At 41.6% G+C, this 72,089-nt stretch overlaps 1 protein-coding gene and 1 long non-coding RNA gene across 4 annotated transcripts; both read right to left on the bottom strand.

Moving 5' to 3' along the window:
* Positions 1-7,871: 7,871 nt before the first annotated feature.
* Positions 7,872-9,449, bottom strand: LOC139433083 (uncharacterized). Of its 3 annotated transcripts, none has more exons than XR_011642643.1 (4): positions 9,321-9,449; positions 8,698-8,801; positions 8,420-8,536; positions 7,872-8,256 (listed from the first exon to the last, which is right to left on the bottom strand). It is a non-coding gene; the product is annotated as an uncharacterized lncRNA (long non-coding RNA). The 3 variants fall into 3 exon arrangements; XR_011642644.1 differs by having other exon boundaries at positions 8,702-8,801; XR_011642642.1 differs by having other exon boundaries at positions 8,420-8,801.
* Positions 9,450-26,996: 17,547 nt separating this feature from the next.
* opn5 (opsin 5) lies at positions 26,997-70,955 on the bottom strand. Its single transcript, XM_034075341.1, has 6 exons — positions 70,817-70,955; positions 53,581-53,700; positions 29,631-29,801; positions 28,705-29,039; positions 28,384-28,628; positions 26,997-27,063 (listed from the first exon to the last, which is right to left on the bottom strand). Exons 1-6 carry the CDS (start codon positions 70,947-70,949, stop codon positions 26,997-26,999), a joined length of 1,071 nt encoding a protein of 356 aa, XP_033931232.1. The 5' UTR covers positions 70,950-70,955.
* Positions 70,956-72,089: the final 1,134 nt, after the last annotated feature.

The following is a 72,089-nucleotide window of genomic DNA, read 5'->3' as shown; positions in this document are numbered from 1 at the left end:
ATTTTATGGCACGCTATGCATGGGGCCGCCTTGAGGGGGTTTCCCGACATGTTGTTTCAGTAAATTAAAGGGTGTTTCATGTTGTCGTTGCTGTGGACCTTCATAATACCTTGGAAAATGCCGTTTAATACTTTTTAATAGCCTTAATTTTCGCTAAATTGATTTATCAACTTTTGGGGGCAGAGCAGAAACCTTGAAAATGAATGTTCTCCCAAGGCTTTCTCATATTATCTCCTCTATCCCTCTTGAATTCCCACTAAAATGGTTTAAAGATATCAAATCCCTATTCACTCAGTTCCTTTGGAATAATAAAAAACCCAGAATCGCACATAATAAGTTGATCATTCCAAGATCAATGGGAGGTTTGGGAGTCCCGGATGTATTCCAGTATTATCTGTCCTTCAACGCAAAGTATCCGTTATCGTGGGCATACAAAGGTGCCTCTCCGGTAGGCAGTTGGCAATGGCTGGAGCAATCCATCATGTCTGTAAATCAAAACATATCTCTGGCCTCAATGTGGTACTGCCCAAAACCACCACCCTCAATGGATAATATCATCATCCGCTTTTCATGCTCTATTGTAAAGCAACTGCACAGGAGACTCAACATAGAGGGGCTCTCTTTACCATCTTGCCCCATTTGGAGTAACCCTTGTCTTTCTGCAGGAGGAGGCACCTTAAGTAATAATATCTGGCAGAGGGCTGGTATTACTACAATTGGACAGATATATAGAGACCAAACCCTTCCATTTCAACAACTCAAAAATCAGTATGGTCTCTCAGACTCATCTTTTCTATCATATGCACAACTAGCATCTATTATTAGTACAAAATGTAAGGAGGGAGCCATGCCTGCTTCATGCATGGAAGAGGACCAGCGCCTCAAGAAAGTAATCATATCATCCGGTGTGGTCTCTAACATTTATAAATTATTATCTAGGGCTGCCCCGAATACCTATTCTCCTGTCCAACTGTCCTGGGAGCATGCCCTGAATATCTCTCTGTCTGCTTTGCAATGGAACTCCATTTGGAGGTCAGCTATGTTCTCTTCTAAATGTGTAAGATTCAGGATCATACAGTTCAAAATTCTCAATAGAGCTTACATCACCCCTGTTACAAAATCCAAGATGGATAATAAACACAGAGACTTATGCTGGCATGAATGTGGTAAGCGAGGTACACTGTTGCACCTAATTTGGGAATGCCCAGCGGTAAAAAAACTTTGGTCAGAAGTAATATCCTTAATGTCTGAATCTTTAAAAATTAATTTCCCTACATGTCCCATTGCATGTCTACTGCGTCTCAAGCCAGATGGCAATGTTGCAAGGACTGCCGATCGGCTCTGGAAAAAGACTCATCCTACTAAATTGGAAGGAACGCAAACCAGCCTGCTTTACTAGGGACTCATGGCTGAGGGAGTATCTGGACCTACTGAACATGGAACGTGCAGCTTCTCTGCTGGGGGACTTTGAGGGGAGACAGGAGGATTGCGGTTCACTGTCCGCAGCCCTCCTATCTGACCCTGTCAATATGGCATCTCCTGTGTAATGTATAATGTATTGTGTATGAAATATCCTATGTATGTCACAATCAGCTGTCTTAGGAAGTCATCCTTGCATCCCTCCCCCCCGTTACGTTTTGTTTAGTTGTTTGTTGTTACATGTGTTGTATGTTCTGTAAAAAAAAAAGAGGCAAACAAAGGTAAAGTTAAACATTTTCATACCATTAAATGGACCTTTTGGTAAAAAAAAAAAAAAATGATTTATCAACTTTTAATACTTTTTAAGACCCCGCGGACACCCTGAGATCCTGCTCAACAGGGTGTATATGTGTATTTCTGTCGAAAGTACTGGCTTGAAACTATATGCCAGTCTTTGTTTAAAATACCTAATAAACACGGACATACGATGATATAAAGTTAATACAGATATATGTCAGAAGTATGAATAATGGAAGCACATATTTTAATATCTTCGCTGTATTTTATCATTTTACGAAACGGAAAATACTGGAAACTGTAGATTCTGCTCAACAGGATGTATTTACCAGGGAGGGGGTGTGGTAATCAGGTAAACGGAGTGATACGAAACGAGACGAAAAGAGACGAAGAGGGACGAAGAGGGACGGCGGGAACCGAAGAGAGACGGCGGGAAATGGAGAGAGACGAAGATATACAAAGACAGGCGGTGGGAGACGAAGAGAGGCGGCGGGAGACTGCGATTGAAGTAAAGTGACAGACAAACATTGAGAATTTAGATATAGTTAGATAGATTTAGAGTTTTGAAGATTCAACTATGATGAAGAGAACTCTGAACGTGAGTCAAGCTTTAAGCTTGTTTTTTGACCTGGAGGAGGAAGAATCTGTGATGTTGCCCTCTGTGTCGTAGTTGACAGAAACCGCTTTGAAGCGTGGCACAGATAAAGACAGAAAAAACTGATATGTGTATATATATATATTTGTATTATATTTATAATAACATTTTTGCCTTATCAGAATGAAATCCCATGCTACCTCAATCAAACGTTCACATTATCATAGTGACATCCCATGTATATATTTCCAGCTTTTAAATGGTTTCGTTGTGTATGTTTGTGTTACCTATATGAAAAATAATATCATTTTCAAAATCTGTTTTTACGTTTTTTTGGTGATTTTGGGTCCAAAATGTTCATATAGTAGAAGATCACTGCTCTAAACAAAGTCAAAAATGATGATGAATACGTTAAGTCTTGTTGTTCTCATTGTTTTTCACTTTTATTAAATGTTTGATATTTCCGGTGGAAATGGTGGACTATCGGACATTCAAAATGAAGCATATTTTCACTCTTACACACATATATTCTCCTTTTACATACATATTCACTCTTACACACATATATTCTCCTTTTACATACATACATTTTCACTCTTACACACATATATTCTCCTTTTACATAAATACATTTTCACTCTCACACACGTATATATTTACACTCACACATTCATACATTTTGCTCTCATATTATCATATTTCAATGCACACATTCATATATTGTCACTCACACATTCATGCATTTTGTTCTCATATTCATATAATTTAATGCTCATATTTATACATTTTGCTCTCATGCGAAATCTACTAAAACAAAGTATGTCATGGTGGTCAGCTGTTAAACACATGAATGTTATTAAGGGCTGTAAATATAATAAGCCTGTTGTCAATTTTAGACACAGGCTTATTATATTTACAGCCCTTAATAACATTCATTTTCTGGACTCAATGTGTGTCTTGGCCGTTTTCTTTGTTCCGCAAACGAGTGCTTTTTGTTTTGAAATCACTTCCGCGAGTTTCGCGGGCCTCCCCCCTCGCTCCACTGACCATTAGACCATTTAGTAAGGTAAAAAGCAAAAGGGCAAAAACGCCTCAGACGCTCTTCCGTTTACTTTTTTAATAAAGAAAAACAAATGGTCCGTAGATACACGGACTCATATAGCCTATGTATGTATACTGTAAGGAGAATATATGTGCGTGAGAGGACCAGTATGAATTATGGCATAGAAATATGCAAACACAAACCTACAGACTGGGGGATGGGAGATCACAGGAGTTGGGGGGGGGAAGCTGTGGAATGTGACCCTTGGGAGAATTCCTCCACACATTCCGATGGCCAATTCGTTTTAAACAAAGAGTTTTCAACACAGGACAGCATAGGCAACATGGGGGGTGGGGGCTGGTGAACGGTCTGGTCAATGTTTGTAAACACAATCCCCAGGATGTGTCCTAATTAAACCAAAAGAGAAAATGCAGATATCATTCTCTCTCTCGACTCGCTGGTATCTCAAGCTGAGCGCTCATTGGTGTTCATACTGCTTATAGGCTGGGCTGATGTGTATATCTTAGACCAGGGGTGCCCACACTTTGCCCACAAATCCCAAATTGCAAGGAGCTGAATAACACGTGTTATGTATACATGGGATAACTACAACAACTCTATTTGGGTTCTTGAACAGAAACAAATACATGAATACATAAAACTAAAATGGCACATAACAAGCAGGCTAAGAAACCACTCTCCATGTCCTGAAATCTTAAACATAAAACACAAATATAAGTACAAGGAATACAATAAACGAGTAGAACAGTCAACTTAGACACCAGACTCAAATGGGTCCTATGAACAGTCTCTCAAAGTTATAATGAAATATACATAGGTCCAATATAGGCATGTTATTCTCTCTCTCTCTCTCTCTCTCTCTCTCTCTCTCTCTCTCTCTCTCTCTCTCTCTCTCTCTCTCTCTCTCTCTCTCTCTCTCTCTCTCTCTCTCTCTCAAAGAGCCGGCTCTTTTAAGTGAACGACGGGAGCCGGCTCTCGCCCGCGAACGAGCCGTTTTTTTTGCGGAGGGATCTAGATCGGCATGGAGGCACATTATGCAATCTGCAATGTGCACATTATCCCGCTTATTACACATGGCCACATTCTCAACAAAGTAACGACATGACTCCCAATATTAATTGAAATGCTTTTATGGATTTAGAAAATGATTTTATTGATTTAAAAAATAGTTTTATGTATTGATTTAAATTGACATGCATCCGCTAAGAAAAGTAGTCCGTTGTTACTGTTTGAACTAACGTAACAAAGGCAGGAACTGCTTCGATAGTGTTTTTGAGGAGCTTTTTGATTACAGATTTGAAAACATCGTTGCTTGCACAATGTGCACAAAGTAGCACGATTGCTGCAGCCTAGCAGCTGATCTCAGAGCACGCTCCCCTCTCCTGCAGGGGGGCGTGGTCAGCTGCAGCTCACAGAATCAGCCCCCTGCAAAAACAGCGCTGGAAAGAGCAAATGGAGCGAAATGAACGACGCTGAAGTTGGCTTCCGATTCAGAGCATCCGATTCGGCAGTTAAGGGGAAAGTTAAGGGACATTTAATTTACAGCGCTGAGCGAACAATCCTCCGTGTTTGAACGTCTTAAATCGCTGCATAGCCGATTTATTTGGACTGGATTATCCCAGAGGGTCTAAAGATTCTTTATAACACAGTTTCAGATTTGTGAAACCTTAATTCTATTTGTGAAAATACAAACAAGGGAGATTTCAGTGCTTTTTTAAAATCTAGACCACATTAGACCAGGTCCTGATCTGAAACCACTAGACCTAGACTCATCAAATCTGGACTGGATTATCCCACGGAGGCTAAAGATTCTTTATAACACAGTTTGAGATTGTGAAACCTAAATTCTATTTGTGAAAATACAAACAAGGGAGATTTCAGTGCTTTTTCACATGTAGACCACATTAGACCAGGTCCTGATCTAAAACCACTAGACCTACACTCATCAAATCTGGACTGGATTATCGCAGAGGATCTAAAGATTCTTTATAACATAGTTTCAAATTTGTGAAACCTTAATTCTATTTTTGAAAATACAAACAAGGGAGATTTTGCTGCTTTTTTTAATCTAGACCACATTAGACCAGGTCCTGATCTGAAACCACTAGACCTACACTCATCAAATCTGGACTGGATTATCCCATGGAGGCTAAAGATTCTTTATAACATAGTTTGAGATTTGTGAAACCTTTATTCTATTTGTGAAAATACAAACAAGGGAGATTTCAGTGCTTTTTTACATGTAGACCACATTAGACCAGGTCCTGATCTGAAACCACTAGACCTACACTCATCAAATCTGGACTGGATTATCCCAGAGGGTCTAAAGATTCTTTATAACACAGTTTGTGATTTGTGAAATCTTTATTTTATTTGTGAAAATAGAAACACAGGTGGAAGGCTGAGGTTGCTGCAGCAGGCCAGGATCAGGATCAGAAAGTGAACCTCCCAGCTGGGCAAGCAGGGCACAAACAGGACAACACTCCCAGTACCTGCCAGAGGACAGCAAGGCAGGGAGCACAGACAGGCAGAAGGGGTCGTCACAACATGTTCTTTTGTTTTGTTTTATTGTTCTGTCTTTGTATTTAAGTATTCCAGTAATGTATGTTGCATGTTTTAATTTGATTGTATTTACTTGTTTAAATGAAATTTGTTTTAGGTTCACTTATAAAATCTGTCCCGGGACAACAGATGATAGCCTCTTGGCTAACTCTGGCACATACAGGAATGTTAATTAATGTGCACTGTCCCTGTTAAACAAATGAATACATAAATAAAAATAAGTGTATGCTCCTCATTTAGGTGATAATTCTTTATCTACAAAGTTTTCGTATCTTAAATACTGTTTCATAGCAAACAAAAAAATGAAAGAGATGTTAAAGGAATTCAGGTTCATGAGATAAAATAGAATAAAGGTTTCACAAATCTGAAACTGTGTTATAAAGAATCTTTAGACCCTCTGGGATAATCCAGTCCAGATTTGATGAGTCTAGGTCTAGTGGTTTCAGATCAGGACCTGGTCTAATGTGGTCTACATGTGAAAAAAGCAATGAAATCTCACTTTTTGTATTTTCACAAATAGAATAAAGGTTTCACAAATCTCAAACTGTGTTATAAAGAATATTTAGCCTCCGTGGGATAATCCAGTCCAGATTTGATGAGTCTAGGTCTAGTGGTTTTAGATCAGGACCTGGTCTAATCTGGTCTACATGTGAAAAAAGCACTGAAATCTCACTTTTTGTATTTTCACAAATATATTAAAGGTTTCACAAATCTCAAACTGTGTTATAAAGAATCTTTAAACTCTCTGGGATAATCCAGTCCAAATAAATCGGCTATGCAGCGATTTAAGAGGTTAAAACACAGAGGATTGTTCGCTCAGCGCTGTAAATTAAATGTCCCTTAACTTTCCCCTTAACTGCCGAATCGGATGCTCTGAATCGGAAGCCAACTTCAGCGTCGTGCGAAATGAGGCATGGCATTTGATTTAATTATAAAAGGTATAATATGTGGTAAACTGAAGAGCCGAAAGAGCCGGCTCTGGTGAGCCGAGCCAAATGATCCGGCTCACCAAGAAGAGCCGGAATTCCCATCACTACCCGGCACCAGAGCCATAGAGAGATAAGAGTTACGACACTCTTTGATGTCGCCGCCAGCCGGTCACGTGGTTTATGTATGCCGGGATAGTTCAAAACGCACTTCCGTGGCAATGCTTCTCTATGGCAAAAACAGCACAAACATGGTCAAAATAGTCATGGATTAAACCAACGCTGTTATTTTTTAAAGATTGCTTTCATATTTACATGATGTGGTTACACATTGTATGGATTGGCAATATTTACAAGTTTCGTTATTTAACGATATTTTGAGGGGAAAGTGTGGTAGCACAAGCAGGCTATGTTGCTGTCACTGTCAGGGCAGTCACGTCCGTAGTATAGTTGCGCTGCGCTGTCATGTTCTTATATAGGACAGACAGACAGCAGCGATTGCGTTATTGAATGGTAAATATATATAAAAAAAACACACACCCAAGTACTTTTTCAGCTGTAATTGCATTATTGCATACTTTTTATTGACAGTTTTGCATTTGGAGAGGCAGGGTGACAACGGAAAGCTTGGTAGCCTATTACTTATTAAGAACAGTGTATGGAAAAAGTGATGTGTGTTAGAACAAAACAAAGTCAAATGAATGAGAAGGAGAACAAAGAGGGTTAGGGTTCAACAGAAAAAGATTAATTCAGCCAAAAAACACAATTTTGATTAATCTAAAGTGTAAAACAATCTTCAACACAGACCCAATTAGTGCCCTTGGACAACAAAATATATGGTGGGGCAAAGAAACGATAAATTAAATTGAGAGAGTGGGAGACTGAAAATGATTACTATGATAAATATTCAAACTATTTACAAAACTATTTACAGAAGCTCCTGTTGAACCATGGTTCAGCAGAGCAACAAAAACAGGTTTGTCAACAATACAAATTAAAATGACGAGGCCACTTTGCCAGGGGGAGGCGATCCAGCGACGAGACAATAAAGCAATTCATATTAAGTTCTGTTGAGACACCACAGGATATAAAACCTTCCAAGCGATGACCTCTCCTCACCTTTCACCTGTCTTTCCTCAGGAGACTCAGGTCCTTCAACGTCTGCAGCACAATAAGCACCCACCCACAATTGTTGTTCGCACAAGCATAATTGTGCGAACAACAATTGTGGGTGGGGGCATTTTATAAATACAAACAACTATTTACAAAAAAGCAACTATTTACAAAAAAGCAATACAGAACTCTAGTCTAGGGCATCCAGGGGCCTAACCATTTTGAAAAAAACAAGAAGGTTCTTTGTGAAAGGGACATCCTCTTCATCTGTTTCCTGGGCCCTAAAAGGCAGAGCAAGAATAGGAACAGTGGTGAATAATGGGAGAGAATACAGTTGGGAGCAGACTGAACAGAGGACATAGCAATATTCATGTTAAAATGTTTGCACAATAAATATTATGGCACTTTCGTTTATATTGCATTTTAATAGATCAGTTGTCATACATAGCATTTGGGTGCTCTAATCGATCCGAGAAGGGGTTCTGGATGTAGTATGGCTTCCCTAAGGACGTAGAGCGAAGGAAGAGATGGATGGCAATGGTCAACAGACAAAACCTGTGTCTGAAAGAGGACAACAACAGCAGAAAACTCTGTCATGTAAGTAATGTTCACAGAGGTGACATGACTTGTTAACATTTTAAAGGGCATCATATTTCCAAGTGTAGAGAATTATGACTCTTCAATGACATTTGAAGTGTGCAGGGGAAACTGATCAAACCTACCTACCCACAGGTACACTTTGAAGACGACCAATATATTGGCAACAAATCAGGAGGAAATTTGAGGTTGAGGCCAGATGCTGTTCCAACAGTATTTATACATCGGCCTAAACCGAAAAGGAGAAAATTCACGTCAAGGAGTATGCCTCCAGCTGTCAGGAATAATGACCACACCTATTACTGCACATCAAACATTGGTATGATATATGAAGCTAACAATGTTTCCCATGTTATATAATTCAAGGATAGACTATACTCCTAATGCAACTTTCAGATTATACAGCTTCAAAGCTACCAGGGTTCAGGGACTCTCTGAACACTCATATACCACATGTACATAATACAGATTTCTTCATACTTTAACATTGCCAATAGACGAACTTAGATGAATGTCACTATAGGAGTGTACAGTAGTGTATCCTTAAATGACAATAGGTGCACATGTAAAGGCAGCATACACATATAACAGCAAGATTGCCTTGTTATTGTTACAGAGATTCAGGGAGATATTGAGGTGGAGTTCCAAGGGAATGAAAGGGACATCACAGACAGAGAGAGTGAGACAGGTGTCAGCAGACTGCCAGGGGCCAGTATGTCAGGGGCCGACAATCAAGAGGCCACCTTACCAGAGATCAGTGTGCCAGGAGCCAGTCAGTCAGGGGTCAGCTATGAAGAGGCCAGTTTGCCAGGGTCAGGTGCTCCAGGGACCAGACTGCCAAGGGCCAGTTGTGACCGGGCTCACGTGGAGGATCTAATGAGGCACCTGAGAAGGGAGAGATTACTAAGAAAGAGAGCCGAGAGGGCTCTGGGAAACCAGAAGAGGATTCATTCGGCATTAAAAAAAAACACACAATTTGATTATTCTAAAGTTTCAAAAAATCTTCAACACAGACCAAATTAGAGCACTTGGGCAATCAAAAAAAGGTGGGATACGGTGGGGGAAAGACACCGTGAAAAAAGCAATACAACTAAGGTTCTGTTGTGGCACTACAGGATATAAATAAGAGAGCTGGTCTGCTGGTATTAAAATAATTTAAAAGGGGTGCACTTTACCGTCCATCAGATGAGGTTTTCACCCTTGTTCAGAACGTGGAGCAGCTGTTCCGTGTGAGGATGAGCGATTCCCTCATGGAGTCCTCAAACGCAGTGTCACAGCTGGAACAAGAAGCCATGTTGCTGGACAGCAACCTGCCCTCATGCCATGACCTGAAGAAAAAAAATCCTCTCAACATACATCAGGCTGAGGTTAAGGATTGCATCAAAGTGCATCAGGGCTGAGAGGAAGGATAAACATAAAGGGTATCTTGGCAGCAAGAGTCAGAGTAAGAAGGCAAAGAAGACCCAACAGACCTCTGCACCGAAGGTCATAACATCTAAGCCACTGCCAAACACCTTACTCTGCCACACACCTATTCCCGGTCCTCCGTCAGCAGCCTCCAGCCTCCTCTCCCTTCAGCAGCAGCACCCTAGCAGTACCCTCCTCCAGCAGCAGCCCCCTCCTTCAGCAGCAGCAGCCTCCGCCAGCAGCAGCAGCAGCAGCAGCAACAGCCATATGAGGCTGACATATGAGGCTGAATAAAAAAAAGTGGTAATTATTTTTTTTAAAGTGTTTCTTTTGTTAAAAATAAACATTTTGGATGCATGACCATGTTTTAGGCTCATCCTTCATTCACTGCTGTAGAGTAGCCTATTCAGTAGGCTATTATATTTTTAAGACTGAATAATACCTTTGAAGAACAATCATTAAACTAGTGTGTATATTACAATACAAAGGAATCTATCCTAGCATGCCATCAAGCATTAAACAGTAGCGCTAGGCTAGTTGTACAGTACAGATAAGTTAACACGGAACAGTACAAAAAAAAACTAAGTACAGTCAACATGTCACATAATGAAATGTTAGTATATCCCAAAATGCAATGAAATATTTATCACAAACGCCACCTCATTTCTACTAGTGCTAGCAGTTAAGTCATATCATACAGAAAAAGCCGACTAAGGATGGCTGACACGGTCAGGTTCAGCAGATAAAAACCAAAATAACAATAAAAACACATAATCAATCTACATCCTGCTTGTTAGTTACCCAGCATCATTGATATATAAGCTGCTAGCGATTCATTACTGAAATCTTACCTTCAAATCAAAGCTGACGAAGTCGCGCTAGCTAACTAGCAGGCAATGCTAGCAAAATTGGTTGTAACAACCAAGATAAAATATGGATAATTACGCTGTGCATATACAAATGAAGACCAGTATAAGCATCATAAAGGGCCTCTGATACAATATAGACAGTTGACAATTCAAAAGAGTTCGATATTTCAGCAACTTACCTCTGGAACTAATCGACGCGCCGTAATGTAAGTGAATGAGGTCCAACGCCCAAATGACAATATGTTGAACTATTTCGATGTCCATACCCCAGAAGTAGGCGCCGCCATTTTTTACAACGGAGGTCTATGGGAGTGTCGTAACTCTTAGTATCTCTAGGGCTCTGCCCGGCACTTGACTGATGTTATATCGCTTTGCATTCTGGGTTAACAGACTGGAAAGCGATAGGTCGCTTTTTCTGTCAATCAAGTAAACTCCTGAATTAAGTGGCAGGGAGGACAAGGGAGGAGGGATCAAAACCTGTTTTGTCTATTTTAACGGAGCTTGATTTTTTTTTTTTAATGAATGACTCGCGGGCTACCAGCATTGCCCGGTCGCCCGCGGTCGACGTACTGGGCACCTCTGTCTTAGACCCTCCAGAAAAACGTGATTCTGCGATCGCAGAATCTCCCGCATAATCCAACACACTCTCACTCCCTAAGCGTCCAATAGCGACGTTTGGTCAGTGTCCGTGGCGTCCAATTGTGACGCTCCTAGGCTCCTTCAGCGTCATAAAGAGACGCAAATAGCTTTCAACTGATTGCAATGTATTCCCATCTGCGTCGGGATTTGACGCTCATGGAAGCACGGCATTCGTTTATGTCGGCTGCCCTTAAAGGTAATGTGAGCGTCCATTCCCAGGAGTAAAGGATGGCAGAAGACACTACACTACCCATAATCCCCAGCTATCGTTTGGACTACACCATGTGCTCTTGACAAACCCCGTGATAGTCCTCAAGCTCTGTGATTGGAGAGTGTGCTCCGAGGGTTAAGCCGATTCTCGAACAGCACTTGAAATGGGATGGAACCACGGCAGACTGTCCAAAACTGGATTTGAACGGGTCCACCGCGTCCCCCCTCCCCCACCACGTCCCCAGAACTACACATGCTGGCTATTCTGTTTCGCAACATGTTCTCTATGGCACGTCTCTACTGGGAGTTGTAGTTTTAAAAGACGTTTTCGTATTTCCCATAATAAGAAGTTGCCAGTATTAAACTGTGTACATCCCTGGAGGTTTAGGGGAAAGGAAACACTCACATTTAAAACATATAATTAATAAATGGGTGAAAATGGCTTGGGCAGTATTAATATATATACCCACATGCCAGCTAAGGTCAGAAGAGCTTTATTTAACAGCTGGTCTTATGTGTGTGACCCCTGTGATAACATTACATTACATTAATTGATAAGCCTGAAACATGCACTTGTCAAGGTTCAGAGGCACATTGTGCAAATATGGCAGTAGCCATCGATCAGCTTAAGATAAGATATACTTTATTGATCCCAAGTTGGAACATTTGCGTTACATCAGCATGTGTAACAGTTAAATATGCAGTTGTGTTTATTTGAAAATCATTTAGTATAATCACATAAATTCTGTGTTTTATATTCAACAATTCTGTGTTCTTTATTTATTGATTGTTCAATACCTGACAAGGCCGGAGATGAAATATCTACATACATCTATAAGAGTATAATACATTATGTATAATATCAGTTAAAATAAGTGCTTCAACATAGTTAACATTGCTGGAGGTATGCACAAATATTGATAGATGTCTTGTAATGCACTATTGAGGAACCTGCAACACAAGTTTTTCATTCAGTGCAGAACGACACCACAGTTGTGTAGGCCTATATGATATGTCAATAAACCTTAGAAAATCTTGAAATCTTGAAAGGGATGTGCAAAATAGTCATTACATACAGTCTTTAATTAACAATTAGTAGAGAATAACGAGTAATGAATATACTTTATAGGGATCGTATTAATATCTAATAATAAAAATATTGAAATTCAATAACATGCTTTAACCACCAGGTGTCCCTTTATATCAACTGTGCACCTTTATGGTGTAAATACAGCCTATCTACCAATTGGATCAAATATAAAAGTGAGCCGAATTAGTGTTGATACTGCAAGGAGACGCATTGTGTGAAAAGAAATGTAAGATGTTGTTTAATGGCTGATATATTTATGATCCACGTCACGTTTTCAGTTCCTCATGTTTGTCTTCTCATCAGGGCTCTATAAACACAGAACTACGGCAGATATGTAATATGTAATGCAGCCGAACCGTGTATTACAATGCCGTTATGTGATGACTTTCAAAGAGAAATGCAAGCACACTCGGAATAAGGTATTATTATTATTTCGGTCTGTTTCCGGTATTTGTTAATGACGGTGTGCTGTGAGATTTGAGACTGGAATTGCACAGGGGGGAAATAACGTAGGCTATCTTTAGATGCGGATTTTGTTAAACTAATATGTTTAGGCTGTGGACCAACACCAGAGGCGGCGCTAGGGGGTGGCTACTTGGGCTCAAGCCCCGGATGTTTTCTGAAAAGCCCCGGATGTTTCACTTAAAAAATTAGATTTTTTTTTTTTTTTTAATGTCTCGGGAGTAATGTGCAGTACCGGAGTCCACCAGAGAGGCAGCCGCTACGGGACATTAGCCTGCGTACTGCGTAGCCTTCCCTGCCCTGAAGAAGAAGTGATCCTTCCTAGTGCCTGACGAGTTTTAAGCTAATAGCCTAAGTTATGGATATTAGAAAGTTATTTTCATCGAAGCAGGCGCCACAAGCTGCAGCAGCAGCAGCAGCAGCAGTATCAGCAACTGACAACAATGTCATCACCAGCAGTGAAGAAATGGATGATGTTTCAGGTGTGTGAATCTAATGGTGATATCTGCACTCTGGCTGACTGAGTAAGAAGTGAAAAAGAGTGATGTACTGTAACGTTAATCTTATAGCTAGTAAACATGGAGTAACCAAGGCAAGACAAGTTTATTTATATAGCACCTTTCAACACAAGGCAATTCAAGGTGCTTTACAAAAATGAAAGACATTCAGACAAAGGCATTTAAAAACAGTAAAAGATAATAAAAGAAACATTAAAAGAAAAAATACATGAATACAAAGTTACAGTGCAGTTTAAGATATGAATAGTTCACACAGAAGTTCGACTTTACTGATGAACACAACAGCTCAGTTTAAATTAAAAGCAGCGACAAAAAGATAAACCACACTAAGTCAATACCCTTATATGTTAGTATGTATACAGAACATGACTACAAATTATTCTAAGATGTAACGTTAACCCTTCATACCTCAGTCTACTTTTAAGACACTAAAATAACGTATTCCAATTTTTATTTTGTTTTCCCGTGTGGAATTATACCGGCTCTCGTTTCAGTACACATAACAACGGAACCATAGCAACGGAACTGACAGGCAACGGAACTGACAGGCAACACTCTGAATCCGATTGGCTGTGACTGCATCCACTCAGAGTGCCCGATTCAGAAACGTGACTCTTACACTCTTTACGTCACAAACAAAGATGGTGGATGAGAATAGATCTATAAAACGATAAGCAATGCGCAGTGGATCGGAAGAGGACGGTGTGTCGGCTTTGTTCGATAGCGGTGCGGTATGCTAATGGGAACACACGCCAAACATGCTAAATCACATCAGAAGGCAAAATGCAGGATCTGTTTGGTATTTTGAAAGAAAAACTATTTATATACTTTATATAGGTATGGCCCTACAATATATTGTTCAAATATAGCATGATATGTCCCCTTTAAGGTATTATTAAGGTAGGGTTAATGTTGCTCTCAAAGTGCACCAGATTGATGCTTTTAACTTTAACATTTAAAAAAAAATCCCCCCCCCCAACAACTCCTGGGCTAAGCCCCGGATCTCCTACAATCCTAAATCCGCCTCTGACCAACACTATACATTGACGGGGAAGGGGGTAGCAATAAAGATAACACCATTAAAGGGGAAAGGAAACACCAATTACAGTTATAATATTCCGGTAGTTTATTCATTTTACAATGGATATTGATCGTAATATTTATTGTATATGATATTACTTGCCAAAAGAAATTAATTATCCGCCGGCCGGGTGGGGAATTCCAGGACCAGGCCGCCGCCATTAGGGGAGTCCCAAATGGTGACGTCACTGGCTGTGTTTTCGCTCCACCAAAAGTCAACACAACGTAGCAGATATGGCAGCGATGGAGGAATTTTGCAATGAGATCGACGTTTTGAACGATGAATTTGACTATTCGTCGGGAGATGACATTGATGTGGAAGCATCTACAGTTACCAGGCATCCCATGGCCTATGCTTATGAACCGATTCGGTCGAATAGAGTGGCATACGATCCGGAAATAAAAAAATTAAAAAAACACAATGCTAACAGTGAGCCTCTGAATTAGCCCCGAGCGAAAATGCTAACCTATTACTGCACCGATAGCTCCCTTATTACTTATCCTAGCCGCACATCCAACACATCGTTTATGATCGCAAGGAGACACAGAATCTAACGGTGCCCACCTCAACACTGAAAGATACAAACTCGCGAGGTTATCCACAAAAACGTACATCAAAACAAGTGGCGCTAGGTACTAACATACGCCAGGCTAACGGCTTACCTTCCTCATTGTCTGGTCTAAACTGGTCTTCAATGGCATTACAACGATAACAACGATGATGTAGTTAATCCATAGGTTAATATCCAATGGGGCTGTGTCCCCTTTGAAATGTTCTGATAATCTATAAGCAATACAACTGCAATTCCGTTATCTGCTGTCCGCTCTGTGCGCTCTGGGTCCTGCAATACCATCCATCAATAGCAATACTAGCCTTTTTAGGGCTGTTTTCGACAGATGAGCGTGTGTATGCCAGTTTAATTAGTTGAGCTCTAGAACACCCCCAATTCTCTATTGTGCGTCATAATAATAGCTACCATTTAGTTTGGACGCGATTGCGTTAATTAATAAGGTCACACTGTGTCAGTAAATACATGTGTGAGCTAGTAATCTGGTAGTGCTGCAATATTTACCTCTCTCTCGGCAGCTGAAGCAACTCGTTTGGTGGCTCGAACTTCACGTTTGTTGACACTGTCATTGTCTTGCGCGGCCGACGTGCTGGGACGGTCGGTGTTCCCGACTGCATACGTTGAGAAATCGAATATTGTGGGAACAGATCCTGGCTTCAAATCCAATGTTTTGTATTGAACCAGGCATCCAGACTGGACTTTGAGCAGCTTCTCATCCTTTAGTGGCAGCCTATAGAAATGTACTTCTTCCTTCTTTGTATAAAATCCATTTGTGCAGCCTGGGGCAATACAATAAACTCCTGACGACGACCGTTTTCTTGTAATGTAAACTACTGGTGCATTGCACGCCATGTTGTTTGTTATTGAGCTTTGGCCCAGGAAGCCGCACCCAATCAGTGACGTCACTGGAAAAGTCCCGGAGCAATGGAAGCGCCCATGGTCATTAGGCACGTATTTCAAAAAGTAAATTCGCGTATCTCGATCGTTTACATTGGAAATAGACTAGATAAATACATTTCCTAATGGTAATATTGTCGCATGGAAAGCAGTTTGAAAAGTGTTTCCATTTCCCTTTAAACAGCATAACAACAACAGAAATAATATCGATAGCAGCGTCCCTAGCAACCACCTTGGTAACAATGAAAACGTCGCGATTTCCTGTAATCAAAGAAGTAATCTTCGTAATAACTAGCAAACTAAAGATCATGTACATCCACTGCACACATAATCTGAAATAACAACTCATATTTCTCGCATCAAATGACATCAAAACGCATTTTAATGGCCAAGCTAACTTTAAAATAGGCATTTTACAACTAGAATAAAACGAAGTTCGGCCATGTTTTCTTTTTCTGCAGGGAGACATTTGAAGATCACGTGACATAGACGCCAGCCATCGGAATGAATGGTGAAAAAAACGGGGTTTTTCAAACAGAGCACATGGTGTAGGCCAAACGATAGCTGGGGATTCTGGGTAGTGTAGTGTCTTCTGCCATCCTTTACTCAGAAAACATATTTGTTTCTCCGAATCGAAGGGGAAAAATACAAAAGCATTGTACACAATTTAAACCAATCAATGTTGTGTAATTAACAAGGATAATCTGGTGTTTTTTAGTCGATGAGTAGTGCAGATATCACTGTAAAATCAATCGACAGTAAGAGGAGTACTTACTTCCGGTGTAAAATTCTCCGTTATCCAATGGGAATGGATGCTCACATTGCCTTTAAGGGCAGCTGGCATAAACGAATGCCGTGCTTCCATGAGCATCAAATCCCGACGCAGATGGGAATACATTGCAATCAGTTGAAAGCTATTTGCGTCCCTTTATGACGCTGAAGGAGCCTAGGAGCGTCACAATTGGACGCCACGGACACTGACCAAACGTCGCTATTGGACGCTTAGGGAGTGAGAGTGTGTTGCATAATCAGCAAAATGGCGCAGATTTTTAAAAAGCCGCATATTTATCAAAAGGCCGCATAATCCCCGCATTTTTCCACACAAAGTTGAAAAAAAAAGTTAACTCATCTTGACGTGAAGTGATGATGATGCGCGACGTCATCAGCTCGCGCATCACAGAAGGTAAACAACACCGTAGAGTGAACGTGTGGAGCTCACACGATGAAAAATCGAATCCATCTCATTTACCGACAAACATTTCGGCGAAAGACCGGGCAAAGCAGTACCCCGATGTCTTGCATGAAAGTGGGGGGAAACTATTCTGCACCCCGTGCAACTGTGTTGGAGCATAAGAGAACATCGACGGTGACGACCCACTTTGATTCATTCAAAGATTCGAAAATGCTTTCTGCTGCTGCGGACAAGAAAGCCAAACAACTCACGTTCACCGAGGCATCAACCTCCAAAACCCTTTTGAGGGCTACAAGAAACGAAGTGAGTAGCCTACAAGATTGACGCTGGTCAGATAACGAACGAGTAAATGAAAACAGAATGAGGCGGAGAAGTGTGTGTGTGTGTGTGTGTGTGTGTGTGTGTGTGTGTGTGTGTGTGAGTGTGATTAAAATAGCCCAATTGCTTTTATAATTTAAACATTGAATGTGTTTAATTGAATAGTAAAGGAGTTTAACGTTAGTGGCAGGTTGTGTGTGAGAGAGAATAAATAAATAAGAGACAGCCCAATATTTATTTTTTCCGCATATTTCGCAACTTTCCGCATATTTTGCAACTTCCCGCAATTTCACCGCATAAAATCACATAAAACCCTGCATGTTTGATCGCATAATCAAGGATTTTTGCCCGCGTGTTTCTGGAGGGTCTAATATCTAGTGTATTCATACTGTACCCCTCCTCACTGTTTATTCATCATTCATCAATCTGAACATTGACCAGTGGCATAAGATCAGGAGCCGGGTAAATGAGAGACTGAGGAGCCCCCGAAAAACAGATCCCGAAATAGCTCGTCCTGGTTTCCGCAGCAGTTAGGCCTACAGTATGGTGTCTGTTATGTCAGTTATTTTAAATAAAACGTTGAAAACTGAACTTGAAAATTGTTTCCTATTTTTATTTTATTTATCATTTTCGGGACGGGGAGACGTGGGGAGACGTGTGTGATTAAAAATTAATTTGCAGAAATGTAAAGTGATCTACCTAAGTTCTATTCATATTCTTGACGGGAAGAGCCGTGTAAATGGGTGGCCATATATGCATTTGAAAAGCAATATAAATCACACAGTTATTATACAATAGGCTATAAAAGCACCATCGATAACCATTACCTTTATCCAATTCAAACTTTGGACGGGAAAAAAGGAAGGTGTACATGGTTGGGCTATACTGTAGGCCTACTGTATTATACATAGAAAGGCCATTCAAGCTAGAGTTCTTCTGGAAATGTTCACATCCGGCCAGAGTCCGGCATCGGGTGACCCGCAAAAAAGGTGATTCGCGGGTGGTATTTTTTCAAACCCTTTTTTCCGGGTTCGGTTCTGGGTAAAACAAAGATGATGCGGGTCGGGTCGCGGGTATTGCATAATAAATATATTAAAATAATAATAATTTAGTTTAATGTTTAAATCCTCAGAATTCTCCCCCGCGGGACCGCGCATAATCATAACCTCTGCAGCGCATCAATCTGCTGCTGTGCGCGCCACATTCGAAATGGCTGAGGTGAAGCTCTCTAGTGGAGAATATACAGCATTTTCAATAACAATTCCTCAAGAGCGAAATCCAACATCTGGGAGGCTTTTGATGTCATCCTAGATGGAGAAAATAACCAACATCCCACGCTTTTTGAGACAAATATGCAACTGCATGTGTTAATAATTGCACGTTTTCACTACTCATATATAGGCTAGGCTATGCGGGTTCGGGTCGGGTTGCGGATCTTGTGCCGACGGGTCGGGTCGGGTTGCGGAACTAATTGGCAATATGTGCGGGTAGCAGGGCGGGTTCGGTATTGCACGTCGCGGGGCGGGAGCGGGTCTTGAAAATCAGACCCATGCAGGACTCTGCATCAGGCACCTTCAAGTTAAACAATACTACAGTAAACAATTAACACAGTAGGCCTAGATTATGTGGATTAAACCACATTTATTTCGTTAAAAATAAACGAAATATGATTTTGTTTGAATGATTAAATGTAGGGTGAATTGCCCTAATGTGGGACATTTTTGCATTTCAGACTTCGGGAATATATTGCGATATGAAGCCGATACAATACATCTAAATCCAGTACCATTCCGAAATCCCCAGTAATATTAGACACTAATAATACAGTAAACTATTAACACTGTACATATTATTCTTTGCCCGTGAGATTAGGATGATCGGTAGTGAGAGCCGCTGCATTTTCCTCCGGTCGGATGTGATATAAAAACAAAGCGATTATTTTTGTTGTTGTAAACTCACGTGGATTAAATGTAGTGCATTCATTTCAACTCGCGAACATATGATACATTAAATGATCGTGAGGATGATGATTGAAAATCGTTTGTTTGAGCCTGGATGCATTTCCTGATCTAAAAACATAGCGATGGTTTTGTACTTACGCCAACGTGAATTAAACATTATTTTGTTAAATAAAAACATGGTGATGTTTAGTAAATTATTACATGTCTCTTATTTAGCACAGAATATGATCCTATCCGTGACATATGGATCTTAACAAATATCCGCTATATCAGATACCTGTAGATCAGCTGTTTATTTCACATGAGTTCCAGTGTGGCAGCTTTTCACGGCTCCCCCTGGTGGATCCATGACCCATTGCAGCTGGTTTCATTATAATTAAATGTATTTATCAAGGGGGCGTTTCAAGTCCTGTGGGGGGGTTTTCCTTTTCAGCAGGGGCCCACCCGTGCCGATCACGGACCCGCACGGGTAGGCGTCTGAAATGAAGCGCTACATCTGTAATTTATCTCAGGAAGGGACAATGATTCCTTGTGTTCTTTGTATGAATAACTAGCTTTTTAGAATTCTCAGGTTATTCACATTATGAAACAGCTCTTGTTGCATTCAGGAGATGACTCTGAAATGCTAATTATTAGCTATTTCAAATCACTTCCAGAGATATTTACATCAGCAACCCATGTGACTGATGAATACAATTTGAGTTCCAGGTAAAACTTCAGGAGACATTAATGCATCTTCAAAAATGTTACATTTTGTACATTTTAAATAAAGCACACACATTAGAGCTGTAAATTCAGATAAAGTGTAACAGTTTATTACTATGCCAGCGTGTACAAAGTACTACATATTTAAATGTGTAAATACAACAACCAACATGTACATGATGACATCTCAAAACAGTCTTCTTTTGCACAAACATGACTCCATACTTCCTCATCGACCATCAGACTGAAAACAGCAAAACATCCAATACCTGAGATTCAGTTTAGTTCGATCTACTCTATCGTCTAACAGCAGGCCAGGATCAGTTCGACCATGTCATCTGTAAAAGCTTATGGCTTGAATTTATGATTATCCATGGGACTTTTAGCTTTTTGTAGATCTGGCAAATGAACCAAGAGCACACCCACCCCAGCCTGTGTTAAAACGTACCCCATTTGCATAAACATTAGTTGTATCAGTCCTGATCAAGCCAACCAGTATGTGTGCTTATTGGACAATTAAAAGTCACTTTACCTTTTAAAGTAAAAAACTCGTACAGACAAAACACATGACCCACAAAAATAGGAAACAAAAAACAAACTAGTCTGAAAATATATACTATCAATTAAAACATTGGTCATCATTGATAAAGCATTTAAATCCAAGCAGCAAGTCATGGGGTCAAACTAGACTAGAAATATTGGAACAATGCAGAAAGTGCAGACATGATCGAAGAAACGCCAGGTGGGTGTAAAAGGTTTTGTTTTACATGAAGTGGATTTTATACAAAGAACATGTGGATGGAGGTCTAGATCTACAAGGAAACATGCTAATTAGCTTTATTTAGCAGACAATTTCAGTGGCCAAAACAATGACATTTAGAAAGGAATGTAGTGGTATCCAATACAGCAGCACACCATAATACTTTATGAATACTTTTGTGAAGATTATTTTGAACATTTATAGAAATGCAAAAGGGTAAAATGCAACCTAAATCTGCAGTGGTCCAAGCAGAGGTGTATTATTTCACGCACCCACATCTTGAGAATATATCGTGATATAATTAGCACAATTTAATTTGCAAATCAGACCTTAATACGTGGCAGATAGTGATAATACGCAATATAGAATGGTTCTATAGAATGGCACAGGATTCCTAAAACCTGGATATGTACCCTTGTCTCAGCTGTTTTTTACATTTTTTGTTAGACGCCTGAAATAAGATCTGTGGTTAAAAGCAAGCTGAAGAGATTCTCGTGATTTGTTCTACTTCATAAAATACATCAGTAAATACCCTGCTGGTGAATGTCTAAAGCTTTAATGTGTCAGAGCAACTTCATCCTGAGAGGAAAAAGAGGTTCTGCACCACTATATATATTAAAAAAACTAATCCTACCCATAAAACCCCTCTGTCCTTAACCCTTTGCAAATCCACCTTTTACTCCACCATTTGCCCTCCTGGAATGTCACACCTAAACATATGTCTCTGTTAAACACAGTTTTAAGACTTTAAAATACAATATAACAGAGTAAAAGCCAATTTGAGTATAATACATTATATACTCTCCCTCTCTCTCTTCTGACAATATGTGTAAGTTTCATAAACATGTGTTTGCTATGGTGCTTATTTTCAGAAATATTCTGAAATCCATTGGAAAAATCCCACTGCCTTTTGTCGAGGGAGCTCTTACGATGCTAACTTCTGCGCCACTCTATTAGCAGCCACATGCTTACGGAATTCACCCATCAATGTACAAACTGTGGCCAAATCAACAATCATGTATTTTTGATTGGATTATATCCGATTGTACAAATGTTCTTTTGTGTCTTGAATATTCAATAAATATGGCTTTGTGTAAGTATAACACCCTTATTGCCCGTCCCTTAGCTCTGTATAGAGTCACATCTGTGCCAAATGAAAATATGGATTGACAGTTTATCGTACGGTACACAAAGACAGTACAAGGTTAAGCCATGATTAGACAACGTATGTTTTGGGATTCTTTAAATAAAAAACACAGACTGAAGCACACATAACTTATGATGACAACAACACTACTTTTAAATAATTATTGATGCTGAAAACGTATACATGCGCCTCTGAGCCATTTCTCTCCTGCTTAGGCACAAATCATAACTAGCTTATTTTAGTAACATTGCGGTACCACTTTACAATAAGACTACCCTTACAAAGCATTCATAAAGGGGTTTATAATTAGGTTATTAATTAGGTTGTAAACACTTTATTAATCATTAAGAACCATTTATAAACCAGTTATAACATAGTTTTCATACATCAACACAGGCTCACTATTTGGCAAGATGACTAAGCCTTATATTGGCTACTTAGCGAGAATCAACTCAGTGAACAACAGATACCAAGGATGCTGGCTGATGAAGAAGACGAAGTAAGCTAAGTAGCCAATATAAGGCTTAGCAGTACAGATAAATGTGGGCTCACTATTTGGCAAGCAACCGGTCACAGTTGCCCTATTTATCTCATGTCTTATCAAAGCGTATTAATGATTTATAAAGTGTTCACAACATAATTGATAAATGAATTACAAACTATTCGTAAACCCTTTATAAGGGTAGTCTTAATGTAAAGTGGTACCAAGTATTTGACAGAGGCCAGTCAGGTGTTTCAGACAGTAGGACATGTCCAAACACTTAAGACTCAAGCCCCTTCACAGCGGTGAGTGCTGGAGGAAAACAAGAGGCTAAATGTGTTAGCTGCAAGGGCTCAGCAGGTTCCAAATAAGTTTCACCAGCAAACGGAATACTACAGAAAGTGTAACATTACAAGACAATGCAACACATTGTGTGGATATGTTTTTGAATGATGTTGGTTGACATGCCTGTTGCTTTTAATCACAACTTGGAGGGATATGATATAAAGACGGGTTCATTGGGAAATTAAAGTATCTTTGATTGATCTGTAAGCTAACTTGGGAATAGAATCGCTGAAATCTCTATCTAAATTCCAATCAGACGTCATTTGGATCTGGACTGGACTACGAGTAGCGGAGCTTGCTTTTTGCTACAATGTATTGCTGTAACAATGACGGATTCTTTCGACATTGCCTTAACAAGTATTTGAGGTCGTTTTTAAATCTCTTAATGGCAATAGTTATTCTTTGTCGTCTTGTAATTAATTTCACTGCAACAACCATGCTGTCCTTTACACTTTCACTTCATACTGCACATAATATAAGTTAAAAACTCACATCTTGAAGTCAATATTGCGGTTTCTCCTGGAGGATAGTGTCAAAATCTATTCTCCATTTCCGACATGTGAGCAGAGACCTTTGATTTACCCTCTAGCAGACAGGAATCTTGGTATACAACTTCATTCGACTGACCCTGCTGTTGAACTCTCCCAGCTCTCTGGAGCATGCCTCTGTCGAAGAACAATCAATCCACTAATCAACAGCCTCCATTCTACCCACCACATTTAGAAAAGCTTGATTGAAAATCTTGAAATGTCAAGAGACAGTTCACATGCGCCGTGTTATGCATGCTGCACCTCGCGGGAGCGTGCACAGCGTAAAGCCAAAACTCACAGACATTTCAATGATCTGTACGGCACAGTTGGGTTTGGAAACGGTATAATTTCCTTATTGGAGGGCATGCATAACACGGCATAACACCGGAGCCTCGCTGCGGGGAAACTTTGGCGGTGTTCCAAGTTTGTTCTAATCTGTCAAAATGACGGACTGCTTTCAGATTTGTCCGTCATTGTTAAAAAAAATCCGTCATAGACGGAAAATATTCGGTTAACGCGACCTCTGGCCGGGAGACACTCTTCTTTTGATTATCTCTCTGCTACTTTTGAGCGGTAGACCGTGTATCTTCTGACATTTTTATGTTTAGCCTGAAGGACCTGGTCGTCCAGTTTTCGCGGTTTTATTTTGTTTCCCATAGGGTATTTATTTGATTTCTGATTAGGGGAGGGAAGCTCTGGGTCCTACGGCCCGTGGTGTGGCTGGCTCGGGTTCCGTCCGTCTTTTTGTTTCTTTTGGCCAATCCTCCAGACCTCTTTTACGTTTGCTTGTGTGAGTAAACAGCTGTACTTCAAATAAATGATCGTTATCAAGTACTGGTTTTTGCGTGTTTTCTTTTATGTTGCGGGTCTCCCCACGAGCCACTACCACGGAGTAGAGGGCAGGTCGTAACATTGGTTCATGGAACGAAGGTGTGCAAGACCGAAGTGCAAAAACAAATCCATATATTTTTTGTATTGCTTATCTTCAATCCACGGATGTGTATACTTTAACATTAAACATGCATTTATAGAACATTTTTGAGAATGAGACATCAGACGTGTGCAAAAAGCACAACGTTCAACCAAGTAGATGTTCATTTTAAGGGAACACTTAACCACTTTCTTGTCGAGGGTAAGGGCGACTTCTATATGATTACTACGACCTTCAAAGCATTCGTCTTTTATTAGACTTTTATGGCTAAAGGCATCAGTAGGCTATGTTTTTGTTTACTTCTGCTCAAACTCATTTTGAAAACCACGTTTAAGCATCCGTACAATTTAAAGCTACTTTCTTCAAATGCAAGTGGCGAGTAAAGGGGACAACAACTAAAGGTAGGTAGTATTGTAAAAGCTTGCACGGTAACTGGTTGAAGTAGACATTCTAGCTATGCCTATTTAACTAACAATGTAGCATTTGAAGGTCGTAGTTGTTCCAGAGTCCTTTACTGTATCTCCATTAAGTATGACGTTGGAGGGAGAAGTGGGTTAGCATAAACTGGTAGCAGGGAAATGGTAACTAATAAACATGTTATATCCTTTGTTTGTTTGAATGCATTCACAAACAGGAAGACACAGCGCTTTGCCACCTGTTACCACTTCCTCATTTCCATTGCATGGTTCAAATCCTACTCTTTGGTACCATGTATTTTTTCTATTTAGTTTTCCACGGCGGAGAGTAGGGGCAATTCTAAGATGATCGTCCTACTCTGTGAAACTGCCATGACTTCATGGTCAATGTGAAACCCACTCACAACTTTCAAAGACAGTCAAACAAAGGAATGTCTTCACCGAAGACTTCACTGTCTTTCTCTGAAAAGAGCTATGCAGTGTTTTATCTGGTTACCTTCTAGTGTCTGCGTAGCATGCTTGCAACCATGCAATGACAATAAGGCCTAATGGTTACATATTGTCACAGCTAATAACCCTCGGAAACAAATGTTGTCTTTCTGTGCTTGTTTCCTTTTCTAGGTATATAAAAAGCAAAAATGTTATTTGTTACGAAACATTTTTTATATTATTTCTTTATAATATGTTACTTTGTAACTCGGCTAGGCGAGCTGCCCCCTGTCTTTAACTTCATACTCAACAAAGACTGTCATCAATCTTCTCGTCTTACTCTCGACAAGAAGGTTTATAAGCATATTAACCAAAAAATAAACAATGATTTGTATTTATCATTTAAAATGATAGTTATTTTGGCGTATAGCAAAAACAGACATCAAACCAACAATTACACTTTTTAAAAATGGTCCCTGAATCAACCACAATTGCTTCTGTACCCATTGCCCCAACTGTAGGTTTGGTGGTTAAGGATTGCCATTCCTTTTATGCAAACCAAAACAACTTCTGGAGTTGATTCTTTGACTGAATATTGTGTTTCCATAAACGTTTGTGCAGCAATCCATTACCTACCCACACCATAAACGGTTTTAAATGCAAACTGAATGGTTTTGCAATAAAATGTAACTGTCCTTGTCTTGTCTCATTGTTTGAGACACATAACTCAAATCTCGTTGTGTGTAACACCTGGTGAAAGTAAAGCATGGTGTATTTCAGTCCTTTTTTTAGACATATTTAGGGTATACAAGCAACAGGTGTAAGAGTACAAAAAACACAACAGCCAGTACAAACAGTAGAAACACGACTTAGAGCTTGACGGTCACACCCAAAACCTGTTTAGAAATGGCTCACGTCAGGTTTTTTTTTCTTCTTTATTTGCAGGTTTGGAACTAATATATATATATATATATATATATTTAAATCTTTAAAGCAATTTCACACTTTTGTAAGATTTGTGTTCAGAAAAAGTTATAGCTTTGGATGTGACTCGACTTTGATCAGAAACGTCAGTCAAGCCGAGTTGTGAGAACAACACTTGAGTCAGTCAGTCAGTAACATCTGTGATGTCTTTTTCTTCATGGCAATAGAAGACAGTATGTCTACGGAAACACGTCAAGAAGCTCACACAACACATCACTTGTATGACAACGCAACACCACAGAATAATCAAAACCTTGCCAGAAAGATGTGTGCGGGACAGTGAGGTGCTGTGGTAGGAATACGGAGATACGTGGGTGAAACACAAGAAGTGACACTTAGGACAGTGAGCTGTTGATGAGGTCATAGCAGGATACAGGCAGCGTGTGATTGGGTAAGTGTAGGGCACAGAGGGCAGGGAACAAGGCAAACTGTCCGAAGTAGAATAGGTAAAAGGGTTACACAGTGTAACCCTTGTAAGTGTCTCTCACATCTCCATTTGAGATTCTTTGGGTGGTGATCTGTCCTTTATCGAGCCAGAGATGGTGTAAAACCTGCAGGGACATAAAAACATTTTTTTGACTTCAATTAATAATTTGTTTTCAATATGTTTTTTCTTTGCAACTGTGCCTTTATTAAAAGGCACCATATTAAGCCCATTTTCCATATTGTATTTTTGTTTCCATGCTTTAATGTTCCAAAAGGTCTTTATTGTCTCATACTGCCTGTGCTCTGATTGGTTAGGTAGCCGGCTTTGTTGTGATTGGCCAAGCGCAATGTTCTGACCCTTAGCCACAACCCTCACATACAATGTGTTGGAGTGCTAGCCAATTGAAGCACGAGTGTTACAAAGTGTTGTCACTATGTTACAGAAGTAAACAAAGGGGTCCAATGGAGGTGTTTCAGGCAGTCGGAGGGAGTGTGTGGAAGAGACACTCCCTCTGGAGAGAACTTTTGGACTTTAGCCTTTGCAGACCATCTACATGCACAACAACTGGAAAGAAACCCACAAATAGAAAACACCTAACAGCACAATAGAGATCCTTAAACAAAATTAGAGACAGAAGGGAAGACCCATGTAAATAGCAATAAATTAATCCCAAAATAAAGTTCTTCAAACTAATGCTTTATATCTGATCTGGGGCTCGGGGGGTATTGCTCTGATCTGCAAATCAGGGGGTCACGTTCAATCCCATCACTTGCACAAACATGTCAAGGTGTCATTGGGCAAGATACTACATTTCTGGTATGTCTACGGTCGCTTTGGATAAAAGCCAAACACCATGTAATGTAATGTAAAGTGATGCAATGATTGGTTTAATATACCCTGGAAATTCTCAATGACACATTAAAACCAACGTTCCAGTGAATATGAAGCGTGAATTAAATAACTAAAGCGAGCTAATGCATTGTGCCACGCATGAACGGCATGCTTCATTAATCACAGAAATAAAGGCTAGATAGATACACATTGTACGTGAATTTACAACAGAGCCGGCCAGCTAACCAATCAGAGCAGACTGGGCTAGTACATTAATGTGTAAAGTCCAACCTGTGATGTGATATATATATATATATATATATATGACTGCAGATGGAAATGAGCTATTATCTCAAATCTGGCATAATTAATCTCTTCTCTTTTCTGAGATGAATGTATTTGTATGCATGGTCCTTGTTGAAATAAATACATAATATCCTCCAACCTTTCTTTTTTTAAATATAATACAAACAAAATAGTAACTCTTCTTTCAGTTTTTCTTTTTGTTTGTCAGTTTAGAGTTCATGCATATGAAAACGGTATTGAAATAAAAATCCAACCGTAACCCAATTTAAAAAAAGGAAAAAACAAATAAAGATACCAAATGTTTTACCTTGGCTTTCTGAAATGCCTGCGTTTTCTTATAGCCTGTAAACAGGAGGATTTGACGCAGGAGTTTTTCAGGTCCACCACCTGGTAGATGATGGGGTTGTACATGGCGGAGGACTTGGCCAGCAGCGTGGGAATGACGGACACAGAGATGGGCACAGAGTCCGGCTCACCAAACGCTGACACCACTGACACCACTGCATAAGGAATCCAGGCAATTAAGAAACCTGTACAGATCAGCATTGCCACCTGGAATACAAAGAAGATTCAAACAATAGCTCAAAGGTTATACTGAATTCCCTTATGTCTATTTTTAGTCACCCACCTTTGTGAGTTTCATCTCAAGGTTGTGGCTGTTGGTGATGCGAGCATCAAGCTGTGACATCTCCTTTGCGGATGACTTGACCTTGAAGATAATCATGACGTAGGAGAAAACCATGAGGACTGTTGGTAAGATGAGACAGAAAAACAGGATGGCCACGACAAAGGTCTGTCCGGAGACGGAGGCCTGGGCCAGCCACCAGTCCAGTGTGCAGGAGGTCCCGAAGGGCTCCGGGGCGTAGTTCCCCCAGCCCACCAGGGGCATCGTGGCCCAGAAGGCCGCGTACGCCCACACGAAGGCCAGGCACAGGAAGGCGTGGCTGCGCTTTAGCCATGTGCCTAAAAGTGACGAAATACACAAGAATGATGGTGGACTAGTGGTCAGAGAGATCATGTGTGAACTGAAATGACATCATTTCAATATAACCATGCAATTATTAGTTTCAGTTGATAATGTGCAACCCATTTTAAGACAATTCAAATCCGACAGAATGTAGAAAACAAGAATAATCTAAATTGCTGTTTTCTGAGTGCAGTTGCATCAGCATGTCAGGTCTCAGATGTAGACAAAGCGGGAAACTAAGTTGAGGATAACTCAAATTTGTGAGATTTACATGAACAAATTATAGTAATTAATGTCCAGGGCCATTAATACTTAAGTCAGAAGCACCCCAATGTGCCTTGAAGGAGTTCTATGATACATTTCAGTCTACTTTTGTAATTGCATTAGATGTAACAAGGGAGTATTAGAATTACCAGAAAGATGTATATTCCAGTCATAGGTTTGGGTCCAGGTTGTTTACAGTTACTTCATTGTTTTTGCCCTAACTCTCTTAAATCAAAGCTCACCCAAACACATTGCCATTCATTTCTGTAATTCACTCTACATGATATTTAGGAGAACAACGTCAAAGGAGATCCAAGACATACCATATCTGAGATGACAGATTTTGAAGTACCGGTCCAGACTGACCACAGTCATTGTTATGAGGCTCCCACAGCCGAAGAAGAAGCCCGCCCAGCCATAGAAACGACAACCCTCCCAGCCGAACAACCAGCGGTGGGAGAAACTAGATACAATGAAAAAGGGCTTTCCCGTCACTGCAAGGACAAAGAAGGGGAAGGACAGAGATGAGGGAGAGGAAGATAGAAGGATAAGATGCATGAAACGTGAAATGGAAGGAAAAACAGGATGGGAACGAGTGGAAATGGGGTTGAAGAAAGAGAGGAGGGGGTTGACAGAGAAAGGATCAATTACAGAGTAAAAGGAACATGACTATAAGATTAAATGCGTATTCTCTTCATCCAACCATCTTCATTACAGATCACATGCAGAATCTAAGGAAGATACTTAAGATACTAAGTTACTTAAGAATGAATAAATACAATTGTGATTATATCTTACGCCTAGCACTTACGATACAATGGAAATCCATTAAGGTTAGGTTAGGGCGGTATGCAAAACTGTGTGTATACTACTTCAGAACTCCAAGTTATCCACACAAGACATGTAATGTATAATGCTTGAGAATTTATAATGAACACAAACAAAACCGTCCTTTTCCCGCCAGTCTATGAAGACAAAGATAGCAAACATAATTTCATCATAATTGAACAACCATTACAGTTTTTTTTATCATCTGTACACCGGATGATTAAGCCATTTCATAATTTGTATTAACTAAAACATTATCAATTGGGTCTCTACCCTGCTCTGGTTGGGGTTGCAGAAGATCAGTCAGTCTGGAATTGGTAAGGTCTCTGTCTTGGTATTGGAAATGTCTTTCAGGCCTTGGAAACCGGATGACTACATACGGAATGTGGACTGGTGAAGAGGCAGTTCGGCTTCAGGGACGCTATATAGTTGATAGGTTGGTTGCAAAGTCTAAACTTCACTGTGTGTGTTCTTTTTATATATTCCAGCCCACACCCACATTACAATTACAGTTACATCTGGTGCCTTGACACAAAATAGCAGGCAGAAAAACCTGACTGAGTTCCGTGTATTTTAGTTGTGAAAGTAATAACCCCTTTCCCATTTCCACACTATATTCAAAGGATGAAAAGCATGAATTAATGTGACAGCTCTTGCAACAAGTGTCATACTTAACATCATAAAAGGAAATTGACAAAGAAGAGGAAAAGGACTGCTTGGTAAAAAAATCAGCAGTTTAAGAATTCCAGTCCTGTCTTACGTATGAATGCTATGATATCTTCAGGGGGATTTGTAATAGCATTTTCCTTGAAATAGGCAATAACTTTCACACACACACCAGGGTTAATGATTAAGCATTAAGCACAAGGCTCAAGTGTACTTATTTTTGCAGCAAATCGCAGCTGCTCACAATTTCTTGTTATGTGTCAGATGTGACCCTCTCCCTAGAGACCTGGGGCCTGATTTATAAACGTGGCGTGCGCTCAAAAGATGGCGTACGCCAGTTTCTAAGCAATCTTTGTGATTTATAAAAAACAAACGTGTGCGGTCCTCCACGGACACTCTGACCGATGCGTACGCAAAAAAACGGGAGAGATGAGAAACTGCGACACCGTTGGCAGAAGGAAGAATGGAGAGAAACATGTAAAAACTAGAGAATGCATATTCCTGAAAAAATTGCTAGTGGGAATGCTGAAAAGCTGACGCTAAACTGCTATGCTGAAATGTAATGTGTAAGAAGAAAGTGAAGAATTTAGATTGAAATGATACATGAACACTGGGGGCTTGAATGTGTGATGAGAGAAGAAAAGAAAGTAAAAAGGCTTGGAAAAGCAGCAGAATATTTGAACTGCAAACTTTTGAACTAACTTGATGGCAAATGATCTGTCGCCATGCCAACGCCATTTGATGACATCCCATAATACGCTTAGATGAGTTGATGGCTGCATCGTTACCAAACCTGTGAAGTTTTGGGCCGTTTGGAGCATTTTCACTGAAGTTATGAGAAAACCGTGTTTCATGGCGAGTATTGTATTGCCATGGCAACGGTATTTGAAGAAATCTCAAAACTGTCCCGTAGATGTCTTCACGGCTGTACTGTTAGCACACTTGAAGTTTGAGCACTTTTTGAACATTTTATAGGAGTTATAGCGACATCGTCTTTTATGGCTAGGGATGCGTTTCCATGGAAACGGCATATGATGAAACCCCATAATTGACGTAGAGCTGTTGAGGGCAGGACCGTTAACCATTATCTGAAGTCTGTTGCTCTGAGCATGTCAGTTGGAGTTATGACATCGTGTTCCATGACACAGGTGTTTATATTTGAGCTAACGACTTGTGTCCAGAGATCAGAGGTTTCCATGGTGATGGGATTTAATGGAGACATGTTGAATGTTTTTGTCACTTCATGCCCTTCATGCATTTTGTTGTTGCTTATTTATTTTTCAAGCTACGAGATGTTTTCCTACGTTTCTATTGAAAAAGTATGTCTCAGGAATGTAGGGTTTGGGAATTATGGCAGGTTTAAAAGAAAATATGAAGGCAAAATTAAATCTGTCCTCCACTCTAGCTGTGACATCACACACTCTAAAATCTGAAGAAGGCCTCTTTACCAAGGTCTGAACAATGTTTAATATCTCTAAAAGTACAAAGCAGATTTAAAAGTTGATAAATAAATACGGATATGTTATTGAAAACCACCTCGAATATGTTGTGTTAATGTTATGAAATGTATTCTCATAAATGATGCGGTAAGCAGGAGGACAGAATTATGTCTAAACTGAGGCCGTTTGGCATTTCTATAGGTTGTAGAAACGAGCATGGTTTTATATGCTATCACGTTTAATCATGTTTTATGCCGTTTGCCAAGACTTGATAAGTCGCTCATAAAACACAGGAGGTATGGAAACTAAGAACACCATATGTGGTCAATTGTACAGCTGATATAACACAACAACACATCATTTATTTTATTTAACTGGTGGATAGAGTTACTGCGGGGGGGGGGTTGAGATGCACAGGTTGCAGTGGAGACGCTGCACACAGCTGATCGACAGCTGGAACACAAACCACCAATACAATTCAGATCCAGTCGTCATGACTCCACTCCGGAGGGATTCCCCGATCATTTCTTACAGTTTCTCATCAAGGGGTGTCTCCTGTCCCCGGTACAAACACACTGCCTGGGGAAGGTTATGTGTATTGTATCTTTAACTTTTTTCGCACCACTTATTTATTTATTTTGGTGACGATCTGACCTCCATGCTGCTACTCTGGTTCAAACTGCATCCACCAAACAATATGATTTGTCTCGACCTCCCCAAAATAACCCAAATCTGACACGGTGTGAGATGTCTTTTTTAGCTGTTCTGTCGTCATTTCCTGCGATCTTCTTCATAAAGTCAGTCTAAATCAGGGATGGGCAACATGGATGGTGGTGGGGGCCACATCATTTATGTACTGGCCACCAGTGGGCCGCCGGTTCACTTGTAAGACACAGACACACAAATTCCATGTATTGTATGTAATTATTAACAAATATACTAACTCTGACATCTTCATTGACTTTTTTCAATCTTTCAAGGAGCATCCTCTAATAAGTTCACTAAACAAATATCAGTTCACAGAAATGTTATTTAATTTTTACAAGTGGCATGTTTGTATTGAACAGGTTATTTAACAGTGGAATAAAACTATTTTAGACTATTTGAAAGCACGGAAAATGTGTGTGCATTAAGATTAACCATTAAGATGACATAAACATGAAGTCATGAACACTAACCCAGACATTAGTTGTCTAACTTGAACCTAAGACACTCGTAGCCTGTCTCTGCATTCCCCTTATTCCACAATAAGGGGAATGTCAACACAAACACCTGTCAACCCGCACTCTGCTGTTCCACACACAAACGCGGCAGATTATTTTGCGGTATTTGGCTGCCGAACGAAATCATGTACGCAGCACGCAACGTAACTAGGAGTCTAGTGGACGGTATCAGTACTACAAGTAATTTGCCCATCCCTGGTCTAAATGAATATTAATACGGGCCATTTCTTTGACTATTTATAGGTAAATATGGGCGTTACGTGAAGCCCGCAAAAGCTGCGCCGCAATTCGAGTTGATTGTGATTTATAAAGGGAAACCGGCGTCGGACGTGCGTGTGCAGTGTTTTATAAATCGGAATGTTTTTGGGCGTATTTACTTGCTTTGTCCTACGTACGCCACCTTCCCACGTGAATCCTACGCAAAGCTTTATAAATGAGGCCTCTGGACAGACCAACGGCCACGGCATGAAAGGGATATACTGCACATCAGATTACATGAGACGTGATGTATTCTTTGAATTGCTGGAAGCCCAGCAGGGCCAGAACACAAGGTTGCTCACACGTTCGGATGCTTAATAGTATATTTACAGATTCTAAGTCATAGCATGACCAAAACAGCAAAGAAACTTTCAGCCGTACAAATCAGGCCATTGTTTTGTTTGCCCTTTGGCTAGCCTGGTAACAAAACCATTGCTGTTATTTGTCCTCCAGCTCAAGGATTATTGTGTTAGGAGAATATGTGCATAGTTGAAATTTGGCATCTACAGTAGGCTGAGGTCCAGTTATTCCCAGCAAGCATACATAGTTTGTTTAGGGAGTGTCTTATTTGGTTTATGCCTTCTCCACCCTTTTGCTCCATCTTATAGGAGTCATTTTCCTCTGAAGATTCAGACTTCAGGGTTACCTATTCAATTATTCAATTGATGAAGATTTGCCACCACTGCATAAAATATCACTATTATTCCTCTAAAGCAACATTGAACAGTGTGATAGGATTTAATTAAGGTTACAAAACTGTAACTTCCTTTCAAAAGTCCATACACAATTTCACACGAGATGCATTGGTAAGAGAAACACAGTTACATCTAGCCTATCTTGATCCGTAGACTGTCTGATACCGATTGGTCTTTTGCACTTCCGGACAAGATAAGATTATCGTCAGCCACAACTATCACTAATGCTTTTATTTTTTCTAATCAATACATTTATTTTCATCTTAATAGGACTGCAAGATATTTTGAGATATAACTGCCAGTATAAGAAAATCTTGAAGGCATTATTTTATTTACGGAATAGGATCTTCATGATATTTAGGAATAGCACGCCGTGTCCTTTTAGGACCCTCAAAAGGCTTGATAGAAAACAGGTCGACCTGGCGAGGATTATAGCAGTAGTTACATCATTTCAGTTGTATAATGTCTAAATAAAAATAATGTACTCATTATTCAAATTCAATGCACATTTATTGTTGATATATGTGTAGGTATTACATTAATGTGCAATCTATTCCTTTTTATGTGTCAAACCCACACTTTTTTATATTTGTTTAACACTTTTTCTTCACTGACCAGAGCCATGTCTCAATCTTTAAACGTACAGTACCAACAGTTTGGAAACACCTTCTCATTCAATGGTTTTTGTTTATTTAAAATTGTTTCTACATTGTAGATTAATACTGAAGACATCAACACTATGAAAGAACACAAGTGTTAAAAAATCCAGAATATTATTTTTATTTTAGATTCTTCAAAGTATCCCCGTTTTGCCTTGATGACAGCTTTGCACACTCTTGGCTTCTCTCAGTCAGCTTCATGAGGTAGACACCTGGAATGGTTTTCAATTAACATGTGTGCCTTGTCAAGAGTCAATTTGTGGAATGACTTGCCTTCTTAATGTGTTTGAGACTATTAGTTGTGTTGTGCAGATGTAGGGTTAGTGCACAGTGGATAGCCCTATTTGACTACTGTTGTAATCCATATTATGGCAAGAACCACTCAAATCAGTACAGATAAACAACCGTCCATCATCACTTTAACGCTACGTACACACGCTTCCGTTGCGTTGACGCTTGCCGGTGGGCGTGTCTGGCGCTTGGGGTTAACGCGACCAACAACCAATCACATTAATCTCCCACACACACAAAGCACACGATTTGATTGGCTAGCGCTTGTACTTGCATATGATTTGATTGGCTGGCGTCGATGCTTGAAAAGTTGAACTTTTCTCAACATTTACCGCGAGCAACGTAGGCAAAGCGAAGCAATGTAACGCAAAGCGTGACCTCACCCCATTCAAAGTGAATGAGAAGCGTCTCCGTTGAAGCTTCCAACGGAACCGTGTGTACGAGGTGTACGAAATGAAGGCCAGTCGATCCAGAAAATGTGCAGTCGCAAAAACCATCGAACGCTATGATGAAACTGGCTCTCATGAGGACCCCCCGGGAAAGGAAGAGCAAGAGTTACCTCTGCTGCAGAGGATAAATACATCAGAGTTACCAGCCTCAGAAACCACAAATCAAAGCACCTCAGATTAGAGCCCACATAAATGATCACAGAGCTCAAGTAGCAGACAATCTCAACTTCCACTGTTCAGAGGAGACTGCGTGAATCAGGCCTTCATGGTCCAATTGCTGCAAAGAAGCCACTACTGAGGATGGACAACAAGAAGAAAATAATTGTTTGGGCCAAGAAACACAAGGATTGGACATTAGACAGTGGAAATCTGTACTTTGGTCTGATGAGTCCAAATTTGAGATTTTTGGTTCCAACCTCTGTGTCTTTGTGAGACGCAGAGAAGGTGAGCGGATGGTTTCTGCATGTGTGGTTCCCCGTGAAGCATGGAGGAGGAAGTGTGATGGTATGGGGGGGCTTTGCTGGTGAAACTGTTGGTGATTTATTCAGAATTCAAGGCACACTTAACCAGAATGGCTACCACAGCATTCTGCAGTAGCCAGCAAAATATAAATCATATTCTGGAAACACTTTTTTGTTTACTAGATAATTCCATATGTCTTCTTTTATAGTTTTGATGTCTTCAGTATAAATCTACAATGTAGAACAAATTAAAATAAAAACAAATCTTTGAATGAGAAAGGTGTGTCCAAACTTTTGACTAGTAGTGTATGTGATGTTATAATTAGGGCTGTCAGTCGATTAAAATATGTAATCGCGATTGTCCATAGTTAATCGCGATTTTTTTTATCCGTTCTAAATGTACCTTAGATGGATATTTTTCAAGTTTGTAATACTCTTATCAACATATGAGTGGACAAATATGCTTTATGCAAATATTTGTTTATTATCATTTGAACAATGAGAAATATTCTCACGAATATTAAACACAACAACCTCTGAACATTACAAATATTCGCCTCAATTCAACCTGGAACCTCTCTCATTAAAAGAATGCGCTGTGACCCCGAGGTAACTGTCATTACTGAGTGAAGTCCAATAGTCTCCGGGGAGTCTTTCTTAAATCCGCCTCTACTTTCGCTTTATGGACTTCATACAAGTTGTGTATTTTCACACAGTGGTGGCTCTGGAAGGCAATTCATAAGTGCAGTCGTTGGATGTGACCCGAATTATATCACGCAGCCCCTCGTCCTCCACAATGTTAATTGGCCTGCAAGCTGTCGCCACCCATTTAGTGATCTTTGTTGAAAGTGTGCTGCTCGTAGACGTGTCCGTCTCCCCCGCACACTTTCAAGTGTGCTGCTCGTAGACGTGTCCGTCTCCCCCGCACACTTTCAAGTGTGGTCTGCTGCAAGCGGGCGGGAGGAGCGGGGCTATCTGCATCAGCAGTGTGCTTGGATTTTATAGATGGTATTTTAAACTCGATGCGCTCTGAAACTACGGGGCGGCCGAGGACAAAAAATGCACATGCGTTAATCGCGTTAAAATAATTAGTGGCGTTAATTTTGTTTTGCGTTAACGCGTTATTAACGCATTAACTTGACAGCCCTAGTTATAATTTGTAAGAAAATGTTACAAAATACATTCCTGCATAATCTGTCTGACAGTACTGTGTTGGTAATAGCAGCATCAGTCTGCTTTAGCAGGATGCTAACGTGGGCATCCCAACATGCTTACAAAGGCAATGTTCACATTCTAATGTTTACCAAACATATTGGCATAGCTTGAGAATAGAAGCAATGTATAATAAGTACCCAACTCAAAGTCTATTGTCATTTGTTCTTTAAAAAGACCAGTCAACTCATGAGATCACCAAAGTCATGTGATCATGACTTTTAAAGCTGACACCTTTATTAGTAACTGTGGGTCATGCTCAATGCAAAAGGGCAGAGTGAGACCAGAAATTGTTAGGGAATTGGTGATGTTTCATTTTCCATTGTAAATTGGGATCAAATTATTAAAAGGCCTCCTAACCTATAACAAGTACTTAAGTGTGTTGCTGAATGGCCCTTATTTAAGAGCAATGAATTAGTTTTGAGTGGCAGCCAATGGTGTGCCTAGTGCTGCGTACCTGGACTCACATTCAGGTTCAGGTCCGGACTCAAGTCCAGAGGTTCAGGTTCAGGTCCGGACCTGAACCCATGTCTTGTGTCAAGTGGTGTGAGTAACTAAAGTGAACTTATTGTGAGCTAATTATCAATTTAAAATTAACAATAATCAACTGAAATTCAAACTCGTCAGGTTTATTGTGCTCCCTTCTAACTTGTGTCCACATTTCTCTACAAAGTACAAATGTAAAAAAAACACTTTTTGCCACTTAGTCTACAAATGACTTATGACAGCAACTACAGTGAACTACTACAAAGTTCAAACATTTATTTCATTTACCAAACTAAAGTAACCAAACAGTCCCTGAGCTGACTGAGCCTAAATCATTATTAAATACACTATTTAATTTAAATCAGTTTTATTCTGAAAAAACCGGAAGTTCACACTATTAACTTCATACTTTTATTCTGAAACTTTATTCTTAATCCAACACCATGCCTGCCAACAACCCTTCAACACACAAGACGATAACACATGAGGGCTTGCTCATGCAAACTGAAGCAGAGTTGAGAACACTTGAATGGATAATTACGTTTCAACAAGCGGAAAGAATTTCGTCTAGTGTGGCTAAACAATCTTAATGAAAAGAAGGGTTCTTATAATGCCAGAGCAGCTCACTACTCACTCTAAGAATAATAATTATTCTATGTCTCTGTTCAGCAGCGTAACCAGGCTGAGAAAGATCTCCTGAGCTCTATCGAGCCTTCTATTCCTATAGCCATCAGTAGTAGCCTACTACAGTATTCATGAGCTTCTTCGATAATAATCAGGGGTGCACATAACTGGTACGCATGCGCGGAAAAAAACTAAATGTCCACAAAAAAAAATGTCCAAAAAAATCTTCTGACTTTCCTGGATTGATTGAACTGGAGCTGGCCGAGCCGCGCAGGCCAGAACCGACGGACCTGTGCAGCTTTAGGAGGCGGGCTTAGATCACTGGACGACAGAGTTGGTCGCCGTGTGCACAGACAGGGCTGCTGTTAACGTCGGTGTGTACAACAGAATTGTACCAAAACTACGTCAACTGGCTGCGGAGGGAGACTTCCCTGTGCACATTCTGTGCCCCCGCATACTGGAGAGCTGCGCAAAATCAGCTGATCACAACGTTCACGCTCTGTGGTCAAGCTGCTGCAGTTTTATTTACAACAGACTTCCTCAGGGTGTTAATGGAAGAGTTTGAAATCAGACAGAGGTGGAAGAAGTACTCAGATCTTGTGTAGGAATACTCTGTTACAGTAAAAGTCCTGCATTCAAAATGTTACTCAAGTACAATTTGAAAAGTATTATCATCAACATATAGTTAAAGTACCAAAAGTAAAAGTAGTCATTTTGCAGATTGGTCCATTTCAGAATAATACATATGTTTTATAATTATTGATCATTAAAGTGTTCTAAAAATGAGTTTGAATTACTTCAGGGTAGCTTGTGAATTTACTCCAGGTGGAACGAAGTCTGATTAAAGACTTGATTATATTTCACATCATTCATCAGAATCTGTAATGTAACTAAAGGTATTAAATACATGTAGTGGAGTAAAAGTACAAAGTAGCATGAAATAGAAATACTCAAGTAACGTACAAGTATCTAAAAATTATACCAAGTACAGTACTTGAATAAGTGTGCTTTGTTCCTTCCCACCTCTGAAATCAGATATGACTTCAAGTCATGTGATCATTTCTTAGTATTTGATCCTTCAACGCGGCCTCAGGAAATGCAAGGACTTCACAGTTTTGGCAACACGTTTGGAGAAAGAACATCTTCATCATCCAGCATGCAACAAGTGTAAATAGAGGACAGTGAGGAAGACACTGAGGAGGACAGTGAGGAAGGCTGCACTTATTAACACCACGCTACGTGTGGGGTGATACCAAACGCTGTCTCCTGGTACTCATCTGAGTAACTCACTAAAAAGGTTATGTGCACCCCTGATAATAATAATCTAACTATAGACCAATATCTAACCTTCCCATTCTCTCTGATATGCTTGAAAAGAAGTTGCAACATCTGTGGGATTTTCTACATTACAATACTTTTGTATTGAAGTTTATTTTCATTCTGGGTTTAGAATGCATTACAGGATTGAATAAACACTGTTGAAAGGTACACATGACATTCTTCTTCCGTTAGACAATTCACTGGTATCTGTCTTGTTAGATCTTAGTGTAGTATTGGACACTATTGATCATCACATCTATAACATGGACTCTAACAGTCGATTGGCATCAAGGGACGGCACTAAGCTGGTTGAAGACCCTTATCTGAGTGATCTCAGTTTAGGTACTATTGTATGTATTGACATACATACAAAATTCAGTCGGAGTTCTGCAACATTAGATAGATATAGGTATAGATGCTTTTTTAGGCAGATTATTAAACTTTAACTGTGATGCAGATTGCACCCAATTATATCCATCAATTAACCTAGATGAAACAAATCAATTAACTAAACTTCAAATGTGACTTGGCATTTAAAACCTGGATGTGCTGCAATCGTCTTGTGTAAAACACTGACAATATGTAAAATACATAGTTAGCCTGGATGGAATTACCATGGCAATCAGCAACACTTAATACATGTGCAGTTATCTTTAATGTTACACTTTACAGACTTCTCGAACTGCATCCTTTCATCTACGTAACAATGCAAAAATCAGGCACACACTGTCTCCAAATGACGTAGAAAAACAGCCAATAGATGTGTCGCTCCTACGCTAGATTATTATAATTCCTACTAATCTGGCTGTCCCAATAAATCTCTTAAAACTCCTGTTGATCCCAAATGCTGTCGTGCCTGTACTGATAATAATTAGGAAACAAGATCATATTCGTCCTATTATAGCTGCTCTGCACTGGCTCCTGGTCACATTCAGAACAGAATTACAAATCTTTCTCCACACCTACAATCCCCTGATCATAAATAGCTCAGAGTGATCTATTGCCCGACTAGAAAACGATTCAAAAGGCTTGGTTACGTGTGGCTCGTACAGGTTCCAAAGGTAGAATGGGAGCCAGAAACTCCAGTCCTCAAGCTCCTCTCCTGGGGACCCAGCTCCAGGGTTGTGTTACAGAGATAGACACCTTTACATTTACCAGTATGCTTAAGGCTTTCCTTTTTGCTAAACCTTACAGCTAGGGCTGGATCAGGCTTACTTTGAAAAAGCCCCTAGTCAAGCTGCTGAAGGCTTAGACCGTTAGCGGACCTACACCAAGAACCCCTCTCCCACTATCTGTATGTTGTTTCTGATATTGGGTTATATAAATCGGATTGATCGATAGTGTTTGGGGATGGAAGGGACCATAAACACTCAAGTGTAACGTGGACAAGAACTTGTGCCCACTGTGCTAAGGGTCAAAGTTTAACAGAAATGAGCAAGTTCTGTCTAATACATTTGAATGCATTTATAATATTAGTCATATTAGCTATTAAGCCTATCTCTTAATATGTTCCATAATGCCTCATAGCATACAGCAACACAGCAGATGTGAAGCAACATGAGCAACATTTGGATTTGTGTTTCTGGCCACCAGAGATGGGGTCGTTACTAAAAAAAAGTAATATATTACATATTACATATTACTTAAAAGTAATATATTACACTACTTCGTTACTATCTACATAAAGTAATTCGTTACTTTACTCGTTACTTTACTCGCAGGGCCGGCCCGCCCCTCCCTACAGGCAGATCACGCAGACTGCTAAAGTTTCAAATGTTCTCTTTAGTTCAGTTTCCATTGTCGCAGAAGACTGATCCAGATAGCTCCTGAATGTTTTCCTATCTGACCGTGGCTGTCCTCTGTCTCCTGCTATCTGACCGTGGCTGTCCTCTGTCTCCTGCTATCTGACCGTGGCTGTCCTCTGTCTCCTGCTATCTGACCGTGGCTGTCCTCTGTCTCCTGCTATCTGTATATTTTGCGCAGTCTATCTCTGCTCACGCTGTTGCGTCAGCGTGTTCTCCTGCGTGTTGGCCATGTGTTGCACTGGAGCCAGACTTCAGCCGAGCACGTACGAACTGCGCATGCGTGAGTGGCAATAACTCTCCTTACCAGCAGGCAGCGGTAGTGTGTATTCGTCATTCAAAACAAGCAACAACCGGAAAACAGAGAAGAAGAACAGACTACGTGTGTGATATAAATAAACAACAGCTATGTGCGTTAGCTTCACCTAGCATGTGTTCTTTGCAGGTGTTTGTTGAGGTTTGATTATGACTGATTTTAGAAAGTAACGAAGTAACGCGTGTCGGGGCAATGTTAGTAACTGTAGTGTGATTACTGGATTATAAAAGTAGCGCGTTACACTACTCCGTTACCGACAAAGTAATATTATTACACCCAACTCTGCTGGCCACCTGATTAATTTAAGTCCAATGTTCATCTCTGCCAGACTGTCCACCACCTCTTGTGTTAAACCATATACAAAGGTTTGAGTGCCGCTTGTTGCTAACTTTGTCTTTGTTTGGGTTAAGTGCACCTGGACATAATAGTTGTGGGTCTTAAAGGTGGGGTAGGTAAGTTTCATAAACCGGCTCGAGTGCACTAAAATTTGAAAGTACACAGCCGAAAAGAATCCGCCCCTTCCTTCAGACTTCCTTACAGAGCACCTCCTCCAACACACACGAACGCGCACATGACGTCAGCAGACGGGTGAAAGTGGCCGCCTGTTGCTGGCGAGTCATTGAAGTACTGCTGCAATGCACGCCCAATGAGGGCACGAGATACATTTGTGCGTGCACGAGATGGCAGGCTGACAGACAGCGGCAATCGATTGCCTTGTTGTACTTTTTACAGTATTACGGCTTCTACAGATGACATTTTTTAATGGATTTGTTGTCAAAGCACTTCAGATATTCATTGCTATCGGGATGTTAAGAGCATTCCATGGAATATAACAAAAAGTGTATCTCGAGCCGGTTTCTCAAACTTACCTACCCCACCTTTAAATAAAACCAATGAAAGAGGCTACTACTCCCTGTAGGTCTGAGAGAAATTGCAGAGCTTTGTTGTTTTTTCCTGACGATGAGTAGTCTCTTTTCTCAATATGCATGACTCATTTGATCCATTCTCAATGTCAAAATAGTGCAATTGATTCAATGATTAATTGAATGACCTTTAGGTCGCTTGGAGGCCAAGCCAAAAAGGTAATGTGACATCAAATGAACACATCGCAAATCTTTTCCAAACCCCAAATGATAGCAGTTCACTTCCCTAAGTAAAATAGCTGTGTACTGTGTTATTGTTTAGTTAGTGAGACAGTGATCTTTACCTCGATCTGTTCAACTACCTGCCAGTACGTTTGCTATGCATTTCATTGGTTGAAGAGCCGACAAATAGTGCAACACTGTCAATTAAATCAATCAAGAATCAGTCTAGAACTATTTATTATTTTACAGTTGAATCATACATTGGAATGGAACCATGAGTTGCCAAGTACCCATTCTTGGTTTATTGCAATATACAGTATATACATGTACATTTGTTGGTTTGTATACCGATTCCTTTTTCCCCTAATTGATCATGCTTCCTTGTTTGTAACGTTTAAAGACCGTAAATCCATTGAGTGCTGCACACACATTGATGCCTTCAAAGCATTCATAGTCTGCATTAGGGATGCACGATATTGGTTTTTTGAAACCGATACCGATAACTTCCTGCTTCTCAAGACCGATAACAAAAAAAAAAATACGCCACTAATTATTTTAACGCGATTAACGCATGTGTATTTTTTTTCCTCGGCCGCCCCGTAGTTTCAGAGCGCATCGAGTTTAAAATACCATCTACAAGCTGATGCTGACAGCCCCGCTCCTGCCGCCCGCTTGTGGCAGACCACACTTCCACGCTCACCGGCAGGCACCGACTGGCCATCTGGAGGACCGGGAGGGTGTGTGTCTGTGTGGTCCGAGCGAGCGAGAGAGAGACCTTACGTGCATTGTTGTTGTTAGCATCTGGTGCTAGCTAGCTGCGCTAACGGATATAAGGAGCTGTTTAAATGAAAGCAGAGGAGCGACATTTCGCCACAACTGCGCCGAGCACTTGACTTTATGCAGGAAGCAGACAGCGGGACATTGTAGGAGAAGTCAGCACACTCAACAACATGATTGCAGCGTCCAGGCAGCTCCGGTTCGAGCATATGCCTTGAGTTGCACACAGCTCCAACGCGCACACACACACACACACACACACACACACACACACACACACACACACACACACACACACACACACACACACACACACACACACACACACACACACACACACACACACACACACACACACACACACTTTGTATTGTATTATTGTCTTCGTACGCTTTTAACACACCATCGTGGCGATGTTTCAGGTGACTGATCAGGTTCGAAGTATTAGGGAGCGCTGGATTTGTGAAGAACTCCCCTCTTCCTAAACCACTAATACCACAGTACTGGCAAAACGGGAGGAGCCGAGTGAAAAACAAGCGCCCCTCATCCCAATCCACCCACACCGCAGTATTTTTTTCTTTTTTTTTACCCAAAAAATATATTGTATATTATCGGGACTATTAATACTGGTATCGGGTTTATCGGGATGACGTCATAATTCCTAATATCGGACCGATAAATATCGGGCCGATAATTATCGTGCATCCCTAGTCTGCATGATAAGCCATGGTTGAAATGACAATTAGAAATCAAGATACCACAATGACCAAATGCTCTCAGATGGATTATATGCATATTATTATTGGCAGTAGCAAACACATTTGCATAGCGCACAAAGCACAGCAGCAGTTGTTGGGGAAAGAAGCAGCAGTCAAGCACGTGTCAGTAATTTAAATGAAGAAGGGGGTGGGGGCTGATAAATACAATACCATTGTGTAAACACAGAATGGTTAATCAAAAGATGACAATTACTTTATTTAATATATTGAAAGCTGTTGAACTTTCTGGAAGAATAGAATACAATCAAAACCTATTATGGATTGTGGGATTTGATGATGCATTACATTTGTCACCTGGTTCAATTATTGCACGCACAGAACAACAGATGATTGAATACCGTGTACTGGCTGATTCAAGTTATCAACAAGTCCTGACCTTTATGCCAGTATTCAACTGGTTGGATGACCCGTTTTGGAAGAAAAGTATTCAATTGTTTTCAATATGGCATCACAAGGCATGTTACGAGCCAGCTGTATTTGTATCTACGGGGCAAACACATGGGCTGATAACCTGGCTTCACTTCCTGAGCACAAATGGTCTTTGTTTACTTGATTTCCACTGCAGAGCAGGGCAATCACGGGTCCACATCCCACACTGATGCACGCTTCACCAGAATGCCTGGGAAATGTCTTGCTGCAGAGCTCCATGTTTGAATACTTCACTTATCGGGCTTTAAGGACGTGAAGGAAGTCACGTCTAAAATTGTGTAAGCCATAGTGATAATTTACCTAATGTATAAAGTGAGGTAACGTTACGTTAAGCAGAAAATAACTTGTACTAGACCCTCCAGAAAAACGCGGGCTAAAATCCTTGATTATGCGATCAAACATGCGGGGTTTTATGTGATTTTATGCGGTGAAATTGCGGGAAGTTGCGAAATATGCGGAACAAATAAATATTGGGCTGTCTTATTTATTTATTCTCTCTCACACACAACCTGCCACTAACGTTAAACCCCTTTACTATTCAATTAAACACATTCAATGTTTATTTATTGTAAAAGCAATTGGGCTATTTTAATCACACTCTCTCTCTCTCACACACACACACCCACACCCACACACACACACACACACACACACACACACACACACACACACTTCTCCGCCTCATTCTGTTTTCATTTACTCGTTCGTTATCTAACCAGCTTCAATCTTGTAGGCTACTCACTTCGTTTCTTGTAGCCCTCGAAAGGGTTTTGGAGGTTGATGCCTCGGTGAACGTGAGTTGTTTGGCTTTCTTGTCCGCAGCAGCAGAAAGCATTTTCGAATATTTGAATGAATCAAAGTGGGTCGTCACCGTCGATGTTCTCTTATGCTCCAACACACAGTTGCACGGGGTGCAGAATAGTTTACCCCCAGACATCGGGGTACTGCTTTGCCCGGTCTTTAGCAGAAATGTTCGTCGGTAAATGAGATGGATTAGATTTTTTCATCTTGGTGAAGAGAAACTCTCGTGTGAGCTCCACACGTTCACTCTACGGTGTTGTTTACCTTCTGTGATGCGCGAGCTGATGACGTCGCGCATCATCAAGACGAGTTCACTTTTTTTTCTCTCAATTTTGTGTGGAAAAATGCGGGGATTATGCGGCCTTTTGATAAATATGCGGCTTTTTAAAAATATGCGCCATTTTGCTGATTATGCGGTAATTTCTGCGATCGCAGAATCGCGTTTTTCTGGAGGGTCTAATTGTACTAACCATGAAGAGTTTTATAACGTTAGCCCTTTTACATTTGCTTAATTTAGGACTGAACAATAATCACACATTAATCATAATCACGGCTACGCACAATTAAATTAACACACTATCCCTGATATTGAAGTTTAAAATGTGTGCGAAATTTTAAAACAATCCTTGAAAGAATTTTTGATTGATCAGGGGCAAATAAAACACATAGTTATTTCTTAATATAACCTCTTGGAAATGTGTAGTTTCTAGAAATGTCCATATACAGTTTTCTAATGGTCCAAACATGGATTGATAAGCAGACTGCACCTTCTCGAATGATGCTACATTTCAATGTGTAAGCTTGCTAAAGCCAGTTAGAACCATCTCTTGAAAGAGAATAATTGAATGCTGACAATAATCTGACCTCGATCATCAGTGTCTCGTGGTTTCTACTACGACGCTCACATCATATTAGAAGAAGAACAAGAAGACCTATTGTCTCATTACTTAAACTTACAATGATTATGTTAAACCTATTTATCCAGTGGCGGCCGGCCCATAGGGGCGCTAGGGGCGCCGCCCCACCTCTTGCCAGATACAAAATAAAATAAAATAAATAAATATTAAATTAAAAAAAATAACTTTAAAGAAAATATATTTAAAAAAAATATATATTTTATATTTTAATTTTTAATGAACAAGGTAAATATCATACAATTAGTATCACAAAAATGTATAATCTACAATACAATCTCGTTTAAAATTGTGTTACGATGTCTAAAGTTACTGATAAGTCACCTGCTTCCTGCCTGGCCTTGCCCATGGCATTAGTTTATCATTACGGGGCAGAGCCCCCGAGCGAAACAGCAGCAACCAGCAGGTTGCAAAAGTCTCAATAGTAAACTGTGCCGCCGAAACATAATTTCAGCCAATCAGCGCCGTCAAATATTTTGGTCACGTGGGCGCTCACGTTAGCGCCCGTGTTGCTTACGTGCGTTGATGAGTTGTTTTTTAGACTCGTGAGTGACCAAGGTGACGCAGTATTTGGATGAGAATGGTGTGCAGGTGGAGTCGCCGGAACCTCGGTCCGCCCAAGAGCCACTCTCCAATCCTTTCGAAAGGAGACGTTTGGGAGATAAATTGATACTTAAAGACCTTGGACCGGACCAACCCGATTTGTATATATCACAGCAAGCTCGTGAAAAAGACAACGTATCAACAAGGCTTCTCACATGGCTAGCTGGATGCAAACAGGTAAATGCTATCTTGTGTTTCACATGCTTGCTCTTCAAACAGCCGGGGACAGATACGATCTGTTCAGAAACTAGACAGAAGTTAAACAAGTACAAACCACAGACTGTCTGTGTCATGGAGAATACAGTCGCTGGTTTATTTATGTCTGTAGGCCGTTGTTGTGAGTGTGTACGGTCGGAGCATATATAGCGTTAGCTTAGCCAAGCTCCATTCAGAAAACAAGCATTCTAAAAGGTGTTTCTCTGCCGTCTGTCTGCAGACTTGTCAAAGCATTAATTCATGGTTTTTACTAACCGGTATCAGTATGTTGTTACGTCGGCATCATTTAGAAACGTGTATTACAATTTAATCACGGTAAAATATGTTCATTTTGTTGTAGCTCCCGAGCCAGCGCGTCTTGTTTGAATGATGGAAGTAAACACAGCTGGCAGCTGCGGCGAAACTCGAGCGACTAGAGCGATGCGATAGGAGCGTTTAGAGCGAAGCGAATATTTGCATCGCGTCCGGTCTGAACGCAGCATTAAAGCGAGCTCCACGCTGCACTGGAAACGCGCCATTACATCACCAGAAGTCCTAATTGAAGGGGTCATTTCTCCCAAAAAAAATGTTTTACTCACCCTATCAACAGCCCCACCAAAAATATGTTCCACCAGCCGCCACTGTATTTATCCAAACAATCTGCAGCACACACTAATCACAAGTCCACTAAAAATAGCATGTAAATATTATGGTCAGCCGAAGTTCTCCATACATTTCAATGAATATGCCTGGAGTCTGAGTGAAACCACATGACAAGAAACAAAGCCACGTCTCATACATGCGGAAATACATAAATAAATTACATTCTGCCAGCTGTTTGATTTGTGGATGTTGTGATTCTATGTAAATCCCATTCAGCTTATGAATGTACATTATTCAAACATTGTCTAACTCCCCCCCCCAGGGGACCTACTTTTTTTCCTGTGTAAAACCATTAGGTGAGTTAGCTTTACTGATGACGCTATGTCACTTATTGGTCACATGATGTTAGGTCATAGCTTATTTTAAACCAAACATGATGTTTTTTGCAAATCGTTTTGTTGCAAACACCTTTCCAAACTCAACCACGTGCTAAAACAACAGCATCAACTTTAATTTTGGTTTGGTGCTGATCACGATATGCTAGCATGCTATCGCTAAACTACCCAAAACTACCGACCATAGTAAACATTTAAACTGCTAAATATCAACATGTTAGGAATGTTTGCGTGCTAAATCTCAGCGCGTCAAGCTTCTGTAAATCCTAAAGTGCAGCTTCAAAATGCCACCTCTTTGACTGTAGTCACCATTTAAACTGTTTAACATTAAAAGTGTATTTTTTTATATTTTTTAAATGTTGTGTTACTTTTCAGTAATAGTTGTACTGTAGATTTGAGAATTGTATACATATATGCAACGGAGGCTGGGATATTCTGATTTAAAATGGAAAATACAATCTCAACCAGTTACATCACTGGCACCATCTCCATAGCCACGAATGGGGCGAAGCCTGCGAGCTAGTTCAGGCAGTCAACTCGAGCACTTATGCTGCATTCATACATAACGCCCCCTTGCCACTCTACAACCAACCAAACAGAGTCTCCTTAATATGCCGCTCTATTTAACCTGCCAGATCTCTCTCCATGCATTGTAAGTCATATTTGAGGCAATTATACAGAAGTTGTATGTGTATTTATACTACTATAAATCAATGAAATGGAAATAAATTAATAATTTCCATCACGTGAATATGAAGGGAAGCTCGATACATTTTTGACCATCATTTTAGACTTCAATCTCCTCCAGTGTCTTTTCTATGAATACCATGAATCATTCTCTGCCAAGCGGCCATGTACATTGAATCACCTACCAAAGAAGAGTTTTTCCTCACAGGAATTAAGCTCTACCTGCAATATCTGCCCCTCGCTGGGTGTGCTTCATGCTGCAACTCGTTTCCAAGCTCTTTCTAATCACAGATGTTTGTCAAATGACCTCATCACAGGCTTAAATCAAGGTTTCTTAGCAGGTTATGCTGGCTCCCAGCCAGGGACCCATGTCTGTTGAAACCTGCACTCAAGACTGAAGTTTGCACTGAAGGAGCCAGGAGTATTACACATGCTGCTATTTAAACATTTAAAAACACGACAGGCCCCTAGCCTAGTGCTAGGAGGAATTATTCTAGCAACGTTTCTTGAGCCGTTAGTTCCTCACGATTATTCTGTCAAGAGTATTAATAACTACTAAATATGCTTCCTGTTTCTATGCTCTGTAGATGACATGGCAGGGAAAGCAGACATCCCATATGCCTTCTATGGCATATATATTTTAAGGTTTTACAATCAAATGTGCATTTGGTTGCCATAGTAGCCCACGTTTCTTTGACGCCTCATCAGAAGCATTATGCGGGATTCTCTGCAACACCTGTAAGCACCCCTTGGTGTCCATCTTTTAACCATTTCCTAGTTGTTAACTTTCCCAGATAAACTTTTCAACAGCTAGGCCTACCTCTTTCAGAACAGGAACTGGAAGCCCTTCCACACGTCTAGAATTATCGGTGTCATTCTCGATAGTGTGCTGATGCAAGCTTCACTGCCACTAGACAAGCTGTCCCGCATCAGAACAGCCATAATTACAATTCATGTTATTTATTTAGCGCCTTTCCAAATGTTCAAAGTGCTCTACGTTATACTACATATTAGACTTGTAATACATTCAATACTGATTACTGCCTGCAATCATGGTCTCCCACTGGTAGTCTCTCTAAAAGAGATGTTTTATATTTATAAGGTCTGTTCAAACCTTAAGGCACCATAGTCTTAGGTCACGTTCACACCTGCTTGGTTAGTGCTATTGAATCGGTCCCTGTAGCGTTAACCCCTTGATGCGGTTCGTTGGATTGGTGTGGAAGCAGTCCGATACCTCTGCTCCGCCTAAAAGAGGTGGTCTCGGGTCGCTCGCTAGTAAACTCTGGAGAGGTTCATTGCTGGTGTGACGTAGTCCGCATCAAAACATGGGAAACAACTATTTGCGCGTCATCGCTTGTTTTGCTATCTATGCTGTGAACATACAGTAACCTATAGGGTCATGCATTCATTCTGGTGACTGCTTACCTCACTGGTCCCCTGTGTACAGAGAAAAGGCAGTGGTACAATCTCATCAGAGCCACCTGTCATCGGTGAAACCTCCTCACTGCATAACGTCTCATGTGTTATAATGTTTTAATGCACGTTGTCTGATTTATAATCCTATGCGCCGGCCGCAGAGTCTGTTGATGTGCGCTCCAGATTAACAGCCGTATGAAAATAACCTGCCAATGCTCCATGATGCAGGCTACTGTAGGAATTGCTGGGATATGCATTGTATCTGCTTAATGTCCCGCCAATTGTTGAAAAAGCATCTCCGTACAATGACTTTAGTTTACAGTTCATAGTTTGTTTGAGGTTGCCTGGGTGAACGCAAACCCAACCTTCTGCAAATGAAACGATGTAATACACTTGCGTCTGGTGTAAAGACGCGGACTATTCGGCATGAATGCAATCTTAGAGATGGCTATTGCTCAGATCTTTGGTCCTTAGCCCCTCTGCGACGAGTTGAAGGTTATGTTCATTCTTTTATAATGACCTTGCGGTGTCCTCAGATCCTCTCTAGTTACTTACAGATGCTGCGCCTTCTGCTGGTTCGGGGGATTTCACAATGAGTGGTTGCCCCACCAGCTTGCCATGCCCTCGTTCAACCAAATGACTCTGGATCTACACGTCAAGCCCTCAAGGATTTCCCATATTCTGCCTCCAACCAAGAGCATGATTCAAAGCATACAATTCAGCTTGGTACTTTATCTTCTGTCCCAACCTCCTCTGTGTACTTATGCAATAGATATAATAGTTGTTCATGCATTAATTGTATTTTCATTCAAATCCTGCAATCTTCAAGTGCTAAGTATTAAGCCACGCTAGAGTTCATTAATTTGCTCCTCAAGGGCCTTAAGAAGGCACGTCCTCCACGCAATGATGAAGACTGCCTCTTAACTTTGCACCCGTGCAAAGGTTAATGCATAAGTTCAGGCAGAGGGGTTTCACTATACATTGATAAACGTCAGATGCAGTTGTTACAGCTTTCTATTGGTTTCTCAGGTGGCGAATATACACAGACCTCTCACCTTTTAATCCTCAGCATAATCTCTCCCTTACTGAATTAACTTTGGAGATCAAATATACACACTTTTTTGAAACATTCAATGTCTGACATTTCTGTCTGGGGAGTCAAGGAACCCCGAATAATCATTGCTAAAACTAACTGTTTTCTTTGTCCTTTATCTTCCATGCTGAACTTCTCGCATCATTGCCCTCTGACACATGGGTCGGCACCCATGTTTATTCGATGGCTGCAAACCCAACGACGAGGGTTCTCCTCCAAGCTGCGTGATCTCTGCCTAAGCTGCGACCTGCCCCCAGATCGCTATTCCCACTGTTTAAGAATCTGCACAGCCACAACCGCAGCTCTATATCCGCCTACCTCAACCCTGAGTGTCCTGGGCCGTCGGTCATCTTCTGCCCACCAGCGCTATATCATGCCTCACATGAATGAGATCCTTGCAGCACAAACAACCATGAGCTCTTGCACTACTCGATGAGGAGTATCGTTCAAAGATGTATATCTGTAGAATCCTGTTATTGCATACAAGGTGGTTGCTGGGTTAGATTATAGTTATTTCATTATAGTATATTTCCCTCATAGCTGCATGCTTGGGGGGGAAAGCTCATTGTCGCTGCCTCAAAGACCTAGACACGGCAGTCTTGATAGGTAGTATATTCTCCTCAAAGCCGCGGTGCTGGGGGGGGGGGGTCGGCACTGGTCACTTCCAGGCCTTCACATAGCAGTCACTAGGTAGTATATTCCCCTCAAAGCCGCGGTGCTTAAGAGGGATGGCTTTTCGGGCTGTTCCCGGGCCTTCACATAGCCGTTTCATTAGGTAGCATATACTGTATAGGTAGTATATTCCCCTTAAAGCCGCAGTGCTTAGGGGGAATGGCCACATGGCAGCTCGCCAGGCCCTCTACTTATCAGTCTTACATCACCAGCGTCAGGCTCGGGCTACGCAGTTTTGGGGGATAGTATCTAATCATCACTCATCGTGCTATGTATATCTATGGAGTGATGATGCCCGAGCCTAGTCGCCAAACTTAACTATATGCTGCTTCTAATAAACATGTTAAAGGAACACGTGAGTTGTCTGACTGAAATGCCATTATGAGCTACAAAATACATTCATCATCTGTTTTCACAGGCTGAGTATTCCCCATGACAACTACAACTGCCTTTAGGAGACAGGTTGTTGTAAGCTGTACACTTGTAATGTGTTTGTGAAAATATGTACTTTATGATATTGGGCTTTATAAATCTATTTGATTGCATAGTACACAAATAAACATGAATTACGAATCAGTTCCTCTTGCATTAGCTGAAGGAGAATGTAGCAAAAAACAAACCCAAAAGTTAATTGGGTAGAAATCCAATAAACACTTGAACAATGCAATACTAGATAATGAATAGGTCTGGTGAAATAGAAAACAAAACAATTAATGAAAAAGCATCAAACAGACAGCCTAGTCTTATTTATGGGGATAACATCCTCTGACACCCTGCATATGAGACCATTACATCAACATGTGTTACCAAGTACTAACAGACACTTAATGAAATGATTGCAGTTTAAAATCAGGCTTGCTGCATTTCATCAGTGGGGGGCTCTATTATCATAGAAGGAATTTACATTATTTATCTTAAAAACATTTTCACTATTTAAAAATGATCTACTTTCCTCGCATAATGACTAAAATCTGGCACTATTATCTTCCTCCACTAGTTTTTTAAGCCATATTATATTACATTTATTTATTTTATCTTTTTTTATATACATATTCTTCATCCTTTTAATATATCTTTTCACAAATAAGCCAGTACCTGATATTCCAAAGTCGAAGATGGCTAGATTAACAGTCATGAGTTCAGGCGGCTTCAACTTGGTCTTGCGTTTGATGGTCATATAAATAACATATCCATTCCCTGTTGCAGACAAGATTCCTGTGAGAGACAGAGAGAGAGACCATTTGTTACTTCGGAGACATTGTTAAGACATTAAAATGCATTATTGCCGCTGAAATGCGGTTGTAAGGCAAGATGGAATATATTCTGCAGCCACAGCCAAGGATAAGGGCAGGCTGCAGCGGGTCATCCGCTCTGCAGAGTGGGTTATCGGCTGCAATCTGCCATCCCTCCACGACCTGCAGGCCTCCAGGACCCTGAGGCGGGCAGGGAAGATAGTGGTTGACCCCTCCCACCCTGGACACAAACTGTTTTTAATTCTTTTTTTGATGCACCACGACACCAAGTCAATTCCTCGTACGTGTAAACCTACCTGGTAATAAACCTGATTCTGATTCAGATTCAGATTCTTCGACCCAAACAACATCACCAACACTGTTTTTTTCCACATTCGGAACATTGCCCTCCTACAATGCTTGCAGTCTTTTGCTCCTCCATGCCCTCATCTCTTTCATACTCAACTAACAGTATAGCAGTCTAGATGGATCAGCCTCTATACGTCTAGAACTGATCAGTTGCACTAGTCGGTCACCAGTCTGGCCACTTAATAAGGTGCTGTTCTAAAGCTACCACATTAAACATGACAAAGGTCAGAGGCAGTGTTGAAACTAAAACAACATTTATATTTTTTATAATGACAATGTGAAAGTGGTTGCTAGGAGTGATGAACCTACAGAGAATGATCACCTGAATCTGCAGCTCCCCCTAGCTGCATCAGGCATCTGTTTGAACTACAGGGACGCAATGTAATGATTAAGAAACTGGTCAACCAATCAGCTGTTGATACCACAATACTGAGAAGAATTTTGTGTAAAACCTAACCCTAACCCTCCATCATTGTGGACAGAAAACAGGTGAGACCTTGGCCCTTTCTCATTTCATCAAATCCCCCTCCTCGACTCCTCGGTCCTCCGGTAGGAACCCGGAAATGGATTTCAGCGCGCCATGTTGAAGGACATCTCATTTCTCTAAATGCACATCGAGGACCGAGCGTCGAGCGTCGAGGAGGCTCTCTGGAGGAGCTCTAACCGAGGAGACACTGATGGGTCCTCCACGGCTCCTTCGCGGATGCATTTCCGGGAACAGAGATGTTTCAAAGAGTCGTGACGCACGGCCGGACTTATCTCAGCCAATGACAGCTCTGCATGCATCCCCTGGATATTATTTTATTAACTGCTTTCATCGCGACGCGATGTTTACAGAGAGAACAGCTGCAGAAAGCAGAGCAGTGTGTATAATATATATATCACTCAGTAGAACAGGCCTACTCTCTTTATTTGCTTTAGTTTAGTAGATATCTACAAACAAAGAGTCGATATTTTTCTAAAACCATTTAGTGCTTCACATAATAAAATACACAACGGCTGTAGCCTGGTTATGTGTAGGTATGTGTGTTGTACAGTGTGCAGGTGTGTGTTGTACAGTGCGTCGATGCAGCGGACAGAAAGGTGTCAGTTGGTTTGGTGTCCTCTGCTTAACTTTTAATACTTGTAAATACAACTTTTGGCCCGTAATTTATTTCCCTCATTGTAGCGACCAGAGGGGGGGGGGGGGATATATCCAGTCTCTGATAGTGTTACGTTATTATGAGAGTGCTCTGTTTGATTCTGAAATTGTATGTGTGTGTGTGTGTGTGTGTGTGTGTGTGTGTGTGTGTGTGTGTGTGTGTGTGTGTGTGTGTGTGTGTGTGTGTGTGTGTGTGTGTGTGTGTGTGTGTGTGTGTGTGTGTGTGTGTGTGTGTGTGTGTGTGTGTGTGTGTGTGTGTGTGTGTGTGTGTGTGTGTGTGTGTGTGTGCATCTGTAGCCTGTTATTGTCTCATTACACCGCACTGTCAATAAATTCAAAGTAAATATAGAAGTGGTCATGAACACATCTGTCCATCAGACAGAGGCTGCTGTGCCTCCTGTCATCATTAATGGACGTCTCTTTAAAATGACCGCTCAGAGGAGAGGAGTTCTCATTTCTCTAACCGCCTGCTGCTTCCCCTCCTCTCTCCTCGGTTCCCCTCCTCAGTCCTCCGCTCGCATCTCCTGTGGGCGGGACTAAGTCTCGAGGATAGGAGTCGAGGAGGGGAGTTAGAGAAATGAGAAGGGGCCCATGGAGAACAGGTAAAGCAGTATGCATTCTGGCTGTAGCAGTCAGGTGGCACATGCAGGCCCAATAGGGATTCTTGAAAGGTGGAGAGGAGGATCTGGTGGATCACTGTGGCCGTATCTCATTTTAAAGAGTTCCCCTCCTCGACTCCTCGGTCCTCCGGTAGTGACCCGGAAATGAATTTCAGTGCTCCATGTTGAAGGACATCTAATTTCTCTAAATGCATATCGAGGGCCGAGGATCGAGCGTCCTCATTGTAGCGACCAGAGGGGGCTATATATTCACTCTCTGATAGTGTTAAGTTATTGTGAGAGTGCTCTCATACTTGTTTTATTCTGACATTTTATATATTTATATGTGTGAAAACCAGAAAATGCAGTTCCAGAAACTTGAATTGTATTTAATCAGTGCTCCCTAACTTGTAAGTTTGGTTGGAGTCCACAAGCAGAAATTGGAAGCGAGCCGTCTAATCAGATTGTTGTTTTTGCAAATGGTACAGGGTTTTCCTCTCATTTCTTTCTGTATTTTATTGTGCTTATATCCCTAATACAGTCTAAATTGAATTTTAGTTAATTATTCAAAATGTTAAAGTTCCTTATTTTTAAACTGAAACTTGCACTACTGCTACAAATAAATAAAAAACAAACCTCGAATTATACAGTTGGGACTTTTTTGTTGTTGTACCGAACCGTGACCCCTAAACCGAGGTACGTACTGAACCGTGAATTCTGTGAACCCTAACACCCCTAATGTGATTGGTTGTTGGTCGCGCGCCAGACCCGCCTACCGGCAAGCTTCAACGCGATGGAGCCGTGTGGACGATACGTTAGGGAGGATCTCCAACCAACCCCGGTCCCTATGGGGACATCTGCTCAGCTGTGTGTCCAATCGGCTAATCAGGAGGATGAATGCATGACCGTTGGTGGTGGTTTTCGGTTTTGGAACATATTTGCGACGCACTCCATCAAAAATAAATTGGAAGTTGCAGTGCCTTTTTGTTGTATGACCTTGACTTATACAACATAAATCAACATAAATGTATATAATGTTGTTCTTTGTGTATTTCCAGAAAAACAGCAGTTTATTGAAAATAGTGAAGAGTGAAGTTTATTAATAGAAGACAGATTGTGGTTGACAGATGAAGATGGATTGCTCTACAAAAATCCATTCACATGAGGAATAGACTATGACATCCAATTCCAATTGTGATTGTGTGTGTGAGTGTTTCACTTGTGTGTGAGTGTGTGTCTCAGGTGCCTGTCTCCTAAAAATTACATCAGCGGCGCCGGATTCATTTCAGAAGTGGGGGGGGGGGGGCAACAAGTGTATGTGATGGTCAAATAAATGCTAAATCTACAGGCACTAGCAGAGTGGTAATCACTCTGCTAGTGCCTGTATAATCAGCTGACACCCATCTTACAGTCAGAGACTGTAGTGTTTTGCATTGCTTTTCATTTCAGTTCAGAGAGTGGTGAGAGACTCCCGATACATTTGATTTATAAGTTCATTGATTGTCTCGTTAGATGTATATTTCTCGGTGAGCATGAAGCTTTTCAGAGTGGGGTATTTTTCAGCTACGAGTTCGACTAGCTTTTGGAAATTGCTCTCCTTATCCGCATGCCCCCTGATTGCTAGACCCTGTCGGGTTAGAAACTGCAGACAGCGCAGTTGCTCCATCATTATGTTGCAAATGTATTATCTGTTCAATGTACACACGGCATCTATTGCACATCTATCCGTCCTGGGAGAGGGATCCCTCCTCTGTTGCTCTCCCTGAGGTTTCTCCCATGTTCCCTTTAAACTGTGGGTTTTCTCCGGAAGTTTTTCCTTGTACGTTGTGAGGGTCTAAGGATAGAGGGTGTCGTATTGTCATACTGATATTCTGTACACACTGAAGACCACTGAGACAAATGTAACATTTGTGATATTGGGCTATATAAATAAACATTGATTGATTAATTGATTGATCATTCCATCTCTTCTTTTTTCCTGCTCAATACGCTCTTGTTTGAGAAGCTGAATGTTGACTGGTGTTTGACTGAAGTAAGCACACTTTTTGTGAACACACTGTGAAAATGAGACTTTTCGTGGCTGTCCAGGAGGCTTGGGCATTTGTTCTAGTTATTAACTCAACTTAATGATTTATATGTGTACACATGATATATCACTTAAATTATTCAATACATCCTTTGTACTGAAGTATTCAAAAGTAAAAATTATATTTGTAATATAAATGATTTGCTGTGGCCAATTGCTTTCATTGCATTTACAGACCTGTGTAACTCTGATACCACCGAATGAATGCACTGACACAAAGCAGATAGCAACACCTATAAAAGCTTAAGCATAGACATTTAAAAAAAGGGGCTGCTGTATCGACATTTTAAAAGTGCATTTAAAGAAAATGCCCCAACAAAACAGCAGGGCTCTTAACTAAAGAAAAAAAGACAGAAACAGCTGACATCAAATCTTTGCTGAGCCTAAAGATAATCATAAATAAATAACATAGTGAAAATAAATATATTGCAATGCTCAAAACAGCAGCAACCAACAGTATCTAATCCTTGGATATTACATGTCACTGCATGCATGCACGGAGCACCCGTAGTAAGGAGATCATCATATCATTCTGTCTTGTATTACTTAACAAAAAAACCGACACATCACTAGTCCAAATGGGCAGGTCAGTGGAATGACAAGGACTCTGCGTAAACCGTTACTAGCAAGAACAGTCCTTCTCAGATCGGGTTATTTTTAGATGCGACTTTAGAGTAGAGGGAAATTATTGAAACGGGATGTAGGCTAGTGTTTCGCGGCATCCGCCACTGCGAAAATGTGGGGCAGGGCTGTAAAGTGGGGGGGCCAATGGCCCCTTGGCACCCCTACTTCCGGCGCCACTGAATTAAATTAAGTCTTAATAAATGTGCTTTAATCCATATGAAAAAGGCTGAATATTAAGTTTTATCGAATTGAATGCCCTTTTTAAAACACAATGTTTGATGTCAAACTTTAGAAGAGCTTATATATCGGACTATTGTGACTCGCTCTGCGGTTGAAACAGACGGTGCATGAATGCGGTAAGTGAAATTCGAGTACTTATTTATGTGTTACGTAATGAATGTTAAGGCTTGGGTTAGCGAGAGGTAGCTACATCAGTGCTAACGATGCTAATCGTAGCCTCCAAGTTAAAATCATAGACTGTATATATAAAGGTTAACACGAAATAGACAAGTGTTAAGCGTTAAGTGGGATAATACTGTAGAACAAACGGCTTCTGTTTGAGGTTATAAAATAAGGTCATCCTTGTAACTTAGAGATATTTTATTATGAAGGTAGGAACTGTATGCATCGCTAAGGTTAATTTAAATTGGCTATGCTCAAGTATGTAGACAAGCTCATGTTGAAGTAGTGTATGTGAAATCAACCTCACAATAAGATGTGTGTATATTACAATTATTAATGTCATATTTCAAGATGATTACTTAGATATTACAATATGGTTGGTTGATCTGGAGTTCATTATTGAGCTTACACGTTAACGTCACAGTCATCTGAAGAACGAACCCAAACCTTGTTGTTTTTATTAATTGCATTACCAAATTGGTATCAAATAAACAGTAAGCATTGGTAACACAACTTCCAAAGTTACAGTAAAATAAAAAGGACCCTGACTCGGACAATACACAATCCAACATGTTCAACAGAAGAGAATAAGTTATATTGTTTGTACACATGGTTCTTATATCTGTTTGTTTAAGGTGTCCAGATGATGCAGACAGGCTGGACCAGAGAGTGAGAGACAGAACTGGACTCCTCACAGCAGTGAACTTCAGCACAGGTACAAAGACTCTATTTTTCATACTGTACAAAGAATCAAGAAAGATATTGGTTTAAATGAATGAAGTATTGACTTGAATACACTGATATACATTCCATTAAACAATACTAAATACTAGATCACCTACACATCAGTGAAGTTGAGGGTTTTTTCCATGCAAAAAGTTACATTTAGATGTTAACAAGCAATATGATTTTGTCAGCTTTCTAATTTAATGTATTGAAGGCAAAGATATTTAACACATAGTGAGAACTGCTACTATTTATCTCTCAATATTGTCTGAAAAAACGTGGTAAAAGTTATTCTTTCAGTGAGACAACAGAGCAAGCTTCTACAGTTGCACTACGTTTTGATAACAGTTAAATATTATTTTGATAATAAAATATATTTCAATGTTGATGAACTTCATACTGTTCATTCATAATCTGCTTGTCTTTGTAGCTCACTGTTGAAAAAAAAGAAGAAATTACAAAATAATTATATCTACAGCCCCTAAACACACCGCTTTCATAAATAACACACTTGTTCTGCAATAATATGTTTTATGTTTCCTGTCATTTTTGTTAGAAAAGGACATGCCTGAAAGACACAACATTTTCTCCTTCTCTGAGGGTCAAGAAGAACATCCAAGAGGAACATTAAAAGCTGATGTTATGAGATTTTAAGACCAGTACACTAAGAAACTACTTTTATTGTAAAAACAGTCAGCTGATCGAATGCATCTATTTCCACATCTACACTCCATCAGCTGATTATTTATATTTGCCTCACTTTATGAGCTTCACATCACTTGTGCCTTGTACTGCAGAGTTTGCAACGTCACAAATAAATGGGGCCATTCTTCAGTCAGATGTGAATGTGTAATCTAACATTTTCAGTAAGAATAATGGACAAAAGGAGAGCAAATACAAATACAATTTATTGAAATGTGAACCAAAAGTTAATCAAATGTTTTAAATAAAAAGCACATATGGACAGAAGGTGTAAACCTATTAACTGTATAAGTGAACACATTTAGTCAAATAAAGTGACAGACTAGGCCTGTGCAGTTGGTATCAGCTTTGCCCAGCATGGGCTCCTCCATCAGGCCTGGTCCTCCTCCATCAGGCCTAGTCCTCCTCGCTGAGGAAAGACCCTCAGTCCTCTCCAAACCAACAGATAGGACATCCATCACACGGAGGTTTCTCCCTGAAGTCTCTGCAGCTCTCTGGACACCACACTGTCTCAATCCGTCCACACTGAATATGAGAGGGGGGAAATGAAAATAATAAATGCTTTAGACAATAAGAAATATATAAAGTTGACTGTTGAGTTGCTCAATTTTTTAAGATTGTCAATACTATTACTGTATAACTAATATCTCAGGTTAAGAGGCACATTCAAATAAAGATTGGTCTTTAAATACATGTCTTTTGAATTGTTTGTCTAAAGTCAAGGATCGAGAACTGGTACTTAGTTGTAATGATACAGTCTGGTTATTATGCTGTTTGGAGGCCTCACAGGTAAGAGCACTAACTAGCTACCATCACATGTACCTTAGCTTGACTTAAATGTATTAAACGTATAATTAAGTGATATCAAAATATAAATAACTAATGTCATGCAAACATATTAATATTTGCTTGATTCCAGTGTTGAATTTAGCACAATTGCATACAAACGTTAAGGGATTTTAAGATTCTGAAGTATTATGCTAAAAACTCAATAACTTAGATTATTATTTATAGTTTTGCTGAATAGTTTCATGTCCGCTTACCTTAGAAACGTAAAATGCGACGGCAGTGTGCAGATGGGGAGCATGTTAGCTTAGCTTGGTAGCTTCAGCTAGCTCTGGAACTTCCAGCTCGGTGGCAGCAGGTCCTGCCTCGGCTCCGCCTCTTTGCCCTTATTTGGAGCAGGCTGGAGTTGAACTCTGACGTCACTGTCGAGCCGTTAGTGGCCGACTCCGCCTACTAAGGGCTTCTCTGCAACTCTGCAGAATCCTATGGGTGACGTCACGGACCCTACGTCCATTTATATATACAGTCTATGGTTCCAGTGCGACATGGCCAAAACGCAGAGACGCGAGGCGACGCAACAGTCGGGGTCCGTTTGTGTCAGTTCTTTGTTGTCAGATTGGTGTGTCCGGGCCTTTAAGAACACGTCCTTTCTTCTTCCCAAAGACAAATGAAACATTAGTTTTGAGAGGAATATGCATCTTTATTTATTATGTGAATATTTGTGCTGATATATTGTTAACAGCTTTGTTGACTGCTGTAGCAACAGAATAAACATAATACCCATCTGTGAGTGTACTCAAAGTACAGCTGCCTCACACACATACACACACCTTGTTTAATGGTTGGACTATGTGTTGATGGACACTGTCAGATTCACTGCCTTGACAAAAATGTTGATTTATGAATTTATTAAAGCCTGCCAAAGTACCTAAAATTGAACCCTTTAGTTTATTTTATTATGTTGAAATCCTGTGACACGATATATATCATCCTTGATGAACATATTGTTTGGAAGATGATTCAGGTTATATGAACACGGTATGGTATCAAAGACAGTGGCCAGTGTGATTTCCATTGAGTTTGAATGACAATGTGAACTTTTTCATGACATGATGGCAAAGAAAGATGAATGAGACCATGACTCATGTCAGGGTGGAGTGGAGCAGGTTGGACCCTACATTGTAATGCTTGATAATTGTGAGATAAAAGCAAGGCAAAGAACTGTGTGGCAAGGAAAGCTGAACTTCATCATAAACAAAGTGCCACAACCCAACAGAGGCTAAACCGAGAAGCAGGACTTAAATGCCAACTGATCTGATGAGGGATAAAGTGCAGTTCTATTTCGTATGAGGCTTTGCCCTCTAAGGCTATCGCTATTGTGTAATCCCACTGCACGTGTGCAGCACTGACAGACTTAATCCACGCCCACCTATGACATGGGCCCCACCTCCAGCCTCACTTCCGTATAAATAGGAAGAAGGCCCGTCCAACTGCTCCCATTTTTTTTCAGCACTCCGTTGCAGAAGCACTGTACAGGCACAAGCTCTTTTCAGAGCTGTTTACTAGAAAGCAAACATTCCCCCTGGCCCCATTCTCCCTCTCCTCCGGACAGGGGAGACAGGGCGGGGCTCGGGGTTAGCCGACATATGAATTACGACCGGCTGTGGCTGGCTCGCTCCAGGGAGGAAGCGGCTTTACACAGACGATACAGGTGAGTCCTGCCGGGGATTGGAGCACGCAAACGCGGCTCTCAATCCCCAGGTGTCGTGCACTCATTGTGTCCGTCTTCCTCTGGCCCACAGACAGCGGAGAGAGAACGCTCTCGCGGCTGCGGCCGGGGATGATTGGCCAAGCCCTTGATTATTGGATCCGAGTGGCGGGCAGCAGTCAGGCGACTTCTTCCCCTCCATTCACGGATCACTATGTGGTTCCCCCGGCCTCTCCTCCGGACGGGGGAGACAGGGCGGGGCCCGGTGTCAGCCTATATAGCGGTTAGTGTCTGCCCGGCAGCCGAACCTATAGGCTCGGCTGCCGGGCTGACACTATCCGCCATATAGGCTCTGCCGTATAGGCGGTATTCTCCAAGAACTCCCGGAGATCATCGGAAAGGCAGCCGCCTAATGAGATCTCCCCGTTCCCCCGATTCAGGAGAGCTCTCCTCCGGATGACATAAGCGGTTGCCTTAGCCTGTCGGTTATTAAGCAACAGGGCTCGCGGCACAAACCGGCTGTCTTTAAAACCTGGCGGTTGATTAGACAGCACGGGCTTGTTTCCTATGTCACAGATATGCCTCCACACACCTTTCATTCCTCAAGCGGGTTTGAGCGTGAACGCGCCTCAATGTCCGGTTTACGAGCCTTCTCCTAAACGGCAACATGATGAGAGCCGCTGTGCAATACAGCGTGTGGAGGTGCAAGAGCCGGCTGTAACCTGTCAGTCAGCAGGCAGCAGGGCTCGTGGCGCAGGCCAGCTGTATTTAACCAGGCGGTTATTAGACAGTAAGGCTTGACGTTTAAACCTGATGCTCCTAACCTGTCTGTTAGCAGGCAGCACAGGTTTGTTTCCCTCTGTCCCAGATGTGCCTACTACACACGGTCGTAAGGAGCCCAGGGCTGTTATTACGCACTGTGTGAATAGCACTGCACACACCTCCGCTCATTCCTCAGCAGGGTTGAGCGTGAACGCGCCTCAATGTCCAGTTTACGAGCCTTCTCCTAAACAGAGACAGGATGAGAGCTGGTGTGAGATGCAGCGTGTGGAGGGCCCCTCGCAGCTTTTCGGTCCGGGCCCCTCTTGGGTTGCTTCACGGGCAACGGCGGCGAGGGCTCTGAAGTGGCTCGTCACCATGACAACCACAGCACATCCAGAGCATGTCGCTCGCTCTCAGAATATTACTCAGAATGGCGACGCGTGTGTTCGATGGACAGATGCATAATAATAAGCAGCAAGGCCCACCGGGTAAGCCGGCTGCCCCTAACCTGTCGGTTATAGGCAGCATGGCTCGCTGCATGAATAGGCTGTCTTTAAAACCTACAGTATTGGTTTTTAGGCAGTTCGGATTTTCTCCTCTGTCCCAAACCTACCTCCTACACACGGTAATGAGCCCACGAGTGCCATTATTACAGTGAGGACAGCACTGCACACAGCTCCGCTCATCCCTTAGGGGTGTTGAGCGTGAACGCACCACGGTGTCCAGTTTAACACTGTAAGCAATTACTGTTATTTTTCAGCCGGTTTTCGGCACTAATCTACTGGCAGCCCCCTAACCAGAATGTTTCTGTGAATTATTTAATTTGTTACAGTAATAAGCTAAAATTGTTCAACAGTATGAATACTGTATAATTTCAGTGTATTGCTGGCGTCTCTGCTGCCGGTATTTTACTTTTAATGAGAAAGGCTGTAAAATGATTTCACAGTATGAGTACTGTGGTATGGCAGTGAAGTGCAGGCGTCTGTGAAGAGACTGCCGGCGCTTTACTGTTGTTTGACAGGAACATGTGTTACAGTGGACATAATGAGAGCCTGTGTGAAGTGCAGCGTCTGGAGGGCTCTGGCGTGGCTCGTCACCATGACAACCACAGCACATCCAGAGCAGGTTGGCGCGCTGAGTGGCGGCGCGTGTGTTCAATGCACAGATGGAAGATAATATGCAGCAAGGCTCCCCGGTTAAGCCGGGGGCCAATAGCCTATTGGTTACTTGGCGGCATGGCTCGCTGCCTAAGCCGGCTGGGTTTTTTAACTTATCGGTTAATAAAACAGCAGGGCGTACTATTCAATCCGTCTACCTTTAAACTTATTGGGTTTAGGCAGCACGGATTTTTCCTCTGTCTCAGACGTACCTCCTACCCACGGTCGTAATAAGCCCACGGAGGGCCATTATTACACCTCGTGTGGACAGCACTGCACACACCTCCGCTCATCCCTTAGTAAATGGTAAATGGACTGTACTTATATAGCGCTTTATCCAGTCTTTACGACCCCTCAAAGCGCTTTACATACTACATGTCATCCACCCATTCACACCCATTCATACAGAGCAGTACCACTTGCTCTAGGACCTAACATTCACACACATTCACACACCGTTGGCCATGCCATCGGGAGCAACTCAGGGTTAAGTATCTTGCCCAAGGATACATCGACATGTTGGCTGCACGGGCTGGGATCGAACCCACAACCTTCTGGTTGAAAGACAACCGCACTCCCTCGCAGCCACAGTCGCCCTGTTAGTGATGTTGAGCGTGAATGCGCAGTTTACGAGTCTTCTTCTAAACGGCGACATAATGAGAGCCTGTGTGAAATGCAGCGTGTGGAGGTCTCTGGCGTGGTTTGCCACCAACCACAGCACATCCAGAGAATGTACTCACGGTGGCGGCGCGTGTGTCTGATGGACAGATGGATGAGCAGGCGGATGTAGAGAGTAGTCTCTGCAGTTCGCCTCTCCCCCCTGCAGTTCTTCGGGATACAGGGAACCCTGTCATCCCGGGAACAGTGTCTCGCGCTCCGTGCAGAGCGGCAGGAACTCTGGTTAAAAGGAAGCTTTTTTCCAGAGTTCCTCATGGGGAAGAAAATCAGGGTTTTTTACTCCCGGTATTTTCTGGTCCCGAAGGAGACAGGGCGGGGGGAATGAGACCCATCCTCGATCTGTCAGTGTCCAACAAGGGAATGGCCTTTTCCCATGCTGACGATCAAACAGGTGCTGGAGTGTTCACCAGGGAGACTGGTGCACATCCATAGTCCTGAAGGATGCAGTCCTCCACGTAACCATCATCCCGAAACACAGAATTCCCTGCGTTTTTCATTCCTGGCTCCACGCACTTTTTCAAAGTGGGTGGAGCCGGTGGGAGCAGCTACTCAGAATGGGGATGAGAGTGTTATTTTACCTGGACGACCGGCTGTGGCTGGCTCGCTCCAGGAAGGGAGGAAGTGGCTTACAGACGATACAGCTCGTATCTCATCTGTCAAACCGGGGTTTCATTATCAACTGGAAGAAGAGCTGTCCTCGTCCCTCCCAGGTTATCTTTTTAACTGGGAGTGGAATTGAACTCAGCCCGCATGAGAGTGCGACTCTCACAGCGGAGAGGGGAGAAAGTGACAGCTCTCCTCCAGCGCGTCACACCCCGCGGGGCGGTGACAGCCCTCTCCGTGATGCAGCTGTTAGGCATGATATCAGCTGGTCACGTGGTGATCCCCCTGGGTCTCCTTCATAGTGAGGAGACTCCAGAGGTGGTTTATTCGCCTGTGCATCGACCCCGTGCGTCAGAGGAGACGCATGGTGTACATTCCTCCTTCCGTGGTTTTGGATTTGACCTACTGGAAAAATCTCCACGTCAGTGGGGGTGCCCCTGAGCAGAGTGACGTCACACACCGCAGTGTTCACAGACGCATCTCTCGCAGGCTGAGGAACGTGCATGTCGCAGGCAGTGGGGGGACAGTGGCCGGGTCACATGTCTCTCCATATAAACGTGCTGGAATTACTCTCCGTATGGAAAGTGCTCCAGCACTTCGTCCCGTTGCTGTACAATCAACATATGTTGATTCAAACAGACAACAAAGCAGCGGCGGCCTACATCAATCGCCAGGGAGGTGTTCGATCAGCGCAGCTGCTGAACACACATCCTACACAGCCAAATGGACAGCGCTCCGTGTGGTGTGCAGGGAGAAGCCTGGACCCCGTTGGCCCCCCTGCCTCGTGCTGTCGTTCCTCCAGCTGTTGCTGGACAGGAATTGGCTTATAGCACGGTAAAAACATATGCTGCTGCCATTTCATCTTGCCACGTAGATTGGTGTCAGCACGGTGTTTAGTCACCCTCTGACAAAACGTTTTCTACGGGGAGCACAGAGACTCAGACATGTGTCACGCGCTTTAGCGCCTCAATGGGGTTTTGGCTTAGTGTTACGCGCACTGAGTAAAGCTCCATTCGAACCTTTGGATCAGGTTCCCCTGAAGTTTCTGTCAGCCAAAGTAGCTCTGCTATTGGCTCTCACATCAGCTAAAAGGTGAGTGATATGTCTGCTCTCTCTGTGGCTCCGTCATGTCTCCGGATCCAAGGAGATGGCAGCTCAGCTGTTTTGCGCCCAAACCCGGCTTTTATGCCAAAGATGATCACAAGCTCTTTTAGATCGAGAGTGATCACTTTGGATGGTTTCTTCCCTCCTCCTCACACATCGGAGGAAGAAGCCACATCTCATCTCCTCTGTCCCGTACGTGCGCTGTCATGTTATATTGCACGCACAGCCACGTTGCGCAAGTCTCAGCGCCTGTTTGTGCATTACAGAGAGCGCTCAATAGGGCAGCCTCTGTCTGCACAGCGCCTGTCACACTGGTTGTGTGAGGCTGTATCACAGGCGTATTTCTACTCTGGGGTGGATCCCCCAGAAAACATCAAAGCGCACAGCACCAGAGGAATTTCTACCTCTATGGCGTTGCATGGAGGAATGACAGTGGAAGACATTTGCAATGCTGCATCGTGGTCTTCCCCCTGTTCTTTTATTTGAGGGATGTCTCCCATTCCTCTCTGACACACTCAGTACTGAGTGTTCTGTCAGAGTGAGTAATGTCAGGGACTAAACGGCGTGCCCTCTCTCCTGCATATCGGCATTCAGAGAGCTGCCCCTTTTCCCCCTCTTTTATCATTTTAACAAGTGGGATTTGTTTATCTCTACTTTTTTTAAACAACGGGTATTCACCTTCATTCCCTTAAAGAGAATATTCATTGGAATAATGCTATATTTCCAGGGACTGTGATGCTCCTTTCTTTTTCGCATGGGTTATTAATTGAGTAGATGTGTTTTGGTACTTCTGGTTACGGGACGGACCAGTGGGGCGTGGACTACATCCTGCTTCGCCCTTAACCCAATAGCGATAGCCTTAGAGGGCGAAAGCCTTATACGAAATAGGCCTGGGGTTACGTACTGTAACCCAGCTTCTATGAGTATAGGCGCAGCCCTCTAAGGTTCGGGCCCCACTGGCTCCGCGAATAGCTGAAGAAAAGCTGTTTGTGTGGGAGCAGTTGGACGGGCCTACTTCCTATTTATACGGAAGTGAGGCCGGAGGTGGGGCCCACGTCATAGGTGGGCGTGGATTAAGTCTGTCAGTGCTGCACACGTGCAGTGGGATTGCCCAATAGCGATAGCCTTAGAGGGCTGCGCCTATACTCATAGAAGCTGGGTTACAGTACGTAACCTCAGGTGTTTCAGAAGTCAGGTGGGTTCAGGGCTGATGGGGAACAGGTGCAATAAGGCCAAGACAAACAATCAAACAAGGCTGGAAAACACACAGAGACAGGAAGTGAACATATAAATGACACAAGGAGAAATAACCCTTTTAGAAACAACAAAGACGGATTAAGACTAAAGTCTAAAAACCAAGTAACCTAAGAAACAGTGGATTCTTTTTTATCCTTACCACAAAAAAAACATATAAAGTCAGTCTCACAGTACACACACACACACACACACACACACACACACACACACACACACACACACACACACACACACACACACACACACACACACACACACACACACACACACACACACACTGTGCCTGCCCTGTCAACTGAGCGGTCCTAGCGCCCTTCGGATACAGCACACAAACACACAGGCACGCAGCCAGACACACTGCATTGCGCGCAAACAGAATTTATTTTTATTTTTCCCTTTACAAACAAAGTCCCGTACGGGACACGCCCCTTTGGGCTCAAATACAGGGCGTCCCGGCTAATACGGGACGGTTGGCAACCCTAGGTACCGGTATTGACTTAGTACCGGTTCTCGATACCCATCCCTAATAGTGTGTCATTGTTTATTCGTATGTATCCAACAGGACTCTTTTTAAGGGACTAAAATAATAAAGTATGTAAGCTTTATTACATACGGTGGCACTCTGTGTTGGGGTTGGCAGTTATTTTTATAGTTTGAATTCAAATGGTACTAAAGGAATGTAACAACATGTTGGCTCAACAGGTTCATTAACTGTCCCAAGCATACCCCCCCCCCCCCCCCCCGCACTGGCATGTGTCACGTATTACGTTATGCCTGTTTTTGCATTTCATCAACTGCATGTGCAATTATGTGTCCCGTGTGTGTGTGTGTGTGTGTGTGTGTGTGTGTGTGTGTGTGTGTGTGTGTGTGTGTGTGTGTGTGTGTGTGTGTGTGTGTGTGTGTGTGTGTGTGTGTGTGTGTGTGTGTGTGTGTGTGTGTGTGTGTGTGTGTGTGTGTGTGTGTGTGTGTGTGTGTGTGAAGAAGCAGTTTCAGCCTTCTTCTCCACTTCCTAGGACTCCAGTTTTGGATGAGGTTTGTATTCTCTTCTCCATTGATTGAGCCATCTGATTGCTGAACTCAAACAATTAATGTCAACTTGAGGGTGATTGAGCTGTGAACCCACACAACAGTCATTCAAACATCTCTATTCTTATCTCCTATTGTAGTGAGGCTTTATGTTCCCATTGACTTCCTAACTGTGTCAAGGCACCAAGCTAGACAATTTGTGACAGGCTTTATACTGCTTTCATTTTATTTAACATGCTGCATGTGTATAATCTGTACACATAATACCTACACTATGACTTTATTTGTATTTCATTGGAATAATGGTTATGGCTGCATTTCCATGCAGATAAAAAAAACAAAGCAGATAAAGGTGAAGCGGGAATAAAGGTGATGACAGCCAATTCGTGCCACAGGGGAACAGAAGCAGCTAGATGATGACTACAATTGAAAGCCTATAGCACATAAACCTATGATCGCTTATATGTAATGCATTTACATTCAACCAGCATCTCCTCAGCTCATTGATATATAAAACAATTCATGTCAAGTGTTTGTGTGGGACGTGTGTTCACACAAACCAACAAACAGATTAAAACGTTTGAATTCATGCGGTTGTTCTTCCTGTTTCTCACTTGCACTGCATGCAAATGGCAGAGTGTGCGTGTTTGTTTAGCAAATTCAATTATATCACAACACACTATTTCCATACAGATGTGCCTCGGAATATCTTGAGAATGTGTCTGCAAAAGCTTCCTGGTTGAAATAAACAGTTTCAGCTTTCAGATTTCTTATTAAAGAGCAATTTAACACCCTGTTTTTACAGGAGCACCCCCTCTTGAAAATGTATGTGATGTTTTCATTATGGGTGGAGTGTCCCAGGGTTCATCAGAGAGATTTTAAATATTTTTGGGGGCTCATGTGGAAATAATTATTGATATCTGATCGAAATCAGCCTGCACGTCTCATTGAAAGTCTAAAATACAAAGTTGATAAATTGTACATTGAACTGAATTTCTTCTAATTATGTCACTTCACAAATGCATTGTCATCATCATAATCTTGTTTATTAATTTCAAGTTCACATTACATTTGAAAAATGTTCAGTAATCACAGAAGATATACATGCACATAGGAGAGGTGGCTGAGCAGAGCAAGCTAACAGCGTAACCAAGTCAGACAGACGAGGGAGTCAGACCACATCTTGAGTGAAACTGAAATATCTAGATTGATTGATATTGCCTTGCAGATGATGTTGGATATACACTATGCTGATGATAACACAACACATAAGCATACAGCTTGATTGCAGCAACACTCAGCGACAAAAAGTGGGGGGAAAAGATATGAATGAAAGGATCAAAGAAGGTAATTTTGCAATCAGACTGACCTATGATGCAGATGTAAAATGCTGCGATGATATCAGCCTCTTTGGAGAGTTTCGAGGCGAAAGGGTCACCATGGAGGAGATAATGGGGGACGTATGCAGTTTGGCTCCACGTCTCGTTCTCCATCACTGCCATCAGGTGGGAATGTCCTAGGAAGTGGAGAAGAAGGCTGAAACTGCTTCTTCAGATTGAAAACAGGTCACACACACACACACACACACACACACACACACACACACACACACACACACACACACACGGGACACATAATTGCACATGCAGTTGATGAAATGCAAAAACAGGCATAACATAATACGTGACACATGCCAGTGCGGGGACCCTAGCAGTAGATACAATTGTCAATCATCTCTTAATGTGCTTTCCTACGTTGTGGCTAGAGTGTGTGGATGAAGCACTGGGTTGTTATTTGTCACAAATTGGTTTATATGGCAGCTTGTGGGGAAGTTAGCTCGTTGCCATCATTAAAATAGCAACAGTAAAGATAAGAATGGCTCCCGCTCTGACCTGGGAATGTCTATTTGAAGCCAACATAGGTCACCTTTGTGATTCATGTGGATACGTTGAGCTTTCAAATGTGGGAGTTTGAGTGGGGGGTGGGGGGGGGGGCATTTCTGGGCAATATGCTTGGGACAGTTAATGAACCTGTTGAGCCAACATGTTGTTACATTCCTTTAGTACCATTTGAATTCAAACTATAAAAATAACTGCCAACCCCAACACAGAGTGCCACCGTATGTAATAAAGCTTACATACTTTATTATTTTAGTCCCTTAAAAAGACCAACCGTCCCATATTAGCCGGCACACCCCGTATTTGAGCCAAAAGGGGCGTGTCCCGTACAGGACTTTGTTTGTCCCGGACTCCCGTGTAAAGGGAAAAACACAAATAAATTCTGTTTGCGCGCAATGCGTGCCTGTGTGTTTGTGTGCTGTATCCGAAGGGCGCTAGGACCGCTCAGTTGACAGGGCAGGCACAATGCTCGTGTGTGTGTGTGTGTGTGTGTGTGTGTGTGTGTGTGTGTGTGTGTGTGTGTGTGTGTGTGGTGTGTGTGTGTGTGTGTGTGTGTGTGTGTGTGTGTGTGTGTGTGTGTGAGTGAGTGAGTGAGTGAGTGAGTGAGTGAGTGAGTGAGTGAGTGAGTGTGTGAGTGTGTGTGTGTGTGAGTGAGTGAGTGAGTGAGTGAGTGAGTGAGAGAGAGAGTCAGTCAGCTGATTGATGGGAAAATGGTTGGTTGAAGGATAACATTAAGTCTAATAA

The sequence above is a fragment of the Pseudochaenichthys georgianus genome, chromosome 24 (assembly GCF_902827115.2).
Source record: "Pseudochaenichthys georgianus chromosome 24, fPseGeo1.2, whole genome shotgun sequence".
NCBI lineage: Eukaryota > Metazoa > Chordata > Actinopteri > Perciformes > Channichthyidae > Pseudochaenichthys > Pseudochaenichthys georgianus.
The sequence above is the reverse complement of the archived record's forward strand: the minus strand, read 5'-3'. Positions and strand labels throughout refer to the sequence as shown.

Excerpts from the sequence above, each read along its gene's own strand:
- opn5 (XM_034075341.1), bottom strand. The coding sequence starts at position 70,949 with ATGGCAGTGATGGAGAACGAGACGTGGAGCCAAACTGCATACGTCCCC. Across the intron at positions 29,040-29,630 it reads AATCTGTCATCTCAGATATG|GCACATGGCTAAAGCGCAGC; the intron begins GTATGTCTTGGA and ends CGTCACTTTTAG. Across the intron at positions 28,629-28,704 it reads TTGAGATGAAACTCACAAAG|GTGGCAATGCTGATCTGTAC; the intron begins GTGGGTGACTAA and ends TTTGTATTCCAG.